The sequence below is a fragment of the Benincasa hispida genome, chromosome 7 (genome assembly GCF_009727055.1).
Source record: "Benincasa hispida cultivar B227 chromosome 7, ASM972705v1, whole genome shotgun sequence".
Taxonomy (NCBI): domain Eukaryota; kingdom Viridiplantae; phylum Streptophyta; class Magnoliopsida; order Cucurbitales; family Cucurbitaceae; genus Benincasa; species Benincasa hispida.
The window spans coordinates 40,906,027-40,978,115 of record NC_052355.1 but is presented as its reverse complement, the minus strand read 5'-3'; the positions used below and the strand labels follow the sequence as shown (position 1 = coordinate 40,978,115).

At 34.3% G+C, this 72,089-nt stretch overlaps 4 protein-coding genes across 9 annotated transcripts; 1 reads left to right on the top strand and 3 right to left on the bottom strand.

Moving 5' to 3' along the window:
* Positions 1 to 34,050: 34,050 nt before the first annotated feature.
* LOC120082251 (homologous-pairing protein 2 homolog) lies at positions 34,051 to 35,892 on the top strand. The gene is made up of 6 exons (XM_039037533.1): positions 34,051 to 34,152; positions 34,293 to 34,318; positions 34,757 to 35,024; positions 35,153 to 35,223; positions 35,340 to 35,528; positions 35,602 to 35,892. The coding sequence occupies exons 1-6, from the start codon at positions 34,125 to 34,127 to the stop codon at positions 35,698 to 35,700; spliced, it is 681 nt and encodes a 226-aa protein (XP_038893461.1). The 5' UTR covers positions 34,051 to 34,124; the 3' UTR covers positions 35,701 to 35,892.
* A 235-nt stretch (positions 35,893 to 36,127) lies between these two features.
* On the bottom strand, positions 36,128 to 38,519 carry LOC120082250. 2 transcript variants are annotated; one of them, XM_039037531.1, is made up of 5 exons: positions 38,057 to 38,519; positions 37,828 to 37,931; positions 37,541 to 37,712; positions 37,305 to 37,427; positions 36,128 to 37,223 (listed from the first exon to the last, which is right to left on the bottom strand). In XM_039037531.1, the coding sequence occupies exons 1-5, from the start codon at positions 38,240 to 38,242 to the stop codon at positions 36,510 to 36,512; spliced, it is 1,299 nt and encodes a 432-aa protein (XP_038893459.1). In that variant the 5' UTR covers positions 38,243 to 38,519; the 3' UTR covers positions 36,128 to 36,509. The 2 variants fall into 2 exon arrangements, with proteins under 2 accessions (XP_038893459.1, XP_038893458.1); XM_039037530.1 differs by having other exon boundaries at positions 36,128 to 37,229; positions 38,057 to 38,511.
* A 3,838-nt stretch (positions 38,520 to 42,357) lies between these two features.
* On the bottom strand, positions 42,358 to 52,759 carry LOC120081407 (serine/threonine-protein kinase prpf4B). 5 transcript variants are annotated; one of them, XR_005482809.1, is made up of 17 exons: positions 52,303 to 52,759; positions 50,209 to 51,758; positions 49,927 to 50,108; positions 49,295 to 49,485; positions 49,033 to 49,101; positions 48,878 to 48,950; positions 46,947 to 47,103; positions 46,805 to 46,847; positions 46,556 to 46,693; positions 46,368 to 46,482; positions 46,077 to 46,240; positions 45,884 to 45,958; positions 45,435 to 45,615; positions 45,222 to 45,333; positions 44,757 to 44,821; positions 44,251 to 44,315; positions 42,358 to 44,097 (listed from the first exon to the last, which is right to left on the bottom strand). XR_005482809.1 is itself a non-coding variant. In XM_039036249.1 (13 exons), exons 1-13 carry the CDS (start codon positions 52,642 to 52,644, stop codon positions 45,314 to 45,316), a joined length of 3,411 nt encoding a protein of 1,136 aa, XP_038892177.1. In that variant the 3' UTR covers positions 45,008 to 45,313. The 5 variants fall into 5 exon arrangements, 1 of the variants encoding a protein (XP_038892177.1); XR_005482810.1 differs by having other exon boundaries at positions 46,556 to 46,684; XR_005482807.1 differs by having other exon boundaries at positions 46,556 to 46,847; positions 52,303 to 52,644.
* Positions 52,760 to 66,180: 13,421 nt separating this feature from the next.
* Positions 66,181 to 67,890, bottom strand: LOC120081691. The gene is made up of 3 exons (XM_039036779.1): positions 67,645 to 67,890; positions 67,473 to 67,554; positions 66,181 to 66,629 (listed from the first exon to the last, which is right to left on the bottom strand). Exons 1-3 carry the CDS (start codon positions 67,735 to 67,737, stop codon positions 66,514 to 66,516), a joined length of 291 nt encoding a protein of 96 aa, XP_038892707.1. The 5' UTR covers positions 67,738 to 67,890; the 3' UTR covers positions 66,181 to 66,513.
* Between the last annotated feature and the right edge of the window lie 4,199 nt (positions 67,891 to 72,089).

The window sequence follows — 72,089 nt, the reverse complement described above, 5'->3', positions numbered from 1 at the left end:
TTTGATCGCCTGTCACCCCGAGGAGGCGTCCACCAGTTACTAAATGAAAGTGTTTCCATTGCAACCAAGATGGACATTGGAAGAGGAACTGTCCTCGGTATTTGAAGGAGAAGAAAGCAGCCAAGGCTAAGGCGAAGGCGGATAAAGGTAAATGTGATTTACTTATGCTTGAAACTTGTTTAGTGGAGAATGATGATTCTGCCTGGATAATTGATTCAGGCACCACTAACCATGTTTGTTCTTCTTTTTAGGGGATTAGATCTTAGCGACAGCTGGAGGCTGGTGAGATGACGATGCGAGTAGGAACCGGGCACGTTGTCTCAATTGTGGCAGTGGGAGGACTCCAGTTAACTTTATAGGATAGGTTTCTATTTTTAAATGATGTATATATTGTTCCTGAACTAAAACGAAACCTTATTTCTGTAAAGTGTTTATTGCAATGTAAATACACTGTTTCTTTCAATTTGAGTAAAGAGTTTATTCATAAAGATGGTTCTTTATTTGTGCAACAAATCTGGAATCGAATTTATATGTGCTAAGGTCATTAGCCATTAATTCCTTTCATAATACTAAAATGTTCAGAACTGTCGTAACTCAATCAAAACGTCAACGAATTTCTCCAAAAGAAAATGCCCAACTTTGGCATCTACGTTTAGGGCACATCAATCTCAATAGGATTGAGAGATTGGTGAAGAATAGACTTCTAAGAGAGTTAGAAGAAAATTCTTTACCTGTGTGCGAATCTTGCCTTGAGGGTGAAATGACTAAACGACCTTTTAGTGGAAAAGGTTTTTGAGCCAATGAGCCTCTTAAGTTAGTACATTCTGATCTTTGTGGTCCTATGAATGTGCGAGCCCCAGGTGGTTATGAGTATTTTATCAGGTTTACTGATGATTACTCCAGGTACGGGTATGTTTATCTTTTTCAACGGAAGTCTGAATCATTTAAAAAGCTCAAAGAGTTCAAGGCTGAAGTTGAAAATGCATTAGATAGACGAATTAAAACACTTCAATCACATCGAGGTGAAGAGTTTTTGGACCCCGCATTCCAGGACTATTTAATAGAACATGAAATCGTTTCCCAACTATCAGTGTCGGGTACACCTCAACAGAATGGTGTAGCAGAGAAGAGAAATAGAACCTTGTTAGACATGGTTCGTTCGATGATGAGTTACGCTTCCTTACCGAACTCGTTTTGGGGTTTCGCAGTGGAGACTGTGGTGTACATACTCAACTGCATTCCCTCCAAAAGTGTTGCAAGAACACCTATGGAGTTGTGGAATGGGCGTAAAGCTAGTTTACATCATTTTCGCATTTGAGGTTACCCTGCATATGTGCTTAAGGCTAATCCTAAGAAGTTGGAACCACGGTCGAGGTTATGCCTCTTTGTAGCTACCCCAAAGGCACATGAAGGGGTTATTTTTATGATCCAATGAAAAATAAGGTGTTTGTTTCAACAAATGCTACTTTCCTGGAGGAGGATCAGATAAGGGAGCACAGTCCACGGAGTAAAGTCGTGTTGCGTGAGCTTTCCAATGAAACTACTGAAACTTTATCAAAAGTTATTAAAGAGTTTGCTGCATCAGCAAGAGTTGTTGATGGGAGTTCACCCCGTAGGTCGGTTCAACCTCAAGAGTTGAGGGAACCTCGATGTAGTGGGAGGATTACAAACCCACCCGTTCGCTATCTGGGTTTCACGGAAATCCTTGCTATGGTAGCAAATGGCAATGTTGAGGATCCGTTGTCTTATAAGAAGGCAATGAAGGATGTTGACTAGGATAAATAGGTCAAGGGCATGGATCTCGAGATGAAGTCGATGTACTTCAACTCAGTATGGGATCTTGTAGATCAGCTTGATGGGTTCGTCCTATAGGTTGTAAATGGATCTACAAGCGCAAACGGGGTGCTGATGGGAAGGTACAGACCTTCAAGGCTCGACTTGTGGTAAAAGGTTATACTCAGGTAGAGGGAGTTGACTATGAGGAGACTTTCTCACCTGTTTCCATGTGTCGATTCGCATCCTCCTGTCCATTGCAGCTTATTATAATTATGAGATCTGGCAAATGGACTTCAAGACGGCCTTTCTGAATGAAAATCTTGAGGAGACCATTTATATGGTGCAGCCCGAGGGATTCATAGCCCAAGGTCAAGAGCAAAAGGTTTGCAAACTGAATCGGTCCAATTATGAACTGAAACAGGCGTCTCGATCTTGGAACATACGATTTGATGCTGCGGTCAAGTCGTATGGCTTTGACTAAAACGTTGATGAACCTTGTGTCTACAAGAAGATCATCAATGCTTCAGTAGTTTTCTTAGTGTTGTATGTAGATGATATCCTTCTCATTGGGAATGATGTAGGTCTACTGGCTGCAGTTTAGAACTGGCTAGCGACCCAATTTCAAATGAAAGATTTAAGAGAGACTCAGCTTGTTCTCGGTATACAAATATTTCGGAATCGTAAGAACAAAGTACAAGCACTGTCTAAGGCATCGTACATCAACAAGATGTTGCTCAAGTACTCTATGCGGGACTCCAAGAGGGGTCTATTGCCGTTCAGGCATGGAGTCACTTTGTCTAAGGAAATGTGTCCTAAGACGCCTCAAGGGGTTGAGGAGATGAAACAGGTCCCATATGCATCTGCCGTTGGCAGTTTAATGTACGCGATGCTCTGTACTCGTCTAGACATCTGCTACATTGTGGGCATAGTCAGTAGGTATCAGTCTAACCCAGGCTAGGGTCACTGGACCGCAGTGAAGAACATCCTCAAGTATCTTCGAAGAACAAGGGACTATATGCTTGTGTATGGTTCGGAGGATTTGATCCTTACAGGATACACGGATTCTGACTTTCAGACTGATAAAAACTGTCGCAAGTCCACATTAGGGTCAGTCTTTACTCCTAATGGAGGAGTTGTAGTGTCGCGAAACACTAAGCAGGGGTGCATCGCCGACTCCACTATGGAGGCAGAGTACGTAGCAGTTTTCAAAGCTGCTAAGGAAGCCGTCTAACTCATGAAGTTCTTGACAGACTGGAAGTTGTTCCAGATATGTCTAGTGCCCATTACCCTCTATTGTGATAATAGTGGGCAGTGGTGAACTCCAAGGAGCCAAGGAGTCACCGGCATGGAAACACACAGAGCATAAGTATCATCTCTGATCCGCGAGATAGTGCATCGAGGGGACGTGATTGTCACACACATTGCTTCGGAGCACAATGTTGCTGACCCGTTTACGAAGGCTCTCACGGCTACAATGTTTGAGGGTCACCTACGGAGCATGAGTCTACAGGATTCGCCGCGGCTGAACTAGGGCAAGTGGGAGATTTTATTATACTGTTCTTTTATCACCCTTAGTTTATTGTTTTGTACTAAGTTTTTGTTACACCCCACGTCGCTTTAGGACAAGTGGGAGAGTGTTGGGGTTGATGCCGTAAGTCTTTATGTCCTGTAGTTGTAAAATAGTATATTCAAACACTTGAGTTGGGAACTCCTACCATTGAGGGCGTCCTTTGATTTGCATGGTGTGAGTGGCCAGGTCGTCGATTCAAACCTACCATTTTCGGGATTCGTCTGATTTTGGAGCTGGGAACTCAACTTCACAAGATGGAATTCACTCATTCCTGAAGCAGGGGTAAGTAGATAGATGGCTCCTTAGGGCTGATTCCGGGGCTTAAACGATGTGGCGCCACACCCTTTCTTTTTGCTTGAGAGGTGTTCACACATAGTTGGACTATGTTGTACTGTTCATTAGAGGAATCAGTGGTACTTAAGGAGTGAGATGTAACTATAGGGGCAAACGGTAAATTGGCTCAACTGTACTTACGAGCATCTGTGAACGGTCATCGTACTCATGATTGTTATATCCGATGGACACAGGAATATATCTTGGTAAGAAGAGTTCAGTTGTTTGGTCTTTAGTGGAATCACTGACAGTTAACAGTGGTGAAATCTCGTGGCTAAAGAGTTTAGTCAGCTATTTATGTACCATTAGAGTTCGAGTCACAGGTCCATTAGGTCACCTAGGTAGCTTGGATAAAGTCGAGAACCAGTTTTTGGGTTAATTTGAAATGTTAAATTAATAAAAGGAAGTACAATTATATATGATATAATTGGACGGATAATTATATATGATATAATTGGCTAAATGTATGTGATACATTATTTTGGAGGAAATTAGATATAAATATGATTTATATCTAGTAAGGGAGAAAATACTATAGTAGATATTGATATCAAACTATAGGATATAAATATAATATGATTATATTTATTAATTAAATTAATTGATTAATTATTTGATAATTAATCGATTGATCCACGTTTGGATGTGAGAAGTGGGGCTGCGATGGTCGTGGTAATTGGCGGATTAAACAATGAAAATCGTTTTCATTTTATTCAATCGTGAATTCGTATCGCCCGTGCCCAAAAGAAATCCGTGAAAGCGATCACGAAAGCCTATACGATAGAAGCTCGTTCGTCTAAACGATCGTCTACCTCACGCGTTCTCTAAACAATCGTATACATTTTTCCTAAACGATCGTTCAGTTTTTCCTACACGATCGTATAGCTCTACTATACGATAAGCATTTCCGCTATACTATTGCAGAGTTTCATCTTCTACTTGCTTATCGTCTACACGACGTCTTCTCCTCCTTCTCTACCAAACTCACCATAGCCTACTCTTTGGGTTTTTGACGCCGAGGATACTCGGGTTTCTCTTGTGGTGGTGTCGTCCCCGCTGCATTGTTCGTGTACATTTGGATCGTGTTGTTGCAGTCGACATATTCGCCGGGTGCTGGTAGATCGGTGGGAGGTTTTCTGCTGCTTTGGGTTTTTCCTTGTGTTTTATTGTATTCTGAGCATGCCGATAATGAGTTTTATATGCATAACTGTATGTATGGAATGTATGTTGTTTGTGTTTCGGTCACTGTGAAATTTGAGCAATCTAAGCCCACTCATGGAACTCTCGGTATGAGATCCTTCACCCTCAACACTCAAGGTGGATTTGACCTACTAGATGAACTTAGTTCAACAACTCTTGTTGAAATACTAGGCTCTTCAACAACTCTTGTTGAAGATTCAATAGTTTCTTTGGAAATCTCATTCAACACAATTTTACTTCTGGGCCTATGCTCCTTTATGTGGTCTTCCTCAAGAAAAGTAGCATTTGTCGATACAAATACTTTGTTTTCTTTAGGATCAAAGAAGTAACCATCTTTCGTTCCCCCTGGGTAGCCTAAAAATAGGCATAACCTTGAACGTGGGTCCAGTTTCTCAGGATTGGCCTCAAATTTGTCTTTAAAGTTAACCGGAGACCTCTCACTGCCACAGTTGAGACGATGTACCTGGTTCCAACTCGCATCGCCATCTCACCAGCATCAAGTTGCCGTAGGAACTAATTTCTTGAAATGATGAACAAACATGGTTAGTGGCCCCATATTTGTTCTTTATTTCAGGAAATTAGATCCTGGTGGCAACTTGATGCTTGAGAGATGATGATGTGAGTTGGAACCGGGCACGTCGTCTCAATTGTGGCAGCGGGAGGTTTCCGGTTATCTTTACAGAAAAAATTTCTCATTTTGAATGATGTATTTGTTTTTCCTGATTTAAAAAGGAACTCGGATTCTGTAAAGTGTCTTTTAGAACAATCTTATCAATTAAACTTTTCTTATAATAAAGTGTTTATTACTAAGAATGGTGTTGATATATGTTCTGCTAAACTGGAAAAAAATTTGTATGTGCTAAGGCCATTAGCAACAAATGCCCTCCATAACATAGAGATGTTTAAAACTGACGTAACTCAACATAAACGGTCTAGAATTTCTGCTAAGGAAAATGCCCAACTTTAGTATCTAAGATTAGGAAACATTAATCTCAATAGGATTGAGAGGTACATGAAGAATGAAATTCTAAGCGAGTCAAAATAATTTTTTTTTTTACCTGAGTGTGAGTCATGCCTTGAAGGCAAGATGAGTATAAGGCATTTTATTGGAAAAGGTCATCGGGCCAAAAAACCTCTAGAGCTAGCGCATTCAGACCTTTGTGGTTCAATGAATGTAAAAGCTAGGGAGTATTTCATTATTTTCAACGATGATTATTCAAAATATGGGTACGTTTAATTAATGCAACATAAGTCTAAGTCTTTTGAAAAGTTCAAAGAATTCAAGGCTGAAGTTGAAAACGCATTAAGTAGAACGATTAAAACACTTCAATTTGATCGAGGTGGAAAGTTTATGAATTTGACATTCCAAAACTATTTGATAGGACATGAAATTGAATCCCAACTCTCAGTACCTAGTATACATAAGATAAATGGTGTATCAGAGAGGAGAAATCGAACCCTGTTGGACATGGTTCGATCTATGATGACTTAGCTTCCTTACCTGACTTGTTTTGGGGTTATGTAGTGGACACTGCAACGTATATCCTGAATTGCGTTCCCTCCAAAAGTGTTGCCAAAACACCTCTGGAGTTATGAAACCCTAAAGCTAGTTTACGTCATTTCAGAATCTGGGGTTGCCCAACATATATGCTTGAGGCCAATCCTAAGAAACTAGAACCACATTCAAGGTTATGCCTATTTTAGGCTACCCCAAGGAAACAAGAGGTGGTTATTTCTTTAATCCTAAAGAAAAAAGAAGTATTTGTATCGACAAATGCTACTTTTATTGACGAGGACCACATAAGGGAGCATAGACCCAGAAGTAAAATCGTGTTCAATGAGATTTTCAAAGAAATTACTGAATGTTCAACAAGAGTTATTGAAGAGCCTAGTACCTCAATAAGAGTTGTTGAAGTAGGTTCACCTAGTAGGTCAAATGCACCTCAAGTGTTGAGGGAACCTCGACGTAGTGGGAGGGATGTGAACCCACCTATTCGCTATTTTGGTTTAACTGAAATTCTAGCTATGGTAGCTGATGGCAAGGTTAAGGATTCATTGTCTTATAAGAAGGCAATTAAGGATGTTGACAAAGATGAATGGATTAAAGATATGGATTTCGAAATGAAGTCTATGTACTTCAATTCGTAAGGGATCTTGTAGATTAACCTGATGGGGTTAAACCTATACGTTGTAAGTGGATCTACAAAAGAAAACGAGGTGCTGATGGGAAGGTACAAACCTTCAAGTCTAGACTGGTGGTAAAGAGTTATACCTAGGTAGAGGGAGTCGACTATGAGGAGATTTTCTCGCCTGTTGCCATGCTGAAGTCTATCCAGATCCTCTTATCCATTTCCTCCTGTTGTCATGTTGATGCTCTAAATCTCGTAGGGTCCTATAGTTTGTAAAGATTGTATGAACAAACTCTTATGTGATTAATAATATATAATATTTTATTCACTTTGTCTATGAAATAGATGATATTTTAGTTGCATTAACCACAAACTAATAAACTAACATCCAAGGTTATCGTTGTAACTTAAACATGTATGTGGAGACATACAGGTGGATCATGTTTAAGTGATAATCTAAATGGTCTGTAGTATATAGATATGGCTAGATACCTTATCCTAGTGACACTACGAGTATGACCCGCTTTGTAGGTGTTACAATTGTTGTAAAGTGCTACAAATGATCTGATTCTTATCATTCATGTATTAGACATATGAGCAGAGATACTCTATACAAAGGAGTTTGTATAAAACCGGACCACAAAATGTTCAATCTCATTATATAACGTCGTTCATAATACAGACTTTCATTTCACTAAGATGACCATAGGTAACATGACCTCAATCCTGAGTAAGTTGTGAACTCCTGCCTATGAGGGCGGTTCTTTGATTTGTATGGGTGAGAGTGGCTAAATCATCGACTCAACAAACCTACCATTTTGGGGATTTGTTTGATTGGGGAGCTGGGAACATAGCTACCAAGATGGACTTCACTCCTTCCCCAAAACAAAGGTAAGTAGATAAATTGCTCTCTTAAGAGCTGATTTTGGATCTTGAACAATGTGGTGTCACACTTTTTCCTGGCCCGAGAGGGTTTTAGTCATACTAGGACTATGATCTATTGTTCATTAGAGGAATTAGTGGTACTTGAGGAGTTAGATGTAACTACGAGGGCAAAACGATAATTTGGCCTAGATATACTTACGAGCAATTTATGAAGGTCATCGTATTGTTGATTGGTTATATCCAATGGACACAAAATTATATCTATAGTGCGACGAGTGCAGTTGTCGGTTTTTAGTGGAGTGCCCGACAGTTTTTATGTACCATTGGAGTTTCAAGCTACAGGTCCATAAGGTCCCTTTAGTAGCTCAAAAGAATTTAGTTGAGAATCATTTTTTAAGTTAATTTGAATTGTTCAAATTAATAAGAGGGAATTTAATTATATATGATATAATTGTTATAATGTATTTGATATATTATGGTTTATGGGAGGAAATAAATATTTGAATGAGATTCAAATATATTTTCTATTAATGAAATTCATAGTTGTTAAATTTAATATAAATATGATTTATATTAAATACCATAAAATAGAGAAAAGAAACTAGAGTTTATATTATATGTGATACAATATTAAAACCATAGGTTATATGTTATATTTGATATAGCATATAGTTTAATATAAATATAATATGATAAGTTAGTAATCATATTTATTTATTTTATTTTATTATTTTGAATAATAACTTCCTCTATTTTCTCTCCGACTACCTTAGTGGGTGGTTATTGATTTTGTGGAAAGGGGAATAAAAGAAAAGAGTTTTCTTCTTCTTCCTAGACGATTCAACATATTACTGAACGTTTGAGAATTGCATAAGTGTTCTATGTGTTCTTCAATCCTCTTCCTCCAAAACTCAAACAATCCCTCCTAACCAAAATAGTCAGAGTCCACTATTTCTGGGTTCTCACCTTGAGAATATCAAAGGCTCACTGTGGTAATGTCCGATCTATTTGGTTCGTGAAATTCTTGAAGAAGGTCTTCAAGAAGTTGATGAGTTTAAGGCTTGTGATTGTTCGAGGAATTACATGAAGAAAGGTTCTTCAAAGGTGATATCTCTTAAACCCTTTATTTCTTGTTTAAGTATGCTATAATTTATTTTGAATACATATATTGTATGTTTACTATAAATTTAGTTTTCAATAAAAATGGAATTTTGATGATCCTCTTCCACTAAAGGATCTTCTTCAATACGAGTTCCTTCATCTTCTTCTCTCACTTTTTGGTGCTAGAGGAAAAAAGTGCAGACTTAGTTCCGGAGGTCGAATATTTATGGAACTTTTTAGATGATGAAGCAAAATTTACTTCACCCTTCTTCTCCTTGATTTTCAACAAGGATTGGAAAGTTTGTAGCTCGTTGAGCAGAGTAGTTAGGTTGTAGTCCATCCTGTTCAAAACAGCAATGCTACGGAAGTGAAGGAAACTTTCTGGTAAAGATTCCAAAATGATGCTAACCTAGCTAGCCTCGTCGATGCTTGACCTGTTCATCTCCGCTACGTTGAAGTGGATCATCATGTTGAAAACGTATTCTCGAACAGATGCCCTCCCTTGCATAAGGGCATTGAAGATGTATTTAAGAGCGTCGTGCCTGAGCTGTGCGGACGGTTGTCCGAACATTCCCCGCAAGCACTATATGATCTCACGTGCAGTGACCATGGGCTCATGCTTCTTGGCAAGACTTCGTTATGGCTTGCCAAGATATACCCTCGAGCCTTCTCGTTTTTCGTTTTCCAACGCTCGAATGCTTCTCGAACATTTCGAGGAGCAGTAGGAGGTGGAATGGGAGGACACTCCTCCATCAAGACGAAACATAGATCATCGATGATTAAAATCGTGTTTTTCCAACTAGAGTAATTTTCCCCAATTAATTTTTCGGCGACAAGCAAACTAAGTGTAGCTGTAGCCATTTAAAATTATTGAAAAAGAACAAAGTTAATTAATCTACTTGCATTAAATCACTTTTAGAAAACCAATCATGTTTTAGTAAAATAGTCTAGTGTACCCTAAATTTCATCTATTTTGCACTGATGCTTCAGTGAGGTAGGACAAAAGTCATCGTAGGGTGATCAAGTGCCCCTTTACTAAAATGAGATATTCTCAACCATTAGACAGAAACAACTCCTTGTAACTGTAACTAATAGTCACCATTGTTTGGTCCAAAATTTGTTAATATCCTTAACAATTCTGTTTAAGTGTAACCCCTCATTTTAGGTTATAAAGTCCTACCCTAATGAACCAACCTTAGAAAAAAATTGATTAGAACAAGAGACCAAAACAACCCTATCCATTTTTGGAGATCAAATAAAGCGTCATGAAAACGTTCATCCTTTAAGGGGACACCCACGATGCCTCGAGGCGATGCATAAAACTTTATCCATCCTAATAAGAGAGACCAAGGGATATGTTGTCATACATCTCGCTCCCACTTACTATAAACACTCTCTCAATTCACCTTCGTATTAACCTATCCAAACGCCACTCATAAGGGGACACCCATGGTGCCTCGAGGCCAAAAATAGATCTCATGGTGTGAACTTTTAAGGAGAAACGTGTAAAGGTTAAAGTGAAGTATCATATACCCCATTTTCCTCCCATTGAGCGTTCTACCTAGGGTTCATTAACTTAGAAAATCCGGCTAATTGGTTTTATCTAAGTGTTTGTTCAATTTGCTAAAAAACAACTCTCGTCTTTGACGATTAAACAACTTTGATTCAAGTCTTATTAAACTCTTTAACAAACTTTCATCAAACTTGCATGCATGTAATAAATCTATCTAATTCACCTTTCCAGGTAGGGGTGTGACGTTTCCATCGACTTAAGTACCCCAGCCTAGCCAGAACCAGCCTTAGACAAAAGGTCCCTTATAGATTTGTTACATATTTAATCTTTTATTAGGAACCAATTTAATCCTATTAAACCGATTTAAAAGATTAAGCTTAAATTTCCAATCTTATTAGAAACGTGATTTTAGGTCTATCTCAATCAAATTGTAAAACAATTTTAAAAAATGATTATAGCCTGAGGTTTGCATGCAACTCTTTATTATTGATTTTAATTCTGGTTTCATTTATTATAAGAATTATAAGATATGAAACAATTAAAACCAACCATCACATGAATGACATAAGTAAGTTATTTATAACATTTATAAATTAACCAAAGGTAGTGTCATGTTTCATGCAATGTTCATGCATTACTAATATATAACTTTTATATAATTAATTAATGAACTATGCTATAGCATATACTCCATACAATCATTCAACCTTATATTATAACATTTATAATATAAATGATGCATGGATATACTATAATGTATGCATGCATATACTATAACTCTTATATTATATGATGCATGAGCATACTTTATGTAATTTAAATCATGCGTACTAATATATTATAACACTTATAATATAAAATGATGCATGAAAATAAATGCATAACCTATGGTGAGTTTTAAAACTATATGACATACATTATGGCATATAAAATAAACATACATCACATGTATATTTAAACTAAAGTTGATGGACCAAGATAGACAATCTCTAAAACCGGAAATTAAAGGCTAACTTATTACAAAATTTGAGTCCACCAGTTCAAAACAAGGGAACTGGGTCTTGAACCACTCGCCTCGAACCGTTTCACCAAGAGCCCTTGTCACTGATCGTGTAGCATACTCCTGATCGTCGAGCAACAAGGCGTCGAGTATAGATGATCATTTATATGCGATCACTTAGCTTTTGACTATGCGATAAGCATGAAAGTCTACGGATCGTGCAGTTAGCATGCGTTCGTCGAGTATTGTATATTATGCGATCATTTAGCTGATGACTATGCAATGAGCATGATATTCTATACGATCGTTTAGGACGCAAGCTTGCGTCAAATCATATACCGCGCATTTGTCTACCCATCGAGCACCTACGCGATCATGCAACCAACGCAACACGATCGTGTAACAAACTATACATGATCACATAGCATTAGCTATTCGATCGTTTAGCAAATGCTACACGATCGTATAGTAAATTATACATGGTCGTATAACAAAATCTAAACGATCGTTTAGCTCTAAATACATGATGCGACAAACTCCATTTCGTCTTCTCCATTGAAACACACAGCAACCCTTCTTTTGAAGCCTCATGAGCGACTCAAAACTCAAACAAATATAAACTCGATTGCAATTTATTGCCCAAAAAAACAAGGGCCCTTATAAAACAACTTTGTAAATAAAAAAAAAAAGTAGTAAAAAGAGATTTCTATCCCAAAACATCCATCAACAAACCATCTACAAACATTCATCATATGAACGCAATGCAGATTTTAAAATCCACCGGTACTATAAACAAATTCAATACAAGAATGGAATTTGGAATTAGAAACCAACAACCTGGCTCTAATATCAATTGAAGGAACTCGTATTGAAGGAGATCCTTGAGTGGAAGCAGGTCGTCCAAATTCCATTTTTATTGAAAACATAATTTACAGTAAACATAAAAGATATGCATTCAAAATAAATTACAACATGATTTTTACAAGAAAAAAGGGTTCGAGAGATATCACCTTTGAAGAACCTTTCTTCGTGTAACTCCCTTGAACAGTCACGAACATAACAACTTTTGAAGACCTTCTTCAAGATATTCTCGAACCAAAAAAATACACAACCCAATGAACCTTTGGTATTCCCAAGGTTCCCAGGAGTGGTGGACTCTGACTATTTTGGTTATGAGGGATTGTTTGAGTTTGGAGGAAGAAGATTGAGAAAACACACAGAACGTTTCTACAACTCTCAATCGTTTTACAATCACAATGTAATCCGTAGTGGGAAGAAGAGAAAACATTTTTCTTTTATTCCTTTTGCCACAAAAACAATAACCACCCACTAAGATGATTTGAGAGAAAATATGACGTTATTTTCAAAATAATAAGATAATATAAATAAATACGATAACTAACTTATCATATTATATTTATATTAAACTATATGTTACATCAAGGATAACATACAACCTAAAGTTTTAATATTGTATCACATACAACATAAACTATAGTTTCTTTTCTCTATTTTATGGCATGTAATATAAATCATATTTATATTAAATTTAATAACTATTAATCACATTCATAGAAAATATATTTATTTCCTCCATTAAACTATAATATATCAAATACATTATAACAATTATATCATATATAATTGAAACAATTTAATTATATCATATATAATTAAATTCCTCTTATTAATTTGAACAATTCAAATTAACCCAAAAACTAATTCTCAACTAAATCCTTTTGATCTACCAAGGAGACCTTATGGACCTGTAGCTTGAAGCTCCAACGATACATGAATAATTAATTATACTCTTTAATTACATTATTCACCATCCGTTATCTGTTAGGCCGACAACTGCACTCTTCACATATAGTTAATTATTCACCATCCGTTATCCGTTATCCATTATCTGTTAGGCCGAAAAATTATATCACATATAATTAATTTAAATTAGTTATATCACATATAGTTAATCTAAATTAATTATATCAGATATAACTAATTTTCTCAATTAATTTGAACATTAAATTAGTCAAAAATCGATTCTCAATGATTCTTGTTGAGCTATAGAAGGGATCTTATGGACCTGCAGATTGAAGTTCCAATGGTATTTGAATAATTAATTAAACTCCTTTAATTAAATTACTCAACATCCATTAACTGTCGATCACTACACTAAAGACCGACAACTGCACTCTTCACATTATAGATATATTTCTATGTCCATTTGATATAACCAATCAATAGTACGATGACTCTTCACAAATTGCTCGTAAGTACAGCTGGCCAAATTACCGTTTTTTCCCTGTAGTAACATCTAAATCCTTAAGTACCACTGATCCCTCTAATATACAATAGATCATAGTCCTACTATGACTAAACCCCTCTCTGGCCAAGAGAGTGTGACACCACATTGTTCAAGACCCGGAACCGGCCCTTAAGGGAGAAATTTATCTAGGAAGGAGTGAATTTCATCTCGTGTAGTTTAGTTCCCAACTCCCTAATCAGACGAACCCCAAAAATGGTAGGCTTGTTGAGTTAGCGATCTGTCCACTCTCATCCATACAAATCAAAGGACTACCCTCATAGGCAGAAGTTCACAACTCATGCGGGATTCAGGTCATGTTACCTATGGTCATCCTAGTGAAATGAAAGTCTCTATTATGAACAATGTTATATAATGTGACTAAAAATTTCGTGGTCCGATCTTATAAAAACTCCTTTGTACAGAATATCCCCGCTCGCATGTCTAATACATGAATGATCAAGATCAGATCATTTGTAGCACTTTACAATAATTATAATACCTACAAAACGGGTCATACTCACAGTGTCACCAGGATAAGGTACCCAACCTTATCCATCTACTACAGACCAGCTAGGTTATCACTTAAATATGATCCACATGTATGTCTTTACATACATGTTTAAGTTACAACGATAACGTTAGATGTTAATTTATTGGTTCGTGGTTAATCCAAATAAAATATCACATATTTTACAGATAAACTAAATAAAATATCATGTATTATTAATCACATAAGAGTTTGTTCATACAAAGTTTACAAACTATAGAACCCTACGAGATTTAGGGCATCAACCTTAACAGCAATTTGTTCTGGGCATTCAGATCTTTAGAGATCAAAAGAAAAAATCGATGGCCCTGTCTCACGTATCGTACATGATTGCATGTGTTATTTCGCCTAAGGTTCTTTTCTTGTTATCTTTTATGCCTTATCCTTTTGAAATTCTCTTCTTTTTTTTTTTCGATTGCTCTCTTTTGCGGTGTTTCTATGATGGTACGATAATTCACCGGATTTGCTAACTAAGCATCGAAAGACACTCCCTACTTTTATTAGTTTCTTCAAAATTTGAAAGTCTTAAGTTTTATTTTTTGCAAACCTTTGCTCAAACATTTATTACCGCATTCCTGTTGATTTTACTTTTAGCTTTGCGGTGAGAATGTTGCCAATCTCTAAATTTGGGGGTGGCAACAGTCTCGGAGAAATTGCGTTCATTACATTGCCATCATTTGAAAAAAAAAAAGAAGAAGAATTTTTTAGAATAACAACTAAACTGTCAATGCAATAGGGAAACCTATGTTGATAAGAGTTAAGTTGTGAAAGGCACTTACCCATAGTTGGATGTCCGCATGACACACGTGGAGGCAAGCCAAAACGAAAGTAAGTTGTCAGGATCAACGCATAAGCGCAACTTCTCTGTCCGGCGTAAGCCAAATTAAGCAAGACAAGAGTTGAGTTGAATATGGAATGCAACCGAAGTTGGATGCCTGCACGACACACGTGGGGGTAAGCCAAAACGAAGAGCGTAACTAGGTTCAACGCCGCATTTGAATAAGTAATCGCAAAGTTTTGAAGTATTTTGAATGAACGCATTCTCAAAAGCTAAACGCAAAGTTGTGGTGAATGAATTAAATTTTTTTTAGCAAAGGCTTGTCGGATCTAAACTTAGAAAATATCTTTTTGAAGAAGTAGTTGAAGTGGAGGAGAGCATTGTGGCGATAGTTAGAGGTATGAGTAAATTATATTCTGAAAAGCTGGTCATCGTAAAGGCAAGCAAGAAGGTGAGTTAGAATTTCTTGAGTATAACACATGCTTGAGGACAAACATGATTCTAAGTTTGGGGGTGTGATGATATGCAGAAATGCATGTCATCTTAGGCCTTTTATTTAGAATTATGAGGGTTGTTAAGCAGAATATGCGACAATTATGTTAGGAATGCAGAAATACGTGTAATGAGAAAATGAGATTGTGTCATTCAGTATTGAGAATCTCGGCTAACCCAGTAATATGCGTTATTATGCGTTCAATTGTCTATTTTTGTAGCTAACGCAGGAAGTGGACACAAATGCAGAACCAGACTACCGCATGCGGAGAAACTCTCCATCGCAAAGGCGAACGCATACGATCAACGCATGGGTGTTGTGGTGATCAGCCGCATGCATCTATCACATAGGAGTTGCGATCATCATATGATTGCGGTCATCGTGTAGAAGTTGTGGTATTAAGCAAATGCAGAACCAGACTACCGCATGCGGAGAAACTCTCCATCGCAAAGGCGAACGCATACGATCAACGCATGGGTGTTGTGGTGATCAACCGCATGCATCTATCACATAGGAGTTGCGATCGTCATATGATTGCGGTCATCGTGTAGAAGTTGTGGTATTAAGCAAATGTGATCACTGCAGGATTGCGGCTACACGATAACGCATAATAGAGGGATCAATGCAAGGCGGGTGGAATGAACGCATCAACGCATCTCTTAGGAAAATTAAAAGATGATGTTGACATTTCACCTACCACACCGTTAGCAGCATAGATTCAGAAAAGGACTAACATGCCGCAAATGTCAGAATCAGAGCAGTCCATTAAGCTTTCGGAGATCCAAGCTCTATATAAAGAAGCCGGAATTTCAACTTATCCAAGGTTTTCGCCTGAGGTTCGCCTTAGGGCGGGTCCTTGTGATCCAGACAAATGCGTGAGAAGAAAGCTTGAGAGTTCTTCATCTTCTTCCTCCATTCCAGTGACGACCGGAGCCTTCAACCGGAGCTAGATCTCGAGAGAGTTAGTTCCACCGCCCATCTATGGTACTACTGGCAGTCTTGATACACATCAGCTGGTCATTTCATTTTCTCTTCTTTTCTTATATTGTATTGTATTACATTTTGGGATTAAGAAATTAATACATTATGTGTTCAATGCATTTATGTGTTTCCTTCGATTCCATCCTCATTCTTCTTTACTTAGCATCCTTAACTTTCATTGCATCACTTAGTGAGATTGCTAGAGTATCGCATACTTAGCCATGTGGATTAGAGATATGAAGCATGTAGTAAACCACCGAGAGGTGTGCGTTGTGCGAGTGTGTGAGAAAACCTTATTTGCTTAGTGTGAAGCTGTAGCAACGCCTGTCTATAGGCTAACGTAATGCTTGTCTATGAGTAAAGTCAGCAACAACCAACTATCTGGGAGAATAAGTGGTCAGTCGCATTAAGCAATATAAGCTATTGTTCACTAGATTTGTATGGGTGAGAGTGGTTAGGTCCCTGACTCAATAAGCCTACCATTTCGAGGATTCGTCTGATTTGAGAGTTGAGAACACAACTACACAATATGGAATTCGCTCATTCCCTAATGTCAGCGTAAGTAAATAAATTGCTCTCTTAAGGGCTTATTTCGAGGCTTGAACAATATGGTGTCACACCCTCTCTTGGCTCGATAGGGGTTTTGGTCATATTTGGATTATGACCTATCATTGATTAGAGGAATCGGTGGTACCTAAGGAGTTAGATGTAACTATAGGGACAAAACGATAATTTTTGTCAAACTGTACTTACGAGTAATTTGTGAAGGGTCATCGAACTGTTGACTGGTTGTATCTAATGGACACACAAATATATCTGTAGTGTGAATAGTGCAGCTATCGGTCTTTAGTGCAGTGATCGACAGTTAATGGATGTTGAGTAATTTAATTAAAGGAGTTTAATTAATTATTCAAATACCATTGGAACTTCAATCTGCAGGTCCATAAGATCCCTTTTATAGCTCAACAAGGATCATTGAGAATCGATTTTTGACTAATTTAATGGTTCAAATTAATTGAGAAAATTAGTTATATCTAATATAATTTGTATTTGATACATTATAATATAAAATTTATTTTGAGAGGAATTAAATATTTGAGTACAATTCAAATACTAATTATATGAATGAAATTCATATAACTAAATTAAATATGAGTTTGATTTATATTAAATGTCATGAATTATTTGAGAGTTTTAAAACTATAGACTGTATTATATTTGATATAATGTAAACTATAGGCTATGTGTTATATTTGATATAACATATAGTCATATATGTATATAATGAGTTATATATATATATATAACTTATTATATTATTTTTTAGTTTAATTTTAAATTAAAGAGAGGGGGTTACAACTTCCCTCAATACTCTCATAAAAGAACGTGTGAGTGGGAGGTTACTTCCTACAATCTTCTTCTTCCTGGTTTTTTACGCATCTCTAAACACTGGGTTGTTCTTCTTGATCTCCCAGCAAGCACATAGGGAATTATTTATCTTTCTTCTAAATCTTTCTCCCTCTCCCAAAATAAACAGAGCCTTATTCTTACCCTAGCTTAAGGAGAATACAAAAGATTATTTTTTGGTGGTAGCCATCTTAGATTGCTGTTTTTGGTTTGAGGAGAATTGAAGAGTTTGTGATAGGTGGGAAAAGGAAATCGTGAAGATAGGTGGTTTCAATGGTAAGTAATCTAAACCCTTATTCCCTTCTTTTTATTGGGAAGCATGGTGTAAAAATTTGAATGACATGCATAACGTGTTTCTCTGTATTTAATATTGTGAAACTTAAAATTGGGATCGATCCCCGCTTCCGTTATGAACCTCATAGTCCTTCAATTACATCAATTTCTTCTACCAATTTCCAAATTAATTCAATAGGTTAGAGAAAGACCGTTTGTCATCGAGCTTAAATTGGTGAATCAACTTCAACTTTTTTCCAAATCTCGTAAAAAAATGTTTTCCAAACCAAAAATGGTTTTCAAAGAATATATCATTGATAGTATTTGTAAAAGTTCTCTATAATTTTATTCATTCAATTCACTCACATTTGTCATTTCGTACAAAAATAGGCAACATCCCTATAATAAATACCATATATATATTTGAGGTTTAAATTTTGTTTTGATGGATGAAATTTGAATAATATTTTATTTTGGTTCTTAAATTTTTTAAAAATGCTCGAATTAGCCTCTAAACTTTAAAAAGTATTTATTTTGATCTCCAATATGTTAAGAATTTGTTAACTCTTTAATAAAATAAAGAGGTGTCTTGTATTTTTTTTTTTTTTATAATTAAGCTACCAAATAAGTTAAGTACGCTAAAAAAAATATAGAGGTTCAATTTTGAAAGTGACAAAACAAGAGAATTTAAAATACATTTTTAATTCAAAATTTTGGTCGTTTAGTATTTTGGCATGTTAGTTGTTGGCATTTACTTCACATTCATATTTCTCTATACATCTAAAGTTTAATCATCTAAAAATACAATATCCTTCGTATTTCTATTATATAGTTAACAAAATTTTAATAGTAAAGAGTAAAATAAACATTTTTTAAATGTTTAGTGATTAAAAAAAAATTCGAAGATATAAATATTAAAATAGAGCAATATTTAAAATTTAAAGATTAAAATAAGATTTAAACTCATGACGTCTATTTTTTAGTTCAACTATACGAATATGGAGGAGTGAGAATTCGAAGTTTTTAGATAACAAGCACGAAAATTTGTAATTTGACGTTTGCTTTTTTTGTTTTCCATTTGAATAATTTTCCAGTGCCTATCCATCCACTCAGCACCATCATGGCAGAACTCAAATTGTAGCTCTTCGTGCCCTCATACGTCATTTACCAAGCTGCCTCTCGATGTTGACTTTCTTTCTTTCTTTCTTTTTTTCGCATTGTTCAATTAAAATCAAGGTTTAATTTTCTTCTATGCCTATTGATTTGGATCCGATTTTTTCCCACCGCCACATTGGACTGCTGTGGCAATTTTTGGGCCAAGTATTTCCGGAAGGCTTTCTTCGCCAATAATAGTCCGCTAAACACTTTTTAGATTCAATCCAATTATTCAGATTACTTTCAACTCAAACAATTTTTATTAAAGAATGAACTCAATCCAACCAAACCTTGAAAATTTTAGATTTTATTAGTTCAGATTACTCGAGCCATTATTTAAATTTTTGTTTTAAGAAAAGTATCATGTTAACATATAAAAGAAATTGATTAATTATCTCCCCGTATTAAAATAAGATTAACAAATTAATTTTTAATTGTATTATAAAATATCAAACAATTATTTTAAATTATTGGTGGATAATAAATAGTCTTAAAAAATCATGAAATAAGTGAAATTAAAATAAATATGGGTGTATATAATTGTATTGGAACTAAAAAAACATACTTTTTAATATTAATAATGAGTTCGGATTCGATCGGATTGGTTCAGATTATTTTTTGTGAACCCATAAACTAACCCAAATTATAAAGTTTTCATTTATTTGAACCTAATCCAATCTAGGTAAATTAATAACTCAACCTAAATCGTATGAATTGGATTGATCGAATTTTTCGGATCATCGGATTTTTTGAACACCCGTGATAGTTGTGTCGTCAATCTAATTTTAACTAAGGACCAATCTGCAATCTCGAGTTGTTTCCCCAAAATAATTGTATCAAATAAGATGTAGTGTGAACAATATATCACAATACACGAGGATGGCAGAAGTAGTGAGGATTAATATATATATATATATCAAAATCATGTTTACTCACATTTAAAACTTAATAAATTAATTGTAATGTGAAAAGTGGGTCCTATTTGATTATTTTGGTGTTGTTTATTTATGTTCTACGTATTGTCCATTTCCAAGTTTATAATAAAAAAAAAAAAAAAAAACATAAATGGATTGATGAATGGATGGTGTGGTAAATCCAACTACGTCGTATCGTTATCGTTATCGTTACCGTTACTATTATGCTTACAATTATCATTACCGTACCAAAAGAAAATTTTTGAATTCTGACACTTTTATTATTACCATTGTCGCTTTATTACCGTTTGTCCCTCAGAGGTAAAGGTAACCGTAACGATAACATTAAATTTGACAAACTTCATAATTTTAAGTAAACGCAATAAAAAACAATCAAATTACATTTGCGATTATAGCCTACTATGATTGAGTTATCAATAGAATTTCATTACGACTACACCAATTGTCATTATGAATTTGTAAACATGGCCTAAAGATTAAATTTTGTTAGATTATATTTAAATAAATGAAAAAAATTAAAATTGAGCTTTTTTTTGTTACAATAGGTAGGGGAGGAGAAATAAATTTTTGACATCAAAATTTATAGTTATACTCATTGAGCTATACTCATTTTATTAAATTATTATTGAAACTTACCCTAAAAGTTCAAAAGGTAGTTTTGTTTAATTTTCATAGTTTTTTTTTTCAATTGTCAACTTAAATAATACAATCAAGGAAGTTAAATCGACACTTTATAATTATTTTCCAATTTTCCACACTAAAAATTTCTTCTTTTTTCCCCATAAAATGCCTAATTAAATTTCCAAATGAAGAACTCTATTTTTTTTTTTAAAAAAAAAAACGATGTAAGTGAAATATTTTCGTCCTTTTTCATGCACATCTGTGTTTAATATCGATCTTTATTCAGTAGTCATTTTGTATTCTTGAATTTTCTAGCAAATTGTTTTATCGAAATAAACGTGCCAACTTGTTTTATGCTAGAGACCCAAGTACAAAAATCCCTCTATTTAAAAGTTTCGAGTTTTTTAAGTTAATTAGAAAAAGGGGTGAATTTCAAACTATTTAGAAAAATAGGGTTTTTTTTTTTTTTTGCTTTTAATAGAATGTGTTTCTTAGAAAAACGCATTTACATTGGAACTTGTGCCATCATAAATTTTTTTTAACACAAGTTCGATGATTGATGAAGATTTAACGATTTTGTTTGTATATTTATATTTTAATGCAGCTATTGTTAAAAAGTTTTTGCCAACACTCCACCTGGGATCAAATCTCATTATTTTCCCTTCCTTGAAAATTTTAATCTTAAATATTAATAATCCTATAATTTTGCAAGAAAAAAATATATAATTAATTCATCATTTTTATTTGATGTTATAATAACTAAAATCATATTTTAGTAGTGGTTAAATTTTAATTTAAATACTAAATACAAATTCGAAAAGTATTTAATTTTTTTATGCTTAAAAATATATATATTTTTAATTTAAAGTGTATGCTATGGATTTGAAAGTCAAATTAGACTTTTGAATACTCTACTCTAAAAGTAGTCGAACTAAAAAAAATAATTAATAGTTAAATGATAATTTAAATACTAAAATATCAATCATTTTAAAGTATAATATAAAAGAACTAATATATCATTAAAATAAACAACGTGCAGTCAATAAATAAAAACACTTGAACACCTTTAATATCTCAATATTTAAATTATATTTTAAATATTATTTTATTAAAATAAAATTATATAGAAACCTAATTCACTAATTATACATTTTTGTGATATCATTACTGTTTAAAATAAAATTAAAACATGTTATTGTGGTTTTTGTTACTATAAATAAAATTATAAAGTTTCTTGATATATTAATCATTACTTTTTATATATTGTCACATTAGAAATATAAAGAGAAATAAATTTATAACTTTTTAAGAATTATCTAAGGACATCGATATTTTTATCAATATTTTCATAAAACTAAGATTTCTATATTTTCATCAACATCGATATTTTAAACTTTGGTGGATATAATAATTATAATTTTTCTCACTAATATTGTTTAAAAAAAAAATCAATAGTGAAATCGTAATATTTTGAAATCAAGATATCCAATTGAAACAAAATTCAAATTTGAAAGGTAAATTTGTAACATCAAAAAATTGAATGACTGAATTGAAACCAAACTTACTCAAAATTGAATAATTAAAAATGTAATATTTCGAAACATATAAACCATATATAAATTAGATTCAAGATTTAGAGATCACTCATATTTTTCTGGTAGAAAAATAACCTAAGTAGAACGAAAAAATGGTTTAAAGGAAAAGGAAGATAGGTAAACAAAAGGGTTAATAAAAAAATTTAAGTTTTTTAAAAAAAGGAAAAAAAAAGAAAAAGAAAAATGAAATTGTAACGGTCTAACCGAAGTTAACGGGAATAGATTAAAAAAGGAAAAAAATAAAAAAATAAAAAGGTGAAATGCACTAAATAACCCCATTGCTCTAAATAATTTTGAAACAACCCCTTTTCCCCATTTTTTTTCTTTTCTAAAAACATCCCTTTTTATCCAATTAACCCAGTTTCGGCGATCCAATCTGACTGATTATTAATTTAATTTGGTAAAGTACTTACTGATAGTGTGATAATAATATATAGCTGTTTTATATCTACTTTTTGTTCCATTTGGAGTTGTTTCGGACAGATTTAATTGGTTTATTTAGGGCATCTTCTTACAAACGATTGTTATGTATTGTATTGTATAAATAAATAAATAAAACCCTTAAACTTGAATCACAATTGATTTAGGCTTAGTTTGATATTGTTGTATCATTTAAAATAATCGTTGATAACTGTACTTATAAAAAAATTAGCTATTAAATGAAGTGAATTGATGTTTGGTAAATTTCTCTTAAATTTATAAAAGGAAATAGGTTGTAGTGTTTGATAAATAAATAAATTTATAAAATAGAGTTACAAATAACTTTATTTTTTTAATCTAAAATTTTAAAATGATATATTTGATTTGTTATAGGTTAATTTTTAACATTGAGGAAAATAGCTCGATATGATATATTTTTTTAAAAAAATTGACGCATTTAACTCATAAAAATTAGAAATAGATTTGATTATATGATAAATGGATAGGTATATAAAATAAATCTTATTTTTAAAATATAAAATTGAAAGTTTACTATCCATTAAAAAATTTATCTGATTTTAGAGGAATCTAAAAGTTAATAGGATACTATTTTAAAATAGACATGAAATTAATTTTTCAAAATGATTTTAACAAAATTGAATCATCACTTCTACCTCTCCCAAAAGTAATCCCAAATGGACGTTTAAACGTTCACACCTCATAAATGTTACACGAGTATTTAAGTGGATATCAATACTAGGATTTTTCACCTGCGATCCAAATATTTTTTTTAAAAAAAAAAAAAAAGAAGAAGAAGAAGAAGAAGTTATATTAACACCCCAGTTTTTTTCCATTTGAGATCAACAAGAGGTTGTGTATATCTGTTTATTATATGAAGAATTTTGAGTGACTTTTGGAGCTAGCAAAGATTAAGTATAAACCTAGTTTGGTAACTATTTTTTTTTAAAAAAAATGAGCCTATATCATCCACATTTTTTACCATGATTTCCATCTTTTTTAAGTACAATAGTTGAATTCTCAATCAAATTTTAAAACAAACAATTTTTTGAAAGCTGCTTTTTTTATTTCTCAAAATTTAGCTTGGTTTTTTAAATCATTGGTGAAAAGTAAATAAATAAAAAAAAAATTTGGAGGTGAAAATAGTGTGTCTATAGGCTTAATTTTCAGAAATAAAAACAAAAAACAAAATGATTACCTAAGAGGCCATAACTTTTCATTTTTTATATTTTGTTCTGTAAACTATATAACAAAGTAATTAGGTATTTTTTCTTTAATGTTCATCTGCTCGACATCCGTATTAGTTAATTTATGTGACTCAAACAACGTATGCATACTGTTGGGGTTGATGCCCTAAATCTCGTAGGGTCCTATAGTTTGTAATGGTAATGTACAAACATATTATTTATGTAATAAAATATGTGATGTTTTATTTCAAGATTAGTTGCATTAACCACAAACCAATAAACTAACATCCATGGTTGTCTTATAACTTCAAAATGTATGTAGAGACATACGGATGGATTATGTTTAAGTAATAACCTAAATGGTCTATAGTAGATAGATATGGCTGGATACATTTTCCTTGTGACACTATGAGTATGACCCGCTTTATAGGTGTTACAATTGTTGTAAAGTGCTACAAATGATCTGATTCTAATCATTTATGTGGAGAGATGTGAGCGGGAATATTCTATACAAAAGAGTTTGTATAAGACCGGACCACGATGCTGGGATTGTCCTAAACTCGCTGTTTGTAAATGTTGGTAACATATTTTATTTATCAATAAAAATATTGTTGAATATTTTATTCAATAAATTATTGTTGATATTACATTCTTTTATGAAAATCCAATAAAACAAATTCATGGCTATAACATGAATACTTTAACTTTATATGGCGACATAAAAATGAAGGAAATCGTGCACGAGAATTTCCATGAGCAACGGAAAGATCATTCCAAATTACAATCATATATGAACTTTACAAATTATAGTCATAAATAGAAACATACGGTTATGCATTCATTACAGAAATTACAGCATGATAATACAAATACTCAAGAAGAAATGCTACACACATTTGTAGACTCATCTCCACGCTCCTTGATCATGAACGCTCGAACACAGCAACCTCTAATCGTTCAACATGACAGCTACACTATATAAACACCGCGCACTCGAACTCAGCGATCGCCTTGATCACAAACACCCCAACAACACGAACGGCCTCCACAGAATCTCGACGGCGTCGAGTTGAGTATGACATCACCAAGAAGGCTACCTTGGTATTCTCGGTATGAGAATCCATAGGGTGGGCTCTTTGTGGACTTGGTTTGAGGCAGAAGACGGAGGAAACAACAATCGTATAAATGATTGAGCAAGTGGGAGAAGACAAAACCTATCGTATAAGTTGATGCCCAATCGTTTAGCAAAAGCTAAGTGATCGTTTAGCTCATCGCTTAGCTGCGTGTTTGTTGCCTACAAATACTACACGATCATTTAGCTTGCTCCAAGTTGTTGCTTAGTAAATCCTATTTACTTGACAACTTTCATTCCATGAGATTATTTTCCGAGAGAGAAAATCTCAAGCTTACCAAAACTTACTAAAATTAGGAAAATAATTTCCCTTTTATCTCACGGCTACCATGAAACCACCAATAACCTCTCACTCAATTGGTTATTAGAGAAAATGAATTAATTATCCAATAATTAATATTATTATAAATATAAATGATAACTAACTTATCATACTACATTTATAACCTATAGTTTTAATATTTCATCTTATGAAACATATAAACCATAACTCTTTTTCTATTCCCTGGCATTTAATGTAAATTTCATTTATATTAACCTTCCACTTGATGTATCTCATCATACCGATCGTATCATATATAATCGAATTACCTCTTGTCAATTTGAACATTTCAAATCAACACCAAGAACTGATCCTCAACTGAATCCATTGAGCTACCAAGGGGACCTTATGGACCTATAGCTCAAAGCTTCAATGGTACATGAGTAACTGACTAAACTCTTTAGTCACGGGATCCACCATCCGTTAACTATCAAACACTCCACTAAAGACCGACAACTGAACTCTCCTTACCACATAAATATTTTGTGTCCATCTTAACCAATCAGAAGTGCGAAAACCTTTCATAGATCGCTCATAAGTACAGCTGGGCCAATAACCGTTATGCCTCTGTAGTTACATCTAACTCCTTAAGTACCAGTGATCTCTCTAATGAACATAAGTCATAGTTCTACTATGACTGAGTCCCCTCTTCCAATGAGAAGCCGAGGCCACTATGTTCAAGCCCTGGAATCAGCCCTTAAGGGAGCAATCTCTCTACTTATCCCTGCTTCAGGAAAGAAGTGAATTCCATCTTGTGTATTGAGTTCCCAGCTCCCAAATCAGACAAGTCCCCAAAAAGGTAGGCATGTTGGGTTGGCAATCTGGTCACTCTCACCCATACTAATCACAGAACTGCCCTTAAAAGCAGGAGTTCCCAAAACACTCAGGATTGAGGTCATGTCACCTATGGTTATTTAAGTGAGATGTAAGTCTCTAGTATCAATGGCATTATATACAGAGTCTAGTCATCGAGTGGTCCGGTCTTATACAAACTCTTTGTATAAGACATTCTCGCTCGCAAGTCTCCACATGAATGGTCAGGATCTACCATCTATAGTAGTTTACAACATTTGCAAACCTCTACAAAGTGGGCCGAATCTGTAGTGTCACCAAGATCAAGTATCCGACCTTAATCCTTATACTATATACCTATTTAAGTTATCACTTAAGGCATGATCCACTTGTATATCACATATACATGCTTAAGTTCACATAAGATAACCAAGGAGATTTGTTTATTGGATATGAGTAAATGCCATAATGAAAATAACATTTATTTTACTCATCAAACAATGTGTATCATTACAAACAACGAGACTCCGGGAGAATTAGGATACCAATCCCAACAAAAATATGATCAAGTTTTAGTATGTAGCCAAAATGCTTTATAAGTATATGGATGAGAATGGGTACCTCATCCCGGTGACGCTATTGGACTCAGAACATTTTGTATACTAATACAAATAACATGATCTAAAAATCATTCATGTGGAGACATATGAGTGTGGGCATTCTGTGCAATGAGTTTGCATAAGATCGGACCTCGAAATAGTCACTTTTCTTTATAACAACCATTTACTGTTAAAAGCTATTTCAAACTCAATGACCTAGAGTAACTCGATCTTAATCCTGAACTAACTATGAACTCTTGTTTATTCGGTATTATCCTTTGATCTGCATAGGTGAGAGTAGTCCAACAACACTGCTCAATAAGTCTCCCATATTGGAAATAAGACTGAATAGATAGTTGGGGAATATAGCTTTGCAATAGAAATTCACTCCTACCTGACTTCAGGTTAGCAGATAGGTTGTTCTCTTAAGTGTTGATGCCTAGTCTTGAACAACGGGGCCTCGTCCTCTCATGAAAGAGAGGGTTATGGTTTATAAGTTGGACTATAAGTCAATTGTTCAATGGAGGATTAGTGGGAGCTTAAGGTGTTGGGTTTTATGTCCTAAAAACTCTCAGTTTGTAAAATGATAAACATTTTCTATTTTCAATATACTTATTATTGATCTCATAAATTGTATGAAAGTCTAAATCCAATAAACTAAGACCCATGATTATTATATGAGTACTTGAACTTTATGTGGAGACATAAGAGTGGATCGGGTTTGAGTAAGTAGTAAAACTGATCTATGGTATATGAATGAGGTTGGGCACCTTATTTTGGTAACACCATTGGATACGGCCTACTCTGTAGTTGTTACAAAGAGTTGTAAAGTGCGACATACGATGTGATCTTAATTCGTACATGTTATGACATGAGTAGGGGCGTCCTATGCAATGAGTTTGCATAAGATCAGGACCAAGAAATAAGTTACTCTTACTTTATAACGCTGTTTACTGGTTAAGACTGACTATTTCACCTAGATGACCTAGGTAACTTGATCTTAATCCTGAGCTAACTATGAACTCCTGTTTATTTGGGATTGCTCTTAGATTTGCATAGTTTAAGGTTGGTTCAACAGTGCCGGCTCAATAAGATTGCCATTTTAGGGGTAAGACTGGATAGATAGCTGGGGACATAGGGTGCAAGATGGAGTTCACGCCTACCAATTTAGAGATAAGAGAAAGGTTGTTCTCTTAAGTATTGAATCCAGGTCTTGAACAAGGGGCCTCACCCTCTCACTAGACTGAGAGAGTTTGGTTTAGTGATGGATCACAAACCAGTTGTTCATTAGAGGATCAAGTAGGACTTGAGGAATAGGACGTAATCTCGGGGTAAAACCAAATATTTGACCCAACCGTTATACGAACAACCTGTGAAGGGCTCGACTTGCTGATTATGGTATAAATCATGTGGACATAATATATCTACAGTGAGAGGAGTGCAACTATGCGCTTTAGTGGAGTGACCCATTTGTTAACGAATGGAGATTAATTTGGTCTAATAAGTTTAGCCAATTAATCTCAGATCATTGGAGCCCATAATCTATAGGTCCACGAGGTCCCCCTACTAGCTCTAGAATAACGTGATAAGTAAATTTGAAACGTTCAAATTAGAATTAAGGAAATTTGTAATATATTGAGATATAATTATGTTTAATTTTAGAATTAAACGGCATAGGAGAATTATTAATATGATTTAATATATAAGGATTGTTTTAAATTTAATTAAAGATGGATATGTGTTAAAATTAATTTAATATTTGATATTAAATTAATTAAGTTTTATTTAATAATTAATTTATGAAATTAATTAATTTTTCATTTTTAAAATCAAATAGATTTTTTAAATCAAAATTTTATTTTTAAGATAAATTTGAGAAATTGGAAAACTAAAACACAAAATGGAAAAATGAGTTTTTCCATTATCCATTTTTGAAGTAGCTCACACATGAAGCAACTTCTTGCCTTTGTCTTCTCCAAGCATGAGCTGCAACTCATGCAGCTCTTCTCTTTGCATGTTGATCTGCAATATAATGAAGAGATTGGAGTGAAAATCGGGCATACAATCAAAAGAGTTTTGAGAGAAAATTCGATTTGAAGAATGATTCTTCAATAAGGTTGCTGCAATGAGCTTTTCTCCTTCATCCCTTGATTCAAGCTTGTTTTGAGTCCCACAACTCAATCTAGAGCACCCAGAGAATAGTGGGGAAGATCTTGAGGTGGTCTACAACAAGATATGGAGAAGATTGCAGTTGGAGAAGAAGCTTTGAAGAAGTTCTACAAGAGGTATGTCTTGAAACCCATTTTTCTGCAGAAGCATGCTTTATATTATGCCAAAATTAGAGAATTTGAGTGCTTAGATGATCCTTGTGTTTCCGCTGCTGTTGATACAATCCTACATAAGGAGCAAGATGTATTTATAGGGATAAAACGGTAATCTTTGACACAACTGTAAATACGAACGACCTGTGAAGGGTTGACTTACCAATTATGGTTAAAATGGACAGAAATATAACTACAGTGAGAAGAGTGCAACTATCGAGCTATAGTGGAATGTCTTGGTAGTTAACAAATATTGATTAATTCGGTTTAAAGAGTTTAACCAATTAATTGCAAATCGTTGGAGCTCATGATCTGTAGGTCCATAAGGTCCCTCTACTAGCTCATATTTTGAATTAGTAAATTGAGTAATTTTGGTGAGATTTGAAATTAGGGTTTAGAATTTGAAATGTTCAAATTCAATTAGAGTTTCTATTAACTGTATTTGATACAATTGAAATGTTTAATTTTATCAAATTAAACAAGATTGGAGAATCGATTAATGTTTAAATTATAATTTAAATATTAATTATATGAAATTAAATTCACTGTAGTTAAATTGATGTTTTATTAATTTAATATTAGATATTAAATTAACAAAATTAATTAAAATATTTAATTAATTAGTTTTTATCTAAATTTAATTAATTGAATTAATTTTTATAAAACTAATTAACAAATAAATTCGTTTATTTATTTGATTTTAGAAATCATTTTTTGAAAATGCATTTTGGAAACATAGTGGAAATTTTCAAAAGTTGGAAATCTCCACTATGTGTGCAAACACCTTATTCATCCAATTCCAGTCAATCCATGAAGAATGAGCTGACCTCCATGCAAGCTTTGAGATTGCATGATGAAAGCTTTATAAATTAGAGTGTTTGGGCTGAATCATTAGCTAACCATTCAAAATTTCTACAAGAATTCTGTAGAATTCAAAACCCTCAGCAAATCCTCTTTAATTTTATCAGAACCAACTCAATTTAGTGTTTCCACCCCACAATCCTTGCAAATGAATAGTAGAGAAGATCTTTGTCATGGTCTACCTATAGATTGAAGCATATTCTCGTGGGGCTTAGCTGGTTGTGAAGAAGATTCATCAAAGGTATTATGTTCAGTAACCTCTCTTATGAAATAGTTTTTCTAAAGCATGTTTTAAACTCAAATTAAGTGTAATTAGAGTGCCTATTGATTCTGATTTTCTCCGTTGCATGTAAGTTTACTCCATCACACGAAATGTTTAGTCTTATTATATAATGTCATTCATAAAAGAGACTTACATTTCATCAGGATAATCATAGGTAACATGACTTGAATCCTGAATGAGTTGTGAACTTCTGTCTATGAGGGTGGTCCTTTGATTTGTATAGGTGAAAGTGACCAGATCTTCGACTTAACAAGCCTATTATTTTGAGGTTTCATCTGATTGGAAAGCTGGAAACACAACTACACAATAAGAAATTCACTCATTCTCCAATGTTGGGGCAAATAGATAAATTGTTCTCTTAAGGGCTGATTGGGCTTGAACAATGTGACGCCATACCTTCTCCTGACCCGAGAGGGGTCTAATCATACTTGGACTATGATTTAGGGTTCATTTGAGGGATCAATGGTACTTGAGAAGTTAGATGTAACTACAAGGGGCAAAACGGTAATTTTAGCCCAGCTGTACTTACGAGCAATTTGTGAAGGGTTTTCATACTATTGATTTGTTATATCAAATGGATACAAAAATACATATATAGTGCGAAGAGTGCAGCAGTCAGTATTTAGTGGAATGCCCGACAGTTAATGGATGGTGAATAATTTAATTAAAAAGGTTAATTAATTATTCGCGTACCATTGGAGCTTCATGCTACAGGTCCATGAGGTCCCCTCGATAGCTCAACGAGATTTAATGAGAACTAGTTTTTTGATTAATTTGAATTATTCAAATTAATCGAGGGAATTAATTATATATGATATAATTAATTAAATATTAATTATATGTGATATAATAATTAAATATTAATTAATATGTGATATAATTATTAGATATTTAATATCTATATGATAATACTTATAGTATTTATAAGAGGAAATAAATATTTGAATATGATTCCAATATTAATTATATGAATTAGATTCATATAATTAAATTTAATGGAAATGTGATTTATATTAAAAAGCCATTACTGAGAGAAAATTGAAACTATATGCTATATTGTATTTGATGTATATAAAAACTAATCGTTATATGTTTTAATGTGATATAATAATAGTTTATTATATGTATATAAATTAGTTATCATATAAAATATATATATATATTATATTATTGTTCGATTTGGTCTTTTTTTTTTTTTTTTTTTTTTTTTTTTTTTTTTTTTTTTTTACCAAAACTGAAAATCGAATCGGTACCCCTCAATTTGTCTTATAAGTGAATAAAAAACATCAATCTCTCCATCGGTTTCGAATCAAACTAAACCAGTATGGTTTCAGTTCAAAATGCTTTGATTATGATTTTAACCGATCGTTCACCAAATGTATTTTGAGATTGAGGTGAGATAAAGAAGAAGGTGAATGTGACATAATGAACAACGACGATGAAAACAATCGAAGTTAGATGCGACCAAAAAAAAAAAAAAGAAAAGAAAAGAAAGAAGAAGAAGTTGACAACGACAGAGACGGAAGCACATGAGCAAGAAGTTGTTGGCGACAAAGATCGTAACGCATGAGTGACGAATCAAGAAGTGAATCGACAACGACATTTAGGTGATAATACATGTAGAATAGGGTGGCAAGATGGTGCATGCAAAATAAAGAAGTCAGCGACCATAATGCGAGTGAAAGATATTGAGGGAGGGAGGAAAAAACCAGGGGAAGTGAAAGAAGGCGCGCACGTTGGTAGGGAAGAAAGAGACAAAATTGAAATTAGGATTTTGTTGTGGGTGAAAAGTGAATGTTTATTTAGCTAAATATGGAGACCAACCCATAGGGTCAGTCATGATGTCTAAGTATGGAGGCCAACCCTCAGAGACGATCATAGAGCTTGAGAAGGTAGATCCTATGAAAGTAAAGATTATGCTTGAGTATTGTACTGTTGCGCATGATTGAGTTACTAGTATAATAAATCCCACGATCTACAATGGTTAATGATGACTTGAATAATGATCCTAGGAGTTAATTAGTCAAATAACTGTTACGAAATCCATTTTTATATAATCGAGAGGGCTCGTGACATTTGAAATACGCTAACATACATTCCAACTTCTATACTCTCTAGCTCTCTCTCTAAACAATCATTGATTTGATTGTTGGAGTGTTAGTGACCAAGCACTACACTAGTGTGGGTTTCTATATTTTGCAGGGCTGTTGTTTGATTCTATCCCGAAAATTATAAATTCACCATTAATACCAAATTTCGATATCACACATCTTTCAAAAAGATATCTTGTTCGTTATTTCTTAGTTTATTTACTTATTATGTGGAGGCTAAAAGTTATTTAAGTAGACAATTTCTAAGTTAGATTATTTAAACGAGAGTTAAGATGGGAGGGTAGGTAAATTAATTATTGTTTTACTAGGTTCGGTTCGTTCTTATTAAAATTACATATTACCTAAAATTATTGATGACCGAGACCAAACCTCACAGTTTTCTAAATAGATAAACCAAGAAAGCCAAAACTTCCATAAAAATCAAACTAATCTAGTTGGTTTGGTCCTATTTGATCTAGTACGTCCATTTGAGTCGTTTTTTTAGCACCCATATATAGTATACCAATATACATTTGAAATGATGTTATCCATATTACAAAAAAATGTGCGTTAACATGTATGACAAAATAGACGCAAACAACGATTTATGTGTATCGATGTGGTATCACAATCAATCATTGATAGATATTTATCACTAATTGAGTATATAACTCAATGATAATTATTGATACATTTACTAATTTTCATGGGATCGAATGTACAAATTCATATACTTCACATGCACTAAAAAAATTGACGTTTATCACTTATTTTCAATTAAATTTATCATCCATTTATAATAATAAAAAAAAGAATTAACTAAATAAAGGATAAATTGATGGCATCCAACCTTTTTTTAGTAAGTGTTTGCATACTGATTTGTGATTAGCCATATCACAGAGCATACCATAACAACATAATAAAGAAGGATAGATAAGGGATATTTCACTTTGTTTTCATGTTCGTCTACCATTGATATATTATATTAATAGGATACAGAAAGGGAAAATGGCAATAATAGCAAAAATAAACAAATAAATAAATAAATAAATTTGCAAATCTAGTAATGGTCTTTTTAGTCTTGCAAATATAACAAAAAAGAATGATTTATGTTGTTTTATCATTATGATTTTGAACGTAATTACACGTATATCAGTAATATGTCTGATATACTCTATATTCGGAATATCAATCAAACTACACGTATATCGAATAATGAACATTCATCATAATACAATTAAATTTGTAATGTCACGATATATATAAATAATATAATTATATTTAAAATTGTTGAGGGTAGAGTTGAAATAATAAACAACAGGAAAATTATATTTAAAATTGTTGCTATTTTACAATTTTAGAAAATTATTTGTATGCGTGTATATATATTATTTTTAAAAATCCTATTTTAAGATATCTTTTATACTTCGGCTTCCCGAAGAAGCAAGAGAAAGCATTGGCAAAATTTCCCGCCCATTTCTCTGCACTTTACCCCATCAATGGCTCCCAAATCCGATAGCGCAGAAGGTGAACACTCGCATCGATCTTTTGAACTATTGCTCATATGATTTCCTAATTATGATTTTGATTTCAATTTTGAATTTATGATGTCTTCACGTAGAATTAAATCCTTCAATCCTAACTTCCTTCGTTCCTGAAATTTCCAGCGATCGTGCTCAACTTCGTAAATGAGGTACTTGTTTCATCACTATGCTTCACTGATTTCTTTGTTCATCCATTAACCGTTTGTAATTCTTCGATTCACTGGTTTACTTGCTTATTCTTCAAGTGCCTTTGTGTCGTCGTTTCCTCTCTTCTGCGCTTATTGCAGCGAGGTTTTACGCTGTGTTGTACTTATATCTTCCTGCTGTTTAGCTGTAACCCTAATTTGTACATAGAAGAACTTACTATCTTCCTCGATTGAGTGTTGGGTAAACAAAAACACTATTTAGAACTCATGTTATTTTCTCAAGGAGCGATTTGTTTCCGTGGACGTTCATTTCGCTGTTTTGTGCGTTTGCAGTTTCATTATGAAACTCTCGTGCACCACTATTGTCGGTTTTTTATTCTTTGGTGAGGTTTTTTGTGCTTTTCTTTTGAACGGAATTTGCCGTATTTTTGTATTGTTCAGCAAAATCGTCCATTAAACTCTCAAAATGCTGCTGATTCATTACAAAAGTTCAACCTCAAGAAAACGGCGGTGCAAAAGGCACTGGATGCCCTCGCCGATAGTGGACGGATTTCTTTCAAGGAGTATGGCAAGCAGAAGATATATATCGCTCGGCAAGACCAATTCCAGATCCCCAATAGCGAGGAACTTACTCAGATGAAGGAAGCAAACGCCAAACTGCAGCAACATCTAGACGAGCATAAAAAGGTTATTAGCCAGGTTGAGGAAGGTAATGAAACTCGTGAATTTCTAAGCAATCCTCAATAATGTAAATGTTATGCATCACTTAAGCCATTTCAATTATGGCATTCAAGTTTGGAGAAATGAAAATAATAGTGTCATGATCTTTTGAAACAGAGATCCGAACGTTGCAGTCAAACTTAACGCTGGAACAGATGCGGGAAAAAGAAGCTATGCTCAGAAAGGAGGTGTATAGATGCTAAATCAGATAGCTGTAACTTTACTTCATTCTCATTATTGATTGTGTTACCCTCTTTATGTGTTAATGTCTCAAAAAGTGGCTTGTTTTATAAATGCTTGTCAGGTTAAGGAATTGGAAGACAAATTGGAAATATTGCGCGGAGGTGTAACGTTGGTGAGCCCAGAAGACCGCAAAGCAATTGAGCAGATATTCTCTGAGAAATTAAGCCAGTGGCGAAAACGAAAAAGGATGTTCAAAGATATATGGGATGCTATTACTGAGAACTCACCTAAGGATCTAAAGGACTTTAAGGTTCCCTCTCGTTATTTTGCTATGCCCCGTTTTTATTAGAGTTGTTTAGATAAACTACTTTGTATTCTTGCAGGAAGAACTCGGCATTGAGTACGATGAAGATGTGGGCGTGAATTTGCAATCATTTAGCGACATGTTACCACAAAATCGAAAAAGGCCCAGGGGAAAGTGAGTGATACCATAAACTGGGGCATCCAACAGTAAGAGCAGCATGATTTGCTTATATTACTTTTCTTTATTCAGTCCGTGTTTAAAGGCAAATGCAAGTAGATTCTGTCTGCCTAGAGCTTGGCTTTTGTATCACGAATACTTATCAAGTTGCTTTTTGTTGATTCATGCAAAGTTGAAGGCACCATTTATTTACTATAGTACTGCGTAAAGAAACCGCCGTCCATGACACTGTTAGCTTCTGTAGAATGGGTTTTTACCGTATTCTCATATTAACTTGGTCAGTGAGGTTCTTTCCCTCAATTGACTGTGAACTAAACTTATAATCCTTGTGCAATAAAAGAGAGTGATGGTCTCTGCTGTTGTATGAACTCAAAAAGAAAGATTCATTTCTCATCTGCACTATGTTGTACAGCCTTTAGCCTCATGGGTGCCCAATAAAGATTCATTTCAGAGGAAAATAAGGAAATCAGTGTTCCATGCCTGAGATAGACGAAGAGGAAACTGAGATTATAAACCAGAATTGAATAGACAATAAGTTACTAAGATCGTAACTATATACTCGAGAGTTAAGATGACTAGATGAATCCCTACGTGAAGAGAATTTTATATGCCTTTAGGGAGGGGGCAAAGTTGATAAACTCCCAACTATTTCTATACCATTTCAACGGACAAAAAAGTAGATGTTCAGGAAAACTAATTTGAATATTTGCACACTATATCAAGCTTAAGGTTCTTAAAATAAATGAATCCTAATTACAAAATTTATTATCTTTAAACAGAGTCAATCAGGATGCAATATATTCAAGCTCCTCAGTGCCCACGGACATCTATTGTCGTTATAACAGCTTCATTCCCTATGCTTAAGTTTTGTGCAGTGTTTTTGTTATCAGATTCGTCATTGTTTGCTGTGATCTCTGCAGACTCTGATTCGATCTTGTGACACTCAAAGCACGAATTCCTCTCCTCAAGAGTTGAACTGCTGCTTTCTCCATTCCCAGCATCAACGTCACTCTCGTCAAAAGCCAAATCCTTCTCCAGCAAATCAATTATATTTATTGCTTCAATTGGAATCTCATTTTCCTTTAAACTAGCATCCCCTGCTTCCGAACTAGAAGAAGATATTGGCTGCTTCGATTCTATTCCACTTTCACTCTCTTCCGCTTCTATAGATGTACTTCCACCGTGAGTTTCCTTGTTTTCTGATTTCAATTCCATGTCAGCGTTCTTGGATTCAAGAGTTTCAGTGGATTTTCTTGGTTTTGAACTCGGACTACTCAGGTCATCATGATCGAGTGATTTAGATTGAGAGAGTTCCACAGCAGCTCTTGCTGCAGCTGCTGCATAAGCAGCCGACTCGAACGCTGCCTGAGCAGCATCTGCCACGTCTTTGTACTTCTTTCTTCCTCTCATTGAATCAGCATACCGATCGTCTTTCTCTATCTCTTCAGGTAAAATCTGAAAAACACTTTCCACTTTGGTTTCCTGCTGTGGTTGTTCCTTCTTCTCTTCTGCCACAACTCTCTCCTGCATCTATTTCGTAGGCAGTCAATAACTCAAACTTTTTTGTGGATAGCTACTTTCTATCTCATTAATTACATGCCATACCTCAGTTGAAACTTCATAAGCCTCCAAATCTTTCAAAGTAATGCCATGTTCAGAAGCAATTTGTTTAAGTAACTTCAATTTGATCTCCAAGCTCGATGGCCTAGCTGACAGCTTCTGAACTATCTGAAAAACCCCAAGATTACCACATCATTCAGTGAAAACAGCAAGGGAAAATTGGTATAAAAACACAAGCACCAGCCCTTCAATTGAAATGATCAGAACAAAGCATAACATACCATTGGACCAACAGCACAATTGTTGCGTAACTCAATAGCACGAGCAGTAAACTCCTTCCCAAAACGACTTGTAATAACTGAACGAATCTCTATAAGCTCTGGGAAATCCCCACATCTAGAAGATGCAAAAATCAAACCTGAAATTGCCTCCTTAATTTCTTCTGGACATTCTCTACATAATCATAATCAGACCCAATCCCATAGGTTATGTTCAAGGAAATCACGAGTTAACTCAAAAGGAAAAAAGAGAAAGCGAATGTTACACATTTACACCTTCATATACCAACCTCTCATGTTCAAGTAGCTTAATTCTTTCCAGTACAACCTCACAGTAACTCTCTATTATCGCATACGCATCCAGCAGTTTCTGGTCCTTAATCACTTGCTCCACCTGTCAAAAAACTTTGTATTAGGGACATTTCAATGCTTCTTTTGTGAAAATATGGACGGAAATTTAACAGGTTATGAAGCCCAAACCCAAGCTTAAAGGTATGAAAGAAAAACAAATGTTCTTACCCGAAAGAGGGCTCTCTCATGGTGGCCAAGCTGCAGCAACTGAACTACATCAGAACGAGCATGTGAGGCTCTAACCTGGCGCTGGTTTGCAAGAACAGCGAGCCGAGATATGGCCAAATTAACAAGAGCTTTGAACCTTGTGGTCTTGAAGCTTCTTCCCAGCAGTGCATCAAGCTTCTTTCCCATGATGTAAAATGTCCGAATGTTTCCGAGAGATCTTTGTTAGGAGAACTCCGACAACTTCTCCTTTCTTGGAGGGAAAGAGGCTTAAAATACACAGCCACGTCAATAGGAGAATTATGGGGGTTAGCCACTTGGACGCCAGATGGAACACAAAAGGAACATAAAAGTAAAAGACAGGTTTAGACTTTAGGTCTTTGAAAATCTGCAGTTTTTTATAATTCATCAACTACCAAGTTGCCTTATTTTGAATTGGGTCTTTCTCTAGATAATCATTTTTCATGCGCGGAAGAAAAAATGATGTTTAAATCGTTTAAATTACTTTTTTATTTAGTACCATAAATTTCAAGATTCAAGATCTGTAATTAGTGAAAACGAGAAAAGTTTCCCATCAGTCAATATTAAATACCAATTTCTTCTCTTAATGATCGATGATCACATTTATGATAGTCAACAAGTGTGTATATATATCAATTTCAGATGTGGGCACAAGAACGGACAAAATTTAGATATAAAATGTCGTAATAATTACAAGTACATGAAACGTGTAAGAAAAAAGGGGATGGTTTGACGAGGTTGGCGTGTAAAAAACACAAAATAAAGATCAGAGTAAACAACGGGCAGAAGGGTCTTTCCAATGAACCCATATTCTTAGAAAGTGTTGGATTTTCCCATTTTTCAACGAAAATTGTCAAAACCTGTAGTAAAGATTGAAAAGAATGGATGCAATTAAATTATTATGATTACCGTAAAAATAAAGAAAAATGGAATCAACTTTTTCATCAACTTTTATGAAGACAAGAAGACCAACTGAACTTGTCCAATAATATTTCGTACCTAACAAAATACCTATCGCCCATAATTCCTTGGTTACGACTTTAACGTATCAGCCGTAATGATTAGAAAAATCTGTTTTCTGCTGGGTGGTGCATAAATTCACATGTCCCAGTGGGAAAATTGAGGTCAATGGAGGGTAAAAGGTTAAAATAATGATACCAAAACCATCTTTTTCCTATTGATAGACTTATCACCTTATTAATTAATTTTTTATTTTTTGAAAGGAGAGGTGATTGGGTCAATTACGCCAACCAGTCTTGCTGTAAATGCAAATCCAAGTATGCAGGCAAATTACAAGAGTTTTCTCAACGACTTTTTCTGACGATTAACGCAACAACAAATTTCACGGATGTTGCCTCTTGCTTTTAAAACCAAAATATCAACGAAATACTATAAATTTACACTTTTAGTCCTCTGGCACCCGTGGATTACAATTATGCCCTTTCTCCTTCTCATTTTGTCATTAACCCCCTTTTATAGTCAAGTTTCGTAATTTTCACTACTACCAAAAATAGCCTTTTTATTATTATGTTATGTAAAATAAATTGGTAAATTTTTAAATAACAAACAAGTTTGAGGAAAAATTTCTAATTAAAATGGATAAAAATTTCTACCACGAATTTTTATTTTTTGACTTCATTTGATAACCATTTGATCATTTATTTTTCAAAATGAAACTTATAAACGATCACTTCCTCTTATAGATTCTTGTGCTTTCTTTTCCTATGATGTTTTTAAAAGTTGAAGATCATTATAAAAAATAGGTAAGAAAGCAAATACAATTTTAAAGAACTTAAAACCAAAATCCAAGACCCCATTTAGCAACCATTTGATTTTTTATTTTTTATTTTTAAAAATTAAGTCTATAAATACCACTTCCACATTCAAATTTCTTCTAATGTTATCTATTTTTTACCAATGATTTAAATAATAAAAGAATAACTTTTCAAAACTTATTTTATTTTTAAATTTTGATTAAAAATTCAACCATTGTACTTAAAGGAAGATGCAAACCATTGTAAGAAATAGGAAGAAAAAAAAGGACCTAATTTTTAAAAACCAAAAACCAAAAACCAAATAATTATCAAACAAAGATCTAAATAGTAATCAAACGTGCCTTTAGACCTTGGTTTCCTCTCTGTCATCTTTTTTTCGTTTCTTTTCTTTTCTTTTTTTTTTCTATGCGGTCACAAATGAAATATCTTTTAGACATTGAGTTAGTACATAGTAAAGGTTCATCCTAGATGAAGAATACCAAACTCGAAGAGCAAATTGTTAGTCATTGGGGATCTGATAGGAACCAAAGAGAGATGTTTCTTGAAGGTGAAACCTTACCAACAATGAACTTTCATGATACTCAAAAACAGGTCAATTATCTCTTATTTTTCTACGGCGTTGTATGTTGCCTTCTATGCTAGATTGTGACTTTAGAATGGTATAGCCTTGTTTATATATACATTATTGTGAGAATGAAGGCAAAATCAGTAATCTCAAAGCCAATAAATATTTATATATACATTATTTCTTACGTAGAGTAATATTGAAAAAAGGTCGTGGGTGCAAGATTGATAGATGCTACTATGAAAAGGATAGCTGTGAAAAATTCCAACGAATAACAATGGCATGGAATGTGATAGGGGCCCATACCATTAATGACGAAGGGGAAATCCATTACTTATTGACTTCCTCGTCAAGGGACTAGCGGCGAAGCGCAGGAATTAGATTGTCTCATATCCACTAAATGGTTGAAAGATAATTATTACTCTTCATAGCCATCTCATATGAATAGCCTATGGAAATGAATCTGCTCAGTTTACAAGTGTCATTTACGCTGGTAAAAAAATGATTGGAATTAAACACCCACACAATTAAAGAAAGAACACGGTTTACAGATCACTGAATACCTTGGAATTGTAGATTTTTCTAGAAAGCCCCAATAACTATTAGGCAACGCCACTAATAATGGAATTTAAGGAGCATGCATTGTGGTGGTATAAGAAAAGTTTCCTACGTTTGGAGCATATGACCAATCAAGACTTGTCATTACTTCACGGCCAAGTTCCCAAGCCCGTCCAGCATTCCACAAATCTATAATAATACAGCCAGTTTATTGACATAACGGTGGTTTAGTTATCTAAATGAACTAAAATCTTCCGAGATCGTGGTCAATTCTGATGAACAGAAAGCTAATCGAGATAATCCCTGGGAAAAGTGAATACCAGCATCCTGCTTCCGGGAATATTACTTAGAGGGACGGTGCTTCAGATTACATACAGCCATATACACCTCATTGGAGATGAAATTGTTGTTATGTATCAGCTTTATGCTACGTTTGGATTGACTTTAGACGTGCTCAAATATACAAGGAAAGAATTATTTTTAAGCACTTCAAAATCAATCCAAATAGACTGTTGACAAACATTACTGCTGGATAGACAGCAACAGTGAATAAGGCTTAGGCCTCAGGCAGCCATAACAAATAATATATATATACACACACACACATACAGCCACAGAAACAAGTCCTGTATAGAGCTGACATTAATCAGAGCGGAGACTAGTTAGCGTACACTCATCTCAAATGCAGTAAAATTAAGTATCCATAATACTAGTATAACAAGTATCTAGAAGAAGAATAAAAAATAAAATAACTGAGAGGATGACAATGGATGAAATAAGCCAAGTCATATGAAATTAGGCTTGATTGGAAGAAAACACAGCAAACAAATGTGAAACAAGAATAACATAACAATATCAAAGATATTCTGCTAACAAATCCACAAGACAGCAAGACCTGTCTATCAATAGGCATGAAGAACAAAGAAAAGTTTAAATTTATACGCATGTCTTTCATGCACAAACTACAATATACCATGTGCACAATGTGACAAGCAGATGCAACAGAACCATTGATCAAATTATAATTCCAATGTGTCATTACAAATATTAAAATCGTAATGAGAATCTGATAGAATTTGGCATAAGAAATTTTTTTTAACAGGCAGTCACGATATAAGGTTATGAGCATAAACAAGTCAATTTGAATTTTGAGCTAGAGGGATTATTCCTGAACAAACACCAGACGCACATTGTCTGAAATCTTGAAATCATCTAAAATGCAAGTGTCAAAGTAACAATAGTGGTGGAGGTCGTAAAAAATCTCCAACCACTTTCAGGAATTTTCACTTGTGCAGAAACAATTACACAAAACAGAGTATTAGAGAATTGAAAGGAATGCTGACGTTCATTCAGAGAACTTCATTACGAGCACCCAATAGAAAGACTTCTCCAACGTCAAAACAGAGAACTTCATTGCTCATGTCCACAATTTTTTTTTCTTTTGATGAAAATAACAACTTTCATTGAGAAAAAGGTGAAATAATACACAGACATACAAAAAAACAATTCCACAAAAAGGGAAACTCCCTTCACAAGAAGGAACTCCAACTATGCGAGATAACACCCTATAGAATAATTACAAAAAGTCTTTGAAATCAAAGTCTAAAGAGAAACATGAAAACGAACGAACAAGGGACCACAACTCCCTAAGATTCCTCTCCTCTCCCATAAATATCCTATTGCTCCGTTTGCCCCACAAAACCCCTAAAACAGCACACACTCCAGCAAGCCAGAGAAACCAGCCTTTCTCCCCAAAAGGCAGATTGGGGAGGGAACTCTTCTATCATAGCACTGACATCTCTCAATGACGAACACTTATCATACCAAACGTCTGGAAAAAAGAATTCCAGACACCACTCATGAAGTCACAGCACCAAAGAATGTGGTCCAGGTCCAGTTGTGTTCATAACTGTAAATCCCAACACTAAACAGAAACAAAGACATCTCACAAGGTCATTTGATTTTCGATCTTCTACTCCTCTTCCAAAATGTTGAATCATCTAGAAGTGACTTGTCACAGGCTTTCTTCTAAAGTCTTATTTTTAAAGTCCGTGGTCGCCCCAAGTCTCAGACATAAATGTTTATCCCAGACTTCAAATTTTTAAAAAGTCTAATAAAATCAAATTTACTTCATCAATATTATTTATAAAATTGATTCATTATTTACTATTGAGTTATAAAGATAATAAATAGTGTTTGTAAAATCAACATCGAAGTAAGAAGTTCGATTCCCCCCACCTCACACGTTGGCAAAATGATAATAACATAATTCAAAATTCAAACTCTACATCTAAAGTAAGTTAAAGCTTCTAAGCACTTCCGCGTGAGTTCCACTCAAGGATTAAACGTATAAGAATCCTATTGGCATTTTCTGGATAAATAACAAAAGAATCACGGTACCCTGTGAATAGGTTCCCTCAAGAATTGAGTAGAATTATTCCCTTAACCAACTAATTTAAGTGGCACAGAAATCAAATTGTGATGTGCACTTTCATAGCGTTTCTTATGACTTGGGAGAAACAACAATTTAGAAGATAGGAATGAAATTTACAAAAATATCCTAATTACAACATTCCTGCCACACACTAGAACTTATGATTCCTAGTACCTTTTCATCTCACCTTAGAAAGAATTGCAGAGGGTTTTTGGGTTGATCGCTCAATGCTAATCATCCTTTTGTATTCATGCATCTCTAATTGAAATTTGTTTTTATTCAACAGGTATACAAATAGTTTCACTATTTTCTACACACCTTTTTTCTAATAAAATTTATAATTGAAATTTAAATCATTATAACATTTCAATGATAAAAGTAAAACTTCCTTAAATATGTTAGATTTCTCATTACCATCTTAAATCTTCTATTTATGTCACATTCATGCAATGCCTTTTGGTTCAGGAACACTGGAATTCTAATGCTTTCATATTATCATCAAATTTTTATGCTTAAGACAAATATTTATCATATACTGGAAACAGAAAGGAAATTGGACTATTATCCTTGATATTTTCATTAATTTGCATCATTGCATTCTTTCTAAGAAATATACAAAATAAATAACCTTGCAATAGCTGTATGGAGTTGGAAGTACTTACAAGAGAATGGGGATGATATGCAGTTTGCCCTAAGAAAAGAAAACAAAATCTTAATAAGACAATGAAGCTATAAAAAGTAAACTTCTAGGCTCTAATCTCACATGTATTAAAAAAAACAACAAAAAAAAGCCAGAAAAACAAAACAAAAAGAAACAAGAACGTATATAAACTGCTTTACTCACTGCAACACTACTTCACATGGTGCCACAGCAGTTAACCTCTCCAATGCAAGTGCCTCCATAAACGACTATATCATGGATCAGCACAATCCAATCATTAGGTTTCATTCAAACTAAAGATGCCAAATAAATTCTGAAGACTACAATAGTTTAGCACGAAATCGATACTGCCAAGCAACATTTCAAAGATACTACAATCATAAAATCAATAGTTCAAAATGTTCCAATGGAAATATACAACAATAGCATGCACACTAAGTAGAATATTATTCATGGATTAATAATATAAAGAGGTGATACATAAAAGTTCAGGTTGTACATTCCCTGATAGATTGCTAGCATATCCCTGTGCCCAACCACCACACAGTGGTGGTAGGTTAGGTGTTGCATGAAAAACAAATCATAGTTATAAATACTCATGCATCCTCGAGGAAAATAAACTAGACAGACATTTATTAACTAATATCAATGCTGTCGCAATTTTCTCCCAATAAAACAAACCAAGGTACCTTCTCCTGAGTGCCTGTAAATCACTTAAGCACTGGAAGGTTCTCTCAGAGCAGAAGCAGACATCCTGAAGGAAAAACTATATTAGACACTTAAGAACCTGAAAGCAAGAAACAAAATGGCTCGAGAGAAAGAGGTGGGGAGATAGACGACAGCTGAAGATAACATCTTGCCAGCCACCATATTAGTAAGGAAAACTATAAAGTAATAACCAAAATAAAAATTAAGCACTGAATATAAACCACAAACCATCTTAGAAAAAAGAAGAAATTTTATTTAACAAAGCACTAAAACTAAATAGATTTTTTTGTCCTCACTAATTTCCTCCCAAGCACAACTGCAGAAATGGTGTTTCAAGTACAAAATAAAAGAAGTAATTGGGAAAGCAAGTATGAACAAAATTTTCATAATGGCCACAATCAAGAATGATTACAAGGGGAAGAAACGCTTTCAGCAAGTTGTCTTACAATAGAAACAGTACATTCGACTGAAAGACCCCGCCACTCCTGACCAATATGACCCCTTCTGAATTCAATCATCCCATAATTGTGCCAGAAGCTTAGGTCATCATAAAGAAGACTGGCAATACCAAGTGATTAGAAACTGTATGAATTAGGTCATAATTTACAAGAAATCTACTGAACGCTGGTGTCATAAAAGCAGCAACATTGATCACTTGCCAGTGATGAAAGGATGATTCAATGCTTGTGATACTGTCATCCTTTTTTCTGGATCCAACACAAAAATTTTGTCTAGAAGATCCTTAAAATTGGCTAACATCTTTGGATCTTCACCAGGAGATCCCCTAATAATTGATCCAATATCTTTAGGCTTTATATTGACTATTATTCGCTTTATGGTCTGCAAAAGTAGAATTCAAATCTCAGTCAGTATAGATACGGCTGTCATAGATAGCGGCACATTCAAAATGCAATACCATTCACACACACAACAGCATTTTAAAACCTTTGAATGTATGGTATATGCTTAGCTTCAAAAATCTTTGATGTGCAGAAAATATGAATAAATTGTTATCATATAGCAGCAGAGTAGTTCTGTGACACAACAAGACAAAGAAGTGATTGGCTTTAGACCCGGAATCAGGAAAAGGGGTTAAGTTAATAACTACCTTTTTGGTTACAGGATCCTCCTCAGAAGCATGGAAGTTCAGGTCCTGGTCAAAATGCTGGTCAGTAAATGCTCCCTGTAAAAATCAATAGGAGGGGAAAAAACATCAGTAGCAAGAAAAATATAACTTTAACTTGTAACTCAGAGACAATGATATTAAATAAAAGTCCTGTCCCGTGGACAAATCTATGTACCTTACGAAGCATCTTCTTTGGAAAAGGGCCTTTTAATTCCATGTGTAGGCGCAGCATGTCATTATTAGAAGGACCTGGAAAAAGAACTTTTCCTGTAGAGAGCTCGTACAAACAGCAACCCACAGACCAGATATCCATTGGATGGTCATATGACAGCCCTAAAACTGCAACGTGCAAATTAAAATTTACTTGGAGAAATAAATGCCCAGTAACACCTAAAAAATAAAAATAGGTGCTCTATTTTAACCGCCAGATTCAACAGATGGAAAAGGTTGAACTAAAAAAACTTACTTATTTCAGGTGCACGATAAAACCGGCTAACAAGGTATGGGGTGATTTCATTTTTACCAGCAAACATGGCATTACCAAAATCACAAAGCTTCAGCACATTTTTTCCCTCGTTAACCTGAAAATTTTATCAAGCATCATGAGAAAGAAAAGATTGACCAATTCAATGGAATTAAAACTTGAAAATGTACCAGCATATTATCCGGCTTTATATCACAGTGGAGAACACCACAGTTTCTCAAATGCTTCAGGGCAATAAAAAGCTGCTTAGCGTATGCCCTCACAGCAGTTAGCTTAAGGCCAATATTGCGCCCAAATTTCTTCAAGACCTCACGGAGATTCATATGAAGAGATTCAAAAACTAAACAAAGATGATTCCTATATTTGAAACTTGAAAGAAAACGAACACAGTGACGCTTGTCATCTGGATCTGCACCTACTAGCTTTTTCAATATGACCAACTCCTCCAGACCAGCCTTGTACCTGTACATCACAGGATGCAATAGAGAACATCAAGTACTTGAACATGCAACAAAATGAACACCACAATAGCATCACTAGAAATAAGCAAGCAAAACATACATTGTTTCATTACTACGTAAAATTTTGATTGCCACTTCTTCTGGTTCGCCATGACCAGCTTTGAGATCCTTTGCACGGACTACAGTTGAAAAGACACCTTTGCCATGAGCAGCAGCAATTTCATACCGACCATCAAGCACTTCACCAAATCGATAGTCTATATTCAACACAAAAGTTAAATGAGGAAGGACTAAATGAATTAAAAACATTTTCAAATGAAACATATATATTTAGAAACTAAACATTGGCAACGAGTTTTTTTTAAGAAACAAATTTCGTTGATGTGTGAAAGTTACAAAAGAAGGGAAATATGCCCAAACCAAAGGAGTACAAAAGATTTCTCCAGTTGGTCAAAAGAGAAGATAAGCTATAGGAGCCACATAAAGATGTACATTTGCACCAAGTTTATTAAAATAAGTGATCAGTTTCTTCTGCCGCTCAATTTCATAAGTTAGGTCACATCTGGCTAGGCAACAAGCAACATATAAAACTAGCTGTACTAACAATCCTACAACCATTTCCTTCAAACCCTCCAAGCATAGACGATAAAAAAATGAAACTAACCAGTCAACAACTTCACAAGAATACCAGAGAACCTATTGATGATCCTACAAAGATTATCAGAAATCTATTAATTTACATGTCACTCATATTAAAATCAACAGCATCATACAGAGGTGCAAATACTCCTCCTTTTGAAGGCCCAGATGCAAACTTCATATAAGTTAACAGGATTAAGATTCTGAATAGGCTAAAGCAAGACCAAGGATCCCATGGACGTGTTTGTCAATGGTTATACTCAAGATTTGTTAACTCACGAAGCAAAATGAGCATCATAATCAGAAATCAAACTTTGGTGTATCACGTATCGTGAGTTTCAATTTCATAAATAATGTTGAGATATAAATATAAATAGTTGACTATAAAATAGATTTTTTTTTTAATAAAAAAAAAAAGTAAATAACTTCAAAACATATAGAGAAGAAAAAAATAGAAATGTCAAACCAATAAACCTATATGATGTGGTATGCATGTATCCACAAGAAGGGGAGAACATTTAAAAAACATTGTCAATAAAGAGTCGACAAAAGAACAGCCACCAAATTTTTTTTTGGATATCCGTGAGTGTCAAGGCCAGCTTATGCACACTTTGACTAATCTCACAGGACAGGCCGCCTAACCCTACAACATTTGGGTATCAAAGAAACTTGTAGGATAAGAGTCACCCAATTAATTTTAATTTATAATTTTCTGATTTAAAGATTTCAACATTGTCTTTTCCCTTTCTCCATTATTTTTTTATTTTCTTATCCTGTGTGTATCTCTTCATTTCCTAGCATTTCAGACTTTTTGTTTTGATTTTTCTTCTTCTTTCCCTTTCTATTTTTTCCTCCCTCTTCCCTTTGCTTCTTCTTTCACTTCCATCCACGATAATCGCCAGCGTCCACATTAATCGTCATCGGTCTCTTCTCCAACCATTGTGACCAATCGCTGATCCAAAGTAGCCTTCTTTTCCATCCGACAGAAGACGACCGTATTTCTCATTTCAAGTTTTTTTACCAAAAAGAAAAAAAGAACTTGAATCAGAAGTTGTGATTCACTCTGATTTTCACGATTCAACCTTCTAATCGCACAATTCATCTCAGTTCTGATTCAAATCAATGAACTAATACATTTTAGCTCCATTACATTTTAACTCATGCGATACAACTCATGTAACGTATGAGACTACAAGTTTATCAACACTGGTTATACTTATAATGAGATGTATCATTAAAATTTAAACACAACATAATATAATCTGACTCCCATTTTAACTATAAATATCATCACACATCCTGTAGCCATGCTTCTACAATAAGAAATGAATTATAGATCATTTATAAATGCCAGCCATGCAAGTGAGATGACAGTGATACCCATATACTTACTATAATATCCATCTGCATCATCCCAATTGTCATGAAGACCACTCCTCTCTATCTGCAAACCATCACCTTTGCCCTGCCAACAAGGAAACAAAAATATCTAAATGCCTTTATGCAACGGGAAAAATGTAAAATTAAAAAAGAATAGGTTCTCATACCATTTTACGTACTGCAGCAGGTGTTTCTCCAAAAATGTCATCACAGAATAATCCATCTGACCCTTCAGCCTGCAGTTATTAATATGAATAAATCTTAAAATTATAAAATGGTCCATCATCTAAAAATAAAGAGCATAACTACAGAAGTAAAAAAAAAAAAAATTGCACAAAATGGAGCTCAAAGAAAACTTCAAAGTTAAGAAAAAATTTTCATTAAAAAGAGAGAAATCTACCCTCTTATACAAGAGAGCATTCTGCGCACCTTCGGAGTACCCTCTCCAAGTCCTTTAGTACCAGCAGTTTTATCAGACGCAATTACTCCATTCTGTTGTGGTGATTTCTCCACAACAAAAGATGAGTCGGCCACACTATCATCCACCGCCCCATCAACCGATTCTAGAATAGCATGAGCAGCAGCTTCTGATTGAGAAGAATCATTTGCAGAATCCTTATCTGATCAAAGATAAATCATTGCATTAAAGTGAGACTGAGGTAGTTACACTGTCTATCAATGTTGCAAACCTACTAAAATCCCTAAACTCTATCAGACCATTTGAGATTCATCTGTAAAAGGAAAACAAAAACCAACCAAACTGAGGTGCTTCACATTGCAGGCAGACAGGATTTACAAACTAACCTAACCTTAAATAAACCATGCTCTTTGTGGGATGCTAAACTCCCTATCAGTAAATTGTTTGACATCAAAATAAGAAAGTGGAGGGGAGGGAGGGGTGAAGTACTACGATTGTGCAGTAGGAAACTTCGAGTGAGACCTTAAGTCCATGCACAGAAAGTTGGCAAAAAGAAAGTCCATACTTGCTGGCTTCTCTGCTTGACTATAACTTCCTGATTGAAAAAAAAGTAGTCCAATTCAAATAAATGCAGAAACTTTACCTTTCTCAGATTCCTTTAAAGAAGGCTCTACTTGTTTCTCTAGCTGCTGGCATTTGTATTTTTCTAAGATTGCTTGCCTCCGTCTTCTACTCTCCTCCTTGATTCTGTTAAGATCCTCCTCTTCTTCATCAGCCAATTGAAATGACATGCTGTCTCCATCCTCTTCCTCCTCATCGTGATCACTATACAGAAAGAAAAGTTGGGCCATTGTAAGCAGATAGACTTCATACTAGCTAAAGGAAACCAATATACATAAATACATATATACATACATAAAATTACCTCATTAGCTTGTCTTCACCTCCTTCACGAGTATTTCTCTTAAAACTACCATGCTTTTCGACAGCATTAATTCTTCCCCCATCAAGACCAAATTCATTATCATAATGCCTAGACTGCTTAGAACCTTTAAAATAGTCATGTTCAAGATTCCCATACTTGTCCTTACCACTTAAAATGTCACTGGCTTTATTCTTGTTTCTATCGTCTTGTCTCTCCTTATCAAATTCTTTATCCCTAAACCGGTCCTTTTGCATCTCTCTCACCCTTTCCCTGTCTCTATTTCTATCACTATATTCAGCCTTATCATCATTCCTATCCCTGTCCCTATCCCTTCTCCCATCCCAATCCGCTTCTTTTTCCTTGCTCCTGTCTTTTTCCCTTTCTCTTCTTCTATCCCTATTGCCCTCTCTATCAGTGCTCCTACATCTTTCCTTTTCTGCTCTTCTATCCCTGTCCACCTCTCTTTCCTTGCTCCAACCTCTCTGCTTCTCCATTCGTCTATCTCTTTCTACCTCTCTTTCCCTACTCCAACCTCTTTCCCTCTCCACTCTTCTATCTCTTTGCACCTCTCTTTCCCGACTCCAACCTCTTTCCTTCATTCTCCTATCTCTTTCCACATCCCTTTCCCTCCTCCTATCCCTATCCAACCCTCTTTCCTTGCTCCTGTTTCGTTCCGTCTCCTTTCTTCTATCCTTACTCCCACCTCTCTCTCTCTCATCATGCTTTTGGTTATCTATCCCCCTATCTTTATCTTTGTTTTTTTCCATTTCATTTTCCTTGGACCATTCCCCATCCACATCCATCTTCCTTCTCCCTCTGTCCTTCGTATCCCTGCTTCGATGCCTTCCCTCTCCCTTAGCACATTCAGTGTAATCATCATCCAAGTCATTGTGAATTTTACTTTTATCATCAAATATTGGGTGATCACAACCATGATAATGTCTACTCTTTGAGTCTGCCTCCTCTTCTACTGTTTCACGAGACTGAGATTGCCCCCTAGAATGACAATTTGACCTTGATCTACTCCTACAATCTGATGTGTCAATGAATCGATCCTGAGATGTTGATGGCATAAAATCCTGAGACTTGTCTTCAGTCCTTTCTAACTGTGGCCTTTTCCCATTCCCCAAGGTGCTTCCATCCATTGCCACCTTTCCGTGGCCATTGTTGCTTACTTTCTTAATACTCCCTTTAGAAGGCGATAACGTTCGTTTGTGCCGCCTCTCATCTAACTCCAAAGGTTCATGATCAAAATCCCCTTTGCTGTGACCCTCTCGGCAACGTTCATGATTGTTGTATTTAGTTCCAGCCACTTCACTCGTGGAAAAGCTACCATCATTGCCGTGCTTACAGCTAGAGTCAGTTTGATAGAGCATCATGTTTTCCTTGTTTGTGTCTTTTTTCAGATGATAGCCACTTTTGTCCTTACCTAAATTATAGAACTTACTGTCCACTTTCGAGGTCTTCCGATCTTGAGCACTGTTTCCTGCCCCCACTTTCACAATTAAATTAGCATCGATATTAGATGATTCATCCACTGAATGACACTCCTGCAAACCCAATAAGAGTAAGTGCTTAGTGCAGATGCTTGCATTACAAAGTCCCAGATAAATTACAGTCAGACAGTATAGATGCATAGTAGTAAACACGTAACCAGATCTTACAAATTAAATGCAAGCCTGAATCTTCAATGAAACGCCTACTGAAACTTCTTTTGCATTTCACTTGTGTTTTGAGGTGTAATCAGATTCTTACATGTGCAAGAAACACTGAATAAATCTAACAAAACGTCACCATGAAAGTTCGATCATAGTCTAAAATTAAATACAAGAAAATAATTCTCAATTGACAACTGACACGAACGAAGGAAAATACATATATACCTGTAAAAGGCAATTGTTCGTTGTTTACAGAGAGTTAAGAATGCCTTCGTTCGTTCTCTAAGAGAATCGAACCCTCGAAGGTACATTTGATTTTCAAAAGTTAACAACCCTAGTCTTTTATCAAAATTTCATGGCAGCCATACAGAATGTACGAGTAGAATAGCAAGCAACTTGTCAAACTGAAATGAATTTGTGTTGGTTGGAACCTTACCATAGCGGGCCGGTCAACTCTATCGGAAATTTCATCAGCTTCAAATTTCCCAAATTCCACATCCACCTCCTTCATCGCGCTATCGTTCTCGCGAACGCCAGACTCGTCCTCTTCGAGAATTTCACCTTCCTCGACGTCATCTTCGGGCCGAGATCTACGATTAGCAACAGGAGGAACATTATCCTCCTGGTCACGGCAGCTTTCTTCTTCGTTCTTATTGCTGCTGTGACGATGTCGGTGGTGGCGGCGATGGTGACGGTGTTTGTGACGCTTCGAAGATTTCTCATCGTCATCATCGGAAGCAGATCGGCGGTGTTTCCGGTGAGCAGTATCGTTGGCCATTGGCGTCGCAAGAAATCTAGGGTTCGTCTCTCAACCTTCTCGCTGTGTACGCGTTTTCGGCCTTCAGAGAACAGAGTTCCGTAAAGAGATGGTTGTAGCGCTGCATAGCCTTACGATTATTATTTTTCTTTATTTAAATAATATCCATAATACGAATTTTACCTTGACTGATTAACCGAGCGCATTGACAGTGACCAAGGCACTGGGAAGTAAATCCGTGATATACATTTTACACTTTTTCTTTTTCTTTTCTTTTTTACGTATACGATTTCCGGTGAATTGCGTATTTAAATCGAAGTTAAATTATCTATCCAAAAAAAAAAAAAACCAAAGTTAGATTATAGGATTAGTCATCTAAACAATAAACGAAATAACCATTTTAATCATAAACTTGTATTATTAAATTAGAGTTTAAACTTCTAATTTTATCAAATTTGACCCATAATTTAGGGCTTCTTGATTGAGCCACCGAAAAGGAATATATACCTTGATGGTATAGGTAATAACTTTAAATTTTTATAAATCTTTCTTAACTATACTTTCAAGTTCTCAATATCTCTCTCATTCGGATGTGATACTGGTTTATTCATGTACCCCTGCTGAACTCAAGATATTATATGCCCATCAGCTTCCACTTGGTTCGTCCCCGGACCACATCTTTATAACTCATTAATTTCAATAAAATAAAAGTTTTGTAAAGGAAAAGAATAGTTTGATCGATGCATAAATGAATCATTGGATAACGTGGCCATAATCCATAAATCACATAAAAGAAAAAACCCATTAATGTTGTTTTTCTTTAAAAAAAATTAAAATAATATTTTGATTCCTATCTTTTAAATTTGTTATGTAATTTTAATCGTCTAATTTCAGTCTTCATAGTTTTAGCAATTCTTTTAAATTTAGTCTAAATTTATGCCACGAAATAAAATACAACATGTGAATATATTCTCAAAATCTATAGTAAATTTGTTAATAGGAAAAAAATATTTTTTAAAATCTACAATAACTAGCATGTTGGAACAAAAAGAAAGCATGCAATAGCGGAAGCGAATGATCAATAACGTTCTAATTACATGAAAAACAAAAATAAGCATGCATAAAGGGTTAGAAATTACAACCTTTGTAGAATCCACCGAAATCTTCCTCTCCCGAGCTCACCACCAACGGCAAATCCTCGCTATTCTCCGGTTGAAGAACACGGTGGTGGGACCGTTTTGTTAGTGAAGATGGAATTTCACTCTAGGAAAGTAAAGAGTAAAGAGATTTTGGTGGAAGAGTCAAGTGAAAGGTCAAATAAGCATAAGTTTTTTTGTTTTTTAATTTGAAAAATCAAACTATTTAAAGACAAAATTCATGCAAAATCCCATTTTGCAGGTCTTCTACCTCAAAATTCACTAGCATGTAATCTGTAGGTGTCAAGCTTGGGAAGTGTCATCTCAAAGTCCACTTAGTTAGTGGGAAAATCCAACAATTAGATTTTTCCACTAACTAATTTAAAAAATTAATAAATTAATTTTTTTATGAAAAACATTTTCATAATTTAGAAAGAAAATTTTAAAAAAAATTAATATCACATATTAATTTTTTTTTACACCTAACTCTGATTAATCATATTAATCAAGTTTAAAAAACACTTTCATGCTAGTGTTCAAGAATACTCTAAAAAATAATTAATTAATAAATTAATTATTCAATTGTAAATTATATCTCATGTAATTTTCCCTTAAGCCCAAATTTGACATTTCAAATTCGTACTTCACTTAATTATTCAATTTTGTCTATAGTGAGCTAGCAAGGAGACCCGATGGACCTACAGATCGTGGACTCCAACAATCCAAGAATAACCGGTTAAACTCTCTAACCTAGTCAATCAATATTCATTAACTAACAGGACTGTTCATTATGGTCTGTAGTTGCACCCCCCTTATTATAGATATATTATGTGTCCATTTGATATAACCATAGTAAGTAAGTCAACCCTTCACAGAATATTCATAATAACGGCTGGGTCAAAAGCTATTTTACCCCCGAGATTACATATTACTTCTTAAGTCCCACTGATCCTCTAATGAACAATTGGTTTGTGATCCAATCACTAGACCGAGTCCCTCACGGGCCAATGAGAGGGTGGGGCCTCTTGTTCAATACTCGGAGTCAACACTTAAGGGAATAACATCTCTATTATCCCTAAAAGCGGGTAGGAGTGAATTCTGTCTTGCACACCATGTCCCCATCTATCTATCCGATCCTATTCTTGAAATGGAAGGCTTATTGAGCCATCGCTATTGAGTCAACCCTCACCCATGCAAATCTAAGGATAATCCTTAATAAACAAGAGTTCATAGTTAGCTCAGGATTAAGGTCAAGTTACCTAGGTCATCGTTTTGAAATAGTCAGTCTTAAACAGTAAACAACGTTATAAAGTAAGAGTGACTTAATTATTGGTCTGATCTTATGCAAACTCATTGCATAAGACGATTCTGTTCCTTATGTCAATACATGAACGAATCAAGATCGCTTCATTTGTAATACTTTACAACAAATTGTAACAACCACAGAGTGAGTCGCATCCGATGGTATTACCAAAATAATGTACCCAGCCTTATTCGTATACTATAGATCATTTTGGCTATTTATTGAACTTTATCCACTTTTATGTCTCCACATAAAGTTCATGTATTCATATAATAGCCATAGATCATTAGTTTATTGGATTTAGACTTTACAGGTGTAATTCACATATTCAATAATAGTTTTATTGAATAAACGTCAAAAACATCTTTATTGATAATAGAATATGTTTAACATGACAAACTACGAGTTTTAAGACATACAACCCAACATAGCAGCGGGAGACTAAACATAAAAATTATTGAAAGTACAAGGACTATAATTAGACAGTGTAGAACAGTGACTAAAATAGGACAAACTTCAAGATATATGAACGAAAAAGGGTATATAACCAACAAATTATTGATTTTATGTAGTAAATATATTATATAATTTATTAAATGCACGAGAAAATACTTTTTGAACGATGTTGGTGTTGGATTGTATCAGCAAGCAGCGGAAGCAACAAGGATCAATAAGCACTCTAATTCATTAGTTTTGACATAAACTAAAGCATGCTATTGCAAAAAATAAGTGGGTTTCAAGTCATACCTTATCTCGATTTCCAGCTGCAACTTTCTCCAAATCCCATTGTAGACTACCCCAAGATATTCTTCACTATTCTCTTGGTGCTCTAGATTGAGTTGTGAGACTCAAAATACGCTTGAATGAAGGGAATTTGAAGAAGAACTCACAGCAGCAACCTAATTGAAGAACCTCTTATTCACACGAATTTTCAGCAAAAATTCTACGGATTGCATGCCTCAAATTCACACCAATCTTCTCAATATATTGCAGACTAACGTGCAAAAAAGATGGTTGCATGAGATGCGGCTCATGCTTGGAGTAACTTAAGCTTAAAGAGATGGGTTTTTAGTGAGCAACTTGAAGAAGACAATGGAAAAAACTGATTTTCCATTTTTGTGTTTTGTTTATATTTTTCAACCTTTTCAATTGATTTCATAAATCAATTTATTTTCTAGAATTCAAAATATTATTAATTTTACAAAATTAATTTCATAAATTATTTCTTCTAATAAAATGAATAAATAATTATTTAAATAATTTAAATATTTCTAATTAATTTTAATATCAAATATTAAATTAATTTTACACAAATTCATCTTCATATATTTAAATATTAATTATCCAATTCCGTTTAATTCTTAAAATTAAACATGTAATTATATCTCATATAATTACTAATTTCTTTAATTATAATTTAAACCTTTCAAATTAACTTATCACGCTACTCTAAAGCTAATCCAATTATGAGCTAGTAGGGGGACCTCGCGGACATACAGATCATGAGCTCCAACGATCCAAGATTAATTGGCTAAACTCATTAGACCGAATTAACCCCAAATCGTTAACTAATGGGTCACTCCACTAAAGCCCATAGTTGAACTCCCCTCGCTGTAGATATATTATGTCCACCCGATATAACTATGATTAGTAAGTTAACCCTTCACAGGTTGTTTGTAATAACGGCTAGGTCAATTTTTTGTTTTACCCCCGAGATTACCTCTCGTTCCTTAAGTCCCACTAATCCTCTAATAAACAATTAATTTGTGATCCAATCAATAAATCAAGTCTCTCTTAGGCCAATGAAAGAGTGAGGCGCCTTGTTCAAGACCCATAATCAGCACTTAAGAGGACAACCTCTCTACTAACCCTAAATAGTGGGTATGAATGAATTCCTTCTTACACTCTATATCTCCAGCTATCTATCCGATCTTACCCCTTAAATGGGAGTTTTTTTAGCTGGCGTTGTTGAGCCAACCCTCACCTATGAAAATCTAAGGATAATCTCGAATAAATAGGAGTTCATAGATAGCTTAGGATTAAGGTCAGATAATCTCGAATAAACAGGAGTTCATAGTTAGCTTAAGATTAAGGTCAAGTTACCTAAGTCATCGCTTTGAAATAGTCAGTCTTAAACAGTAAACAGCGTTATAAAGTAAGAGTGGCTGATTTCGTGGTCCGATTCAAACCCTTTTGCACAGAGACGCCCCCACTTCTCATGTCATAACATGTACGAATTAGGATCACATCGTTTGTAGCACTTTACAACTCTTTATAATAACTACAGAGTAGACCACATCTAATAGTGTTACCAAAATAAGGCACCAAACCTTATTCATATACTATAGATCATTTTGACTATTTACTCGAACCTAGTCCACTATTATGTCTCCACGTGAAGTTCAAGTATTCATGTAATAGTTAAGGGACTTTTAGATTTATTGGATTTCTATTAAGCAAAACATATATTCAATAACAATTTATTGAATTTTCAGAATAAGTTCTATTGTTTACAAACCACGAGTTTTAGGACATAAAACCCAGCAAACTTCCACTTGGATTAAAACTCAAGTGGTAACTTACATATCTAATATATAAGAATGAATTTCTAAGTTTTATAAAGAAATACAATAAATTAGGGCATCCCATACCCATAGTTTACTATTCGGTATCTCATACCTGATATTTCTTCCACTTGCCCTAGGTTATCAATCTGGTATTGCTAGTCTTACTAGGTGATTCTCAAACACTTTAGATGAGATAATCATTGGAAACTTGTCAGTGTACAATAGACTTTTAATTAAACTATATGGGAATGCATCTTATTCTCAACAATGACCAGGAACTTTCCTCCCACTACATTAAGGTACTCTCAACTATTTGAGTAAGACGCATTTGACCTGTCTTAACAACTCTTGTTAACAGTTAGATCTAGAAATTTTTAAACTTTCTATACTTTGATCTAGCCGTTTTTAAATATATGAATCTTTGCAAATGGCTTTTAATGGCTTGATTCTTAATAGAAGTTGTTATGAGATAAAACAAACACAATTTTCGAAAATAAATATTTCATTTACAAAAAAAAAATATACATCTTGTTATTTACAAGATAACAAAAACAAATAAGGTTATCATCAAGCAGCAACATCTCCCATTGGTCAAGTTAAGCAAGCGATCCTCAGGAACTAGTTTGCCTATTTAGTTTTCTCTGCTTTCTTCTCGATAAGGTACTGAGGGCAGTTTCTCTTCTAGTGTCCATTCTTCGTTGCATTGGAAACACTTCCCTTTGTCTGCAATATATTTCTTATATTTCTTTCCAGCGGGTTTTTTCTTCCCTTTCCCTTTGTTCTTCTTAACAGGAATACTCTTACTTTGTGAAGAGAAAGCAACATCAGGCTTGGAGGTCGTTTCTCTATTATCAGCACTAGTAACATTTACTTCTGATTACAGGCCTTTAGTTCTTAACATAGTCTGGTAAGCATGTAGCTCATTCAACAAAGTCGTCAAGTTGTATTCAATTTTATTCATGAGTGCATTCGTACATAATTTCATAAATCTCTTCGGAAGAGATTATAAAATAAACCCGACTTGACTTCTCTCGTCAACAACGACTCCATTTACTTCCGCCACATTAAAGTGGACCATCATGTCCAAGACATGTTCATGAATAGAGGCCCCCTCTTTCATGCGACTGTTTTATACGTACTTTATGGCATCATGCCTTAGGGTGAAGGACGGTTGTCCAAACATCCCTCATAGAGATTCCATAATCTCTTTCGATACCACTAGCCGTCCCATCTTGATATCCCCTAGGCCTGGCTTCATTCCCGGACCTAGCAGCAGACGGGCACTCGAGAATTCTGGAGTCGGGCTTCATAGTATCAAGGACTTCACTATTTCTTTATCCATTTCTATTTTGATTTATTTACTCTGATACGATTGATTGGTCTATGTGCCTCTCTTATTACTTTTTTGTATCCCCCTAAGCTGGGCCATCCTGGACTTGAACCAGAGACCTCGTGTTTCTTCCTCAAAACATCAGATATGCTGCGCGAGTATATAAGCATGGGTTTTATCATTTTCCCTCATCCATCTATCATACACATCCCAAACAATTTGGTTTGTATTAGAGCTCGGAATGGGAGGATAATCATTTGTTAAGACAAACCGTAAATCGTCTATCATCAATATAGTGTTCAAATTTGATTTCCAGGTAATATAATTATCCCCAATCAGTTTATCTGACACCAACAATTGTATTATCGAACTCGTCATTCTGAAATTATAAACATATTCTATAAGTGTATTACTTTTAAATCCAATTAAGTTTTAGCAAATCAATAATAATGTACCCATAACCATTATTTATTTGCAACGATACTACAACAAGACATTATTGACTAAATACTATCTCCAGAAGAACTTATATTCTGGTAGTCATTTAGGTACCGCTTTTGGTCATAAATTACCAACACTTAATAATTCTATAAGTGTAACCCTCCGTTTTCAGACATTAGAGGTCGGCCCCAACTATGCTATTGAAGTGGAGAGTCAAGGTTGGGAATGGACCTAAGAAATCCTATCTATCTCTAGAGCTTGAGTTGTTCCGAATCCTATGTTACAACCCTCTGAGGGGATAGCCGTCATTAAACGACAAGCAAAGGGCCGTTTAAAACTAACCAGTAGACGCAACATAGGAATCTCACGGTCCAAACTAACAAAAGAGATCATAGGATATGTTAACACATTTCCTTCACCCACTTACTATGAACTACTTCCCCCATTCACCTTGGTATTGACGCATCCATCCATCTTCCGAATGGAGGTCACTTCCAAGGTGACACGAAGCATCATATGAATCTCATGGTGTGAACTATGTGGAGACATGGCAATTGAAATCTATATATCATATATTTGATTTTTGTTCGAACAACTTTCCCTTATTCACCGAAACCTAAATTTAAGCAAAAAAAAAACTTTCCGAATGGAGGTCACTTCCAGGGTGACACGAAGTATTGCTTAAATCTAGATTGTGAACTCTTAGGGACGTAAGAGCTAAGAATAACATATCATATATGTTATCAATTTTCCACTGAAGTTTTCTAATAACCTCATCATACAGAAGTTATTTGAACTGCCACCGAAGTGTTATATAAAAAGGGTAAATTTATACTTAGGTTCTTTTTTGGCTAATAAAATTAACCCTAAGTCTATGTAGTTTATCCAAGTATAATGCTTATAATTGGATTTTAACCTACGATGTCTAGGTGATAAATCCTTTTATTACCTCACATCACTCACGTATGCTTATAAAATCGGTTAACAATACTCAATGATTCGGCCATAATCCCCAGGTAGGAGGTGTTCCATAAACCGTCAAATACACCCAGCCTTCGACGGGATTATATACCGGTTGAGTTTGTAACCCGAGTTTTACAAGTTTAACGACCTATTTTAACTATTAAAATGAGTGGTTAACCTACGTGAGCATGCAACTGTTCTTTGTTATGGGTTTTAAATGTCTAACCCAATTTTATAACAGCTTACAAAAGTTTAGACATGGTAAACATCCATAACATACATTAAAGGTATTCAATATTTAATATAACAATTATATTAAACACAAAAAACCCTAACATGCATACTATACATTATAACATTTTATAACATACTTTCAATGTATGTAACATGCTTCCTACGGTGGGATTTTAAATCTACATGGCATATTGTATGCACATACAAGATTTATTTAATCATAACATGCATCAAATACATAAATAATTAAACACATGCTAATATGGTTTTAATTTTGACATAAACAAGCAAACAAAAGCCTAATTATTATAAAATAACTTCAAGACCGCTCGAATCGCTCCAAACCGAACCTAAACAACTTGAACCAACCCGAACTGTTTGAACCAAACTAGAAAAGTTTGAACTGAACCAGCTAAAAACCATTTGAGGCTGAACCGGACTGGACCTCAAGAGAACCAGTCAAACCGACTCATCTCGCTTCATGCTTGAAATATCGTTGAGGCTTATCGTGTAGCAATAACGACCATCGTTTAGTGTTTTTCTGATCGTATAGCACCATCGTATGGTGCTTGACCAAGCTACACGATCGTGTAGTGTCTTCCATCTATCACATAGTGTCATCGTCTAGTGCCGGAGAATGCTACATGATTGCTTAGTGTCTAACACTATCGTGCACCGACATCATCTAGCACCAGACAAATACTATACAATCGGTTGGCGCCATCGTATAGCGCCTCTTCTTGACTGTTTAGCGCGCGCAAAAAGGTAACTAGTCGTATAGCACTTCAATGCATCGTTTAGCTATCGCTCAAAGTGACACGATTGTGTAGCACACAACACTTGAACTCCTAACGCCCTAGCTACACGATTGTCTAGCTTTTCTTGACATCGTCTAGCTCCTGTAGCTAAATGATCATCTAGCATTGAACCTCAACGGCGATATTTAAGCAGAGGCTGGAAAACTGGAATTTGCAACTCGACCTTCTTCACTTGTTTCTTCAATTACAACTTAATTTCAACTTTAATGACTCCAAATAAATTAGAGATTCCTGAGAACACATATAAGCTCATCGAACAAGAACCAATTACAAATTTAATCAAGAAATTAGAGAGAAATTAAATGCCAAAACTCATAAAACTATATAAGTGCAACAGTTTCATATAACTCATGAAAAACACCCACCACACCAAAATTAAACCGAATTGAAAGCTTAAATGATGCTCTGATACCAATTGTTGGATTGTGTCAGTTGAAGGATCTCTTACTGAAGAGTTCCATGAGCGTGTTCGAATCGCTCCAATTTCACAATGACCGAAATACATCAAATACGTTCAAACGCACAGTTATGCAAACAAACAATAATTATCGGCATGCTATGTACAAGAAATTACAAGGGAGAGAGTTGCCATATCAGTTGAAGATAGTCTTCAAACTTCGTAACTCAACGTAGCGGAAACCCTTACCCGATCAACCAACGCCTAGCAGATGCATCGACTGCAGCAGCACGAACAACTACAAAATTACGAACGCAGCAGGGACGACACCACCAGAAAAGAGCCTCAGGTATTCTCGGAGTGAGAACCCAAAGTGTGGTATTTGGTGAATTTGGTAGAAGAAGGAAGAAGAATAGATCGTATATGTGATATGCAAGTGAGAAGGAAAAAGACGCTATCATATAGCAAGATGCTTATCGTTTAGGAGAAACTACACGATCGTGTAGATTTTACTGAACGATCATTTAGGAAAAAGTATATGATCATTTAGCAAACTCGGCACACTATACGATCATTTAGGAAAGCTATCCAATCGTGTAGGAATTAACGTGCGATCATTTAGACACGAGGTGGACGATCGTTTAGGCGCAAAGTGACTATCGTATAGCTCTCGAAATTAAACGAACAATTACTTTTCACACCATCACGCACCTTCTATTTCTTTTCAGACAATTTGGTGAACGATTCAAAATGAAACCAATTTCATTTTTAATTCATTGGTTACAATAACCGACGCATTCCCACTAACATGCGCCCACGTGATTTTGGTTTAATTATCATTTAATTAACCAATTAATTAATAATAAATACAATCATATTATATTTTTTAACCTATAGTTTGATATTACATATCTATTATAATAATTTCTCCTCTACTTGATATAAATCATATTTATATCTAATTTCCTCCAAAATAATGTATTTCATACATTTAGCCAATTATATCATATATAATTAACCAGTCCAATTATATCATATATAATCGCACTTCCTCTTGTCAATTTGAACATTTCAAATTAACCCAAGCACTGATTCTCGACTTTATCCAAGCTACCCAGGGGACCTAATGGACTTGTGGCTCGAAGCTCCAACGGTCCATGAATAGCCGACTAAACTCTTTAGCCATGAAATCTACCATCCGTTAACTGTCGGGCATTCCACTAAAGACCAACAGATGAACTCTTCTTACCACAGAGATATTTCTGTGTTCATCAGATATAATCAATCATGAGTACGATGACCCGTCACATATGCTCGTAAGTACAGCTGGGCCAGACTACTGTTTCGCTCTTGTAGTTACATCTCACTTCTTAAGTACCATTGATTCCTCTAATGAACAATACAACATAGTCCAACTATGTGTGAACACCTCTTGGGCCAAGAGAAGGTGTGTGACGCCATATCGTTCAAGCCTCGGAATCAACCCTTAAGGGAGGAGCTATCTATCTACTTACCCATGCCTTGGGGAAAGAGTGAATTCCATCTTGTGTAGCTGAGTTCCCAGCTTCCAAACCAGACGAATCCTCAAAATGGTATGTTTGAATCGGCGACCTGGCCACTCGCACCCATACAAATCAAAGGATCGCCTTCAATGGCAGGAGTTCTCAACTCACTCAGGATTGAGATCATGTTACCTATGGTCATCCTAGTGAAGTGAAGTCTCTATCATGAATGGTGTTATATAACGAGACGTTAACACTTCATGATCAGGTCTTATACAAACTTTTGTATAGAATGCTCCCGCTCGCATGTCCTCAACATGAATGGTCACGATCAGACCATCTGTGACAAGTCACAACACTTATGACCATTCCACAAAGCGGGTCGCATCCGTAGAGTTACCAGGATAAGGTTTCCCTCCTATATCCATATACTACAGACCATTTTGGTTACCACTCATGACATGATCCACTTGTATGTCACCACATACATGCTTGAGTCACATACAGATAACCAAGGATTTTATGTTTATTGGTTTGTGATAAAGCAAATAAAACAAGCAACCGAACAAAAAACAAGATGTGAAGTAAAATATCATATATTATGCAACATAAGCGTTCGTACAAACTACAGGACACAAGACTTTAGGGCATCAACGCCAACAAGCAGCGTAAGTAACAAGGATTATAAGTACTCTAATTTATTAGTTTTGGCAAAAACTAAAGCATGATATTGCAAAAATAAGTGAGTTTCAAGTCATACCTTTATAGTCCTCTTGAAATCTCGATTTCCAGTTGCAACTTTTTCCAAATCTCGTTGTAGACCACCCCAAGATCTTCCCCACTATTCTCTTGGTGCTCTAGATTGATTTGTAGGACTCAAAATAAGCTTGAATGAAGGGAATTTGAAAAGAGCTCACAACAACAACCTAATTGAAGAACACCTTCTTCACACGAATTTTCAGCAAAAATTCTATAGATTGCATGCCTCAAATTTACTCCAATCTTCTCAATATATTACAGACTATCATGCAAAGAAAATGGTTGCATGAGACGCAGCAGCTCATGCTTGAAGTAATTGAAGCTTAAAGAGATGGGTTTTGAGCGAGCAACTTGAAGAAGATAATGGAAAAAACCGATTTTCCATTTTTGTGTTTTGTTTATCTTTTTCAACTTTTTCAATTGATTTCATAAATCAATTTATTTTCTAAAATTGAAAAAATTATCAATATTACAAAATTAATTTTTCTAATAAAATTAATAATTAATTATTTGAAATTTTAAAATATTTGTAATTAATTTTAATATCAAATATTAAATTAATTTTACACAAATCCACCTTCATAAATTTAAATCATATTTAAATATTAATTATCCAATTCGGTTTAATTCTTAAAATTAAACGTGTAATTATATCTCATATAATTACAAATTTATTTAATTCTAACCTGGATGTTTCAGATTAACTTATCACGCTACTTTAAAGCTAATCCAATTACAAGTTAGTAGGGGGACCTCGCGGATCTACAAAATTAACCCCTATTCGTTAACTAATGGGTCACTTCACTAAAGCCCATAGTTGAACTCCCCTCACTGTAGATATATTATGTCCACTCGATATAACCATGATTAGTATGTTAACCCTTCACATGTTGTTCGTAATAACGGCTGGGTCAGATCTTTGTTTTACCCCCGAGATTACTTCTCGTTCAAGTCCCACTGATCCTCTAATGAACACGTTCAAGTCCCACTGATCCTCTAATGAACAATTGATTTGTGATCCAATCAATAAACTAAGTCCCTTTTAGGCCAATGAGAGGGTGGGGCCCCTTGTTCAAGACCCATAATCAACACTTGGAACAACTATCTACTAGGGTAGGAGTGAATTCCTTCTTGCACCCTAAATCCCCAGCTATCTATCTGGTCTTATCCTGAAATGGGAGTTTATTGAGTCGGCGTTGTTGAGCCAAGCCTCACCTATGCAAATCTAAGGATAATCCTGAATAAACAGGAATTCATAGTTAGCTTAGGATTAAGGTCAAGTTACCTAGGTAATCGCTTTGAGATAGTCAGACTTAAACAGTAAACGACGTTATAATGTAATAGTGTCTGATTTCGTGATCCGATCTTTACAAACCCTTTTGCACATGGACATCTCCACTCTTCGTATCATAACATGTACGAATTACGAACACATCGTTCGTAGCACTTTACAACTCTTTGTAATAACTACAGAGTAGACCGCATCCAATAGTGTTACCAGAATAAGGCATCCAACCGTATTCATATACTATAGATCATTTTGACTATTTACTCGAACCTGATCCACTTTTATGTATCCACATAAAGTTTACTCATATAATAGTCAAGGGACTTTTAGGTTTATTGGATTTCTAATAAGCAAAACATCTATTCAATAACAACTTATTGAATTTTCAAAACAAGTTCTATTGTTCACGAGTTTTAGGACATAAAACCCAACGATTGGGAGTTAAAATTTATTAGAGGGTTAAAATTGTAATGCTCCTAAAAGTCGAAGGATAACGTTGCAACAATCATTGAGAAGTAATTGTTATTTTAACCCTCCTTTTAGTACGGTTGAACTATCACGAGGGAGTAAAAGTAATTTTAAACTCATAACGGTAGATAACTTTAAAACAACCAATTCTCCATCATTCCAATGTTTCCAATAATTATATCCATCCACGACCACTTGTAACGACCAATTCAGTGGCCAACTCTAGCAAATACTTCTTTTGACTCACTAGTTCATAGTAGTATTTAATAGTATTTTATACAATAATTTAACTTTAATAAAAACACTTTGATCATACAACAAATGAAATCGACACAAACAGACAAATTACAATGAAAAACAAGAACTTCAAAGCAAGATCACCATTCAGAGGAAAGCCGTCAATTAAACATTTGATTGTGTTACACTAAAATCAAGTTTCCAGCTAAATACAACCCTTCAAACAGTGTTCAGCTCCGACAAATATCATCTTTTGAAGTAGTACGACGATTTTGTTGCATCCAAAAGGCACTATTTAATATTCTATGCAAATATATTCAAAGAGATGGGGAAAAAAAGGGCAATATCTTAACTTTTTTCTTTGAAGCTACAGAACGAGCAGTGGGATCCTTTATTTATCTACCAACGTGATTGAAGAAGATAATATCCTATTTATAAGATTTATAGTTATCTGCAAGGAGAACCAAGCAATCTCTTGATCGTTGAAATTCTGGATGGAATCTGCAATCTTCGAGTCAATATCACTTTCTTGTCCAACAAATTCACCACCACAGACTCTGTATCTGTACCAGCACAAAAATCATCAAATCGATTATGCTCAAATTATATGATAATCATTTGGTTTTTATAATTTCTTTATTTGTTTTTTCGCTATTTTTATCAAAATTTCATCTTTTCTCAACTAAATTTAAAAAATAAAAACAAGTTTTTGAAGACCCAATTTGCTAATTATTTGTTTTTTCTAATTTTTTTTAAATATATTTATAAACTCTACTTTCACATATATGAATTTCAGTTGTTTTGTCATCCTCAATAAGATTTTTAAAAATCAAGCGAGAGTCTCTCGAAGGAAAAAAGATTAAAAATTCAAATGTTTGTTTTAAATGGGAAGAAACTCGAAAAATATTAATAAGAAATAAGTATAAATTTCAAATACTAAAGAAAAATAGTTATTAAACACAATCTTATTAAAAACTTTTTTAAAGCATCTGTAAAGAGTAGATATTAAAACAAATAAACTCTAGAAAGGTAAAGATAGTATTTACGAGCTTAATTTTCTTAACAACAGTCTAAAATCCCGTTAGCATTTAATAATGATTTTTTTTAGATTTTAAAATTTACATTTATTTACTCGTAAAATGTAGAAACATTTCTAATTGAATTCTAAAAACAGGCTTGGGTATTAAAATCCAAGCTTACGAAAGGGCTAAATGATTATCAAACCATGCCCAATTTTCCCAAAACGACTTCTAAATTTTACTCAAATTTGACCTCTCTCCTCTCACTTCTAAACAAGCCCAAATAAATATCAAACAAAACAGAGCTAAAAGACCAAATTCTATAGATGAACAAAAGCAAACTAGAAAAATGGAAAGAAATTCCCCAAAAACAGAGTAGAAACTCACCATTCATTTTAGAAAGTATATTGGCCAATTTCTTCTGACACTCAGCACATCCAATATCAGCTGTTAATACAATTTCCTGAACCTGGAAAAAAAAAATCAACCACCATCGTCAGCCATTAAATTGCAGCAACAAAGCCACTTCAAAACGAGATAAAGAGAAAAAAGCAGAGACAAGAGGCAGAGATAAGGACTCAATGGAAGCAAGGCTAGAAGCATGAGGAAAGATCTTCTTCTTCCGAACTCCAATTCCGGCCGCCGCCGCCATGCTCCGCCTCGGATTATACGCCGCCAATAAAACAGGGGATTCTCATCGGCGAGGGCAAGGGGTGAAGGGAAAGGAAGATTTTATGTAGTGGATTGTGAAAAAGGGGGGATTATTATAAGTGGTTGGGAAAAGGGAGAAGGGAGATAACGGAGGGTAAGTAAAAGGGAGTAAGCCGTGAGAGTGAAATGATGATGAGAAAGGGTTGACAAAGATGGTTCGTTTCACAAATGACAGCTGCTTTCCGCAAAGAGAGTTTTGGCTATTTTTTTCTTCGCCAAGATGATTCCTTCGAGGTTGCTTGTGTGACCAAGTACTCTAAAAATTTGGGTGTTACTTGGCAAATATCAATTTATTAAATTTTGAGAATTATATCCATTTAAATCTTAATGTTTAAACTAAAAATGGTATCGATTTGAACCTTAAACTTTATAGTTGTATCCATTTAAATCCTAAATTTTAGAATTTATATCAATTTAAATCCCAAACTAATAATTATATCAATTTAAACTATAAACTTTTATATGTGTATTAATTTAAACAACAAACTTTCATAAATATATTAATTTAAATCACGAACATTCATAAGTGTATTCAAATAAAACATAATGGAGAGTTTAAATTAAATACAATTATGAAAGTTAAATGTTTAAATTGATATACTTATAAAAGTTCAAGATTTAAATTGATACAATTATTAATTTGTGATTTAAATTGACACAATCCCCAGAATTTAAATTTAAATTGATACAATATTTAAAGTTGATACAAATTGATATTTGCCGTTAAAATAATTAGATTACTATATGATAAAGTACATATTCTTTTTAAGTATTGGTTCTTTTTGAAAATTAGGTCTCCTAAATAAATAAGAAAGAAAAATGATGTGAGATTCACTAGCTTTAAAAAAATGTTTATGATTATAAAATCGTAGTGTGAACAAATGGAGAATATCATTTATATTGCTATAAAATTTTCCGTATATTTCTAATATTATTTTTTAAAGAAGCTGATAGATTGATAATGTTAGGATCTACTCTATTTAGGGGTGAAAGGTGGTCAAACCGAATCGAACTACATTTTTTAATATGTGAAATCGAACCGGTTCGATTTTAAATTTGGTTTTGGCATTTTAAAAAAAATCATGTTATATATTTTTTTAATAAAAAAGGGTTCGATTTTAAGTTCGGTTATACTCTTTATATATATATATATATATATTATTTAAAAACGGTTCAGTTCGGTTTCAAATTCAGTTTTCGAAAGTGAAACCGAATCGAACTAAATTAATTCAGTTTCAAACTTTCTTCAAACCGGATCGAACCGCATTTTTCAGTTTTACTGAGTTTTCGGTTCGGTTCAATTTTTAGAAACGGTTCGATTTTTTGTGGTTTGGATGACCACCCTACTCCTATTCAATATTTGATATATTGCCATTTTATTATATGACCTTCACTTCATTCTTAAGTTTGTTTCTAGTTAAATTATAAATTTAGTTCTTAAACATTTTATTTTTCTAAAACATCTTGTATACTAGCACAAAATTAGTTTAGAGTTGTATTAGACATAGAGTTTAAATTTATATTCAATAAAATAATTATATTTTTTAAAAAAATGGGAATTTGTAAATTACCTATCAGCCACTTGTTGACCCCTGTGACATGCTAATGATTCATCAAGTACTAAAAAATGTTACTAAATTTATAGCGCAATTAAGAGCTCGTTTGGATTGATTTGAGAAAAAAATATTTTTCAAATTACTCATTTTTATTTAAACACCTTTGATAAAAATTGTTGAAAATACACTTCAAAAGACTATTTTGATTGGTTGCCAAACATTTTAATTTTTTCCAAAATGATTTATTTTATAAATTAAACACTTGAAAATGCATTCCAAACACACCCCTAAGTTATTATTACGTATTGTTGACATCAACAAATGGAGAAAGGAAACACATATGACATTCGTGCGACATCAACAGTAAATTCGTTTGAAATGAGGAAATGATATAATTCACAAGAGAGAAAATATGCATATCAATGTGGTGCTCGTCGCACACACTTCAAAAAACGAAAAATGAAAACATGTAAAAGTTAGAGAGGTCGAGACTGATTTAAGTTACGTTTGTTCGAGTTATGATGATGTGTTTATAATAGGGATTGACCAAGGCATTTTCAATAAATTTTGTTATCCAATAACATAATAAGATATTTCGTGTGCCTTAGGTGCGCGGTAGATATGCCTCATATGCAAGTTGGGCTACTCACCCTTTGCCTCTAGTAAAAAAGAATGAGTTGGCCCAAAGACCCAACTTCTTTCCCGTAACCTAATATGCATCAGTCTTCGCCTAAAGGCAGAGGTTAAAGAGGTGGTCGGTCATAGAGACTGGTAGATGGGTTGGGCCCAAAACTCTTATTTTGGCCCAAAGGCCCAACTCCTTTCCCGTAACCCAACATGCATCGGTCTTGGCCTAAAGGCTGAGATTAAAGAGGTGGTTAGTCCTAAAGATCGGTGCAACTAAATTGATCACTATATTATGATATACAAAAACTAGACATTAGAGTTAGGAAATAGGAGTTTATGGATACCACTCCTTCTTTGGCCCAAAGAGTTGGTGAGCTCCACTACTAAAAATACATAAATTTTATAATTTATCAACTTCTGTAGACCCCACGAGTTACAACTCCCTAGATTTTATAACTTCTCACTTACCACCAACAACCTCTAAAAGTATCGTTTTATTGAAAACATAATTATCAATTATATTTATTCGAGTATAGGCCAAAATAAGTTCAGAACAACGACAACTGACATGTTTATCCTTATTAAAATTAAAAATTCAACTTTTCATCCCGCAATTTCTCACAACTGTTCTACCAAAACAAAAATAGTTTACATATTAATCATTCTTTCTGTATATAAAATACTCACATGGATGAACTTTTAAAAAATCCCGTCTTTTTTTTTAACCCTTTTTCTTCGTTATATTTTTCAATAGCTTTTTACCATTTCCCCAATCGGGATTGGAATTTCGGGGTTGCATCTTTCGTAGACGAAGCAAAATTAGCAAATAGTGTCTGATCTAGACAACGACGTCGTACTGCCAAGGGAAAAAGGGTAAGCTGCTACAACTACAAGGAAGCGACAGATCCCACGCCAAGTTCCCAACGGCTCCAAGGACTATACGACTCTGCCCATATTTTCTTTTGGTTTATTTATTTATTTAATTAGCTTGTAATTAAAGCTTTAATCAATATTGATGTGGATTGGGGTATTAATCATGGGCGCTCCACTACCAACAAACAATAAAGTTACATTTCGCACCCATGTATTCATTTTGAACTTTCAACCATTTTTTAGTTCTTGGATTTTACGGGTTGTTTTGGCGTCTTACAAAACCCCTTTCTAACAAATTATGACGGTAATTGAATAAGTTATGACATCATAACTTTTCAGATACTCATTTATTTATTTATAATTTTATTGGTTATTTTCCCGAAAATACAAAATTTCCATAGAAAGCAAACAAAGTCTCCTACTCTCCAATATATGGATCTTTTTTCTTGAATTACTTCTCTTCAGTCCATTTTTTCTCTTAAAATCCTTTGACTTTTAGTAACAGTGTCTAAATATGAACGTTAGTAGAAATAGAACAAATATATATGTAGAGAGAGAGGTTAGGGTCCCCTTAATAGGATCTATACCCATCAAGGGAGTTCAAAACAAAATTTTTATGTTGTCTAATCGAGCTCTCCCTTGTTTCATGAAAGAGGTAATGAGCGAATCAAGTCAATTGTCACCCACATATTGCCATCTCAACATTTTTCCTGGTTGATATTGTCAACTGCACGCGAGCTTTGAATGCATGTTAGATAATGGATCTTATAAATAAGTCAATAACACCACCTACAAATGTACTTAAATCACATGCTTAGTTACACTGAAAACTTCATTTGTGACTTGTTAATTTAGATATAAGTGTTTATGGTTTGACATCAGGCCAGTACAAGTTATACAAGTACAAGTAATTTTGTATGTTAGTTTACTCGTGTTTAAAGATTCGAATCGAGGTGTTCAAATGATCCAAAAATCCTAACAACTCGGATTATCCCACCCAAATTGTAAGAGTTGGGTTGAGTTAGTTTTAATTTCGGATGGGTTGAATTTTTTATATTTTTTGGGATTGGATTGAGTTCGGGTTATACGTATAAAAATTCTGGTGACTCAATCCAACTCGAGTTTCTAATATTATTAGAATATGTATATATATTATAACTCACATATATTTTTATGATGTTTGTTTTAAGTTTGTAATATATATGTTGAATTTTGATATTTAACATTTGAGTCTTAT

Bases quoted from the DNA above. Each gene is read 5' to 3' on its own strand.
- LOC120082250 (XM_039037530.1), bottom strand. From the start codon at position 38,242: ATGGGAAAGAAGCTTGATGCACTGCTGGGAAGAAGCTTCAAGACCACA. The intron at 37,932-38,056 runs GTAAGAACATTT...GTTTTTTGACAG, and splicing joins ATGAGAGAGCCCTCTTTCGG to GTGGAGCAAGTGATTAAGGA. The intron at 37,230-37,304 runs GTATGGCATGTA...CCTACGAAATAG, and splicing joins CTTATGAAGTTTCAACTGAG to ATGCAGGAGAGAGTTGTGGC.
- LOC120081407 (XM_039036249.1), bottom strand. From the start codon at position 52,644: ATGGCCAACGATACTGCTCACCGGAAACACCGCCGATCTGCTTCCGAT. The intron at 46,848-46,946 runs GTATGTTTTGCT...TGTGATGTACAG, and splicing joins TTACGTAGTAATGAAACAAT to GTACAAGGCTGGTCTGGAGG. The intron at 46,483-46,555 runs GTACATTTTCAA...TAAAATTTTCAG, and splicing joins TAAAGCCGGATAATATGCTG to GTTAACGAGGGAAAAAATGT.
- LOC120082251 (XM_039037533.1), top strand. From the start codon at position 34,125: ATGGCTCCCAAATCCGATAGCGCAGAAG. The intron at 34,319-34,756 runs GTACTTGTTTCA...TGTATTGTTCAG, and splicing joins TGCTCAACTTCGTAAATGAG to CAAAATCGTCCATTAAACTC. The intron at 35,224-35,339 runs GTGTATAGATGC...AATGCTTGTCAG, and splicing joins AAGCTATGCTCAGAAAGGAG to GTTAAGGAATTGGAAGACAA.
- LOC120081691 (XM_039036779.1), bottom strand. From the start codon at position 67,737: ATGGCGGCGGCGGCCGGAATTGGAGTTCGGAAGAAGAAGATCTTTCCT. The intron at 67,555-67,644 runs GTCTCTGCTTTT...TTTTTTTTCCAG, and splicing joins AGTCCTTATCTCTGCCTCTT to GTTCAGGAAATTGTATTAAC. The intron at 66,630-67,472 runs GTGAGTTTCTAC...GTGCTGGTACAG, and splicing joins TATACTTTCTAAAATGAATG to ATACAGAGTCTGTGGTGGTG.